At 37.6% G+C, this 70138-nt stretch overlaps 2 long non-coding RNA genes across 4 annotated transcripts; both read left to right on the top strand.

Moving 5' to 3' along the window:
• Window positions 1–25932: 25932 nt before the first annotated feature.
• Window positions 25933–39776, top strand: LOC106887121. The gene is made up of 5 exons (XR_001411808.1): window positions 25933–26054; window positions 30813–30909; window positions 31698–31863; window positions 32509–32547; window positions 39573–39776. It is a non-coding gene; the product is annotated as an uncharacterized LOC106887121 (long non-coding RNA).
• A 1978-nt stretch (window positions 39777–41754) lies between these two features.
• On the top strand, window positions 41755–58735 carry LOC106887120. 3 transcript variants are annotated; one of them, XR_001411807.1, is made up of 6 exons: window positions 41755–41928; window positions 47975–48151; window positions 54740–54778; window positions 54931–54997; window positions 55086–55175; window positions 58588–58735. It is a non-coding gene; the product is annotated as an uncharacterized LOC106887120 (long non-coding RNA). The 3 variants fall into 3 exon arrangements; XR_001411804.1 differs by having other exon boundaries at window positions 54740–54997; XR_001411806.1 differs by lacking the exon at window positions 41755–41928 and adding an exon at window positions 46295–46685 and having other exon boundaries at window positions 54740–54997.
• The last annotated feature ends 11403 nt before the right edge of the window (window positions 58736–70138 follow it).

A 70138-nucleotide genomic window follows, 5' to 3' on the forward strand; every position in this document is an offset into this window, starting at 1 on the left:
AAAAAGAATATATAAATGCTGGGCCAATGTGTTGTTGTTAAAATTGCTCGGTATTCAGTAAAGGCAGTAAGTAGATTGGTCTGTGAGGCAGAATAGCTCAGATACTTTAAATGCTGTAGAAAAATTTAATACTGAATTTTTATTTTTGTTTTTATGCAGTGACACTGGGCTGAGTATCCTTGCATAAACTGTTTATATGAAAGCAACGCTACAAGTGGCTTAAGAGATTCCTGGTAAGAAGGGTTATAAGAGATAAAGAACAGAATTTTGGCTTTCAATAGTGCTCAAGGAGGTTAGGAGAAGAAACTGCAGTGCATCTCATCTGGTGCTCTGGAAATGGCTGTAATCTCTACAGCAAAGGTACTTTAGGAATTCCTGTCCCAGATTCCTGGGACAGATAACAAGGAAAGAGGACATAAATTTGCATCTGTGTATACCAACAGTAGGGAATTTCTGATAATACTCGATGCAGTCAAGGTGTGCAGTGTCTTGCAGGAGCTGTCTTGCCAGGACAGAAGTGACAGGGCTATGGATGAAAAGCATAGTGCCATTCACATTTATTTCTGGGGCTTGTCAGGGATTTATGCTGACTGTCATCTTCTCAAGGCAGATTGCCTTTCTGTTGTAAGAGCTAGGTAGCAGTGCAGGACAGTAGTGCTTTCTGCTCTATTCTTAGCTGTATTAAATCTCAAGCAATAATCCAAAATGATGAATTTATGGAAATGGTTTTGCTTCCAAAGTTTCTTACTCTTCCTTCCTGCTGCCCCTCCTCTCTTCTCCTCCACCTCCTCCCCCCCCTCCAAAAAATGCATGACATTAGCATTTTTAGAGCCCAGTTAATTAGTGTTTGGTGAATGTAGCCAGAGTTCAAGTTGCACAATTTTATATGAAGAATTTCCTTGAGATACTTTTCTCTGTGCTATTGCCAATATATGAAATGGTCCCAAATATCACATTCCTTGTGCTCTCTTCTCTAAATTGTTCCACATAACATATGCAGAGCCAAAGTTTCTTTCATTGTTTTCTGGGTGGATAGTCAGCATTTTTAAGCTTGGTTATCACATCAAAAGCAGGTAAGGCACTAGAGCATGTGAAAATCATTTCAAGGAAGGATGCCATTCTGTTCAGTGGTTTGTCTAAATTATAGATGAAATTTTCCCTTCAAGAGATAGAGGTATGTCTCAAAAAATTTGAGCTATATTTTTTTTTCTTCTTTTCCCTCCAACAGTAATGATTTTGTATTTCTACATGAGATAGGCAAACTCTTTGCTGAAATATATGAAAAGTGTCTTTTGGTCTTGGCAAGCCGTGTAATTTTAGCAGGATAAAAAGTCATATTCATGAATTCCAGCATTCAAGGACAGAGAGTGCAGCAAAGGGCACTTTGCACATATTCAAACTGTAAACATTGTGTTACCACGTCCCCTGCGATAAAAGCAAGAGTCCCACAATAGGAAAAAGATCTAAAACCAAAAGAGAAGCAAACAGTGCCAGTCAAATGGACACTGCGACACAGATGCTATGCTTTACCTAATTAACACCACTGATAATACAGTAGCAAGTAGTATATATTAAGCAACATCAAGTGCTTTCTTTTGGAGTTTTACTATACCTTTTTGAAAAGATGGTAATGTTGTGTTGCCACATTGAAAGCAAGCAACTAGATTCACTACCCCTTTTGACTTAGGTTTTAGCATGTTAATGTGTTTTCTCAAACTCTGCTCAAAGTAGGTTTAGATGTACGACTGATTGAATAATGCATTTTTGATCAGTAAAGAGTTCTTAGATGCAACAATTAAAACAAGGGCCTCTGAGTGGGATAAGTAAAGAAGATGAGAATATGGCTGTTGTGTCCTTTCACTTCACTTTGGGTATCCATTACAAAAAAAAAAAAACAGAGCAGAGGCACTGAGACAGATCCCTACGACAGAAGTTTGTCTCACAGAAAAACCTTATGCTTCATTTTGAATAGTTTGCATTCCCAGCAGAAGTTTATATGACAGAAAATCTGTGCTACATTTTAATTAATGATTGCATTCCCAGCAGAGCAGCAGCTCCCCACCAGTATGTGGATGCATAGGAGGATAAAAGAATGGGTTTTTAAACAGAAGCTTTCACTAATTTTTTATAACAGAAGTAAATTAGCTATTCTGTCTGTATTTTGAACATTCTACAGCGTGGTGTTTCATCATGCAAACCGAGGATGTGGATGCATAAGCATTGACTGCTGCACTGCCTGCGGTCGTAGAAACAATTCAGCAGCTTTTTCCCTAGTCCTCTTGTGTGTCATCACCTGAGTAGTTAATACAAACAGTAACAGGGAGTGCTGTGCATGGGAGAGGGATGCCACACATTCATGCTGCTTCCACAGTAGTTGTGTGACTGTAGACAGAATCTGTTCTGTGAAAACTGAATAGGTTTTCTGTGTCCCCTGTATGTCCCATGGTAAATCTGCCCTAGTACAAGTCCCCTAAAGGGAGGGGAGGGGGGGGGGTGTAAGCAGTACCCCGTGCCTGCAGTTCACAAAATGTAGTGTCTACTCCTACTCTCCAATTAGTCAATATATAATTAAGCCTTAATTTATCAGAGGTTCTCACAACAGTGAGGTATAGCAGAGATTGCTAGATAGAGAACAGACAGCATCTCATGAGGTAGAAATCTTAATTTATAATTGTTTTCTCTCTTTAAAGCATCAATGTGTGCATATAACCAAATAATAGCCACCCAAGGGGAAAAGGCAGAAGGATGGAAGGGAAACGGGCAGAGTATGGACATGGCATCTCTATGATGACAATGCGGGGGAGCGTAACAAACAAACCCCACGCCTGTGAATACATCATTCCTTCTCCGGGTCCGTGGTGAGCTGTGAGGCAGAATGACAGGCAGTGTGTCCTGAATCATCCTCATAGCATTGCAAACTACTACTGAGGAATGAAGATTTCTTAGCAACTGTGTTTTAGTAAACACCACAAGCGAACATGAGTTGAGTTGCTTTACAAGGATATCGCGTGAAATTCTAGCCTAACCAGCACAGAAATTGTTTGTGAAAGTATAACTAAATGCTGAGGATTGTAAATCCGTGTCAAAACCAACATTGCTTGCATTATGGTGAGAGAAGCATGACACACTTGTTAATAGTGTAGACAGGCAAGAAAATTGGAAAACTAGGACACTATGCTCAAGGTGTGAAAATGACATAAGTATAAATACCATCCACTGCTTGTAAAGTGAATTTAACTGCTTTCTTGTCACTTTGCTAATTGCTTTAGAGGAGCCTTGGTGTTGCAGCTGTGGCAGAAAGTAAGTATGTGCTTGTTAGTACCTTAGAATGAAGCTTAATTCTTTTAACAAGAAAATTATTCTGGCTGTGTTTGCTGTTCATTTTATATGGTGAATTATATCCTGTACCAACAAGTTACTGTTCTCAGGCTATATATTTATCAAGATGTTCATGGTTCGTTAAGTCCAGGAAGCTACATGGTCAGAAGGTCAGAAGTTAAAGTAGCCATGTATTTAACCTGCTTGTGCATTTTCATCTTTTGGTCCCATCCCAGGTGAAATGGATTAACAGCAGGAGGCGCTGGCGTAGAAAGTCCAATCTTACCTTTTTAGGTAGATTTTTGAGGCATGTTTTTCTTATTGGAGAGCGAAAGTGTTAAATTCACTGCAGGGAGAGAAAATAGACTGTATTTTTAATGTTGGTCCCTTGTACTAGTTTATATCTAAAACTTTATAGTCTTACTGAGAGAGTGACACTTCTGCTAAAGTCAGTGAGTGTTTACATAAATATGTTGCAGCAATGTTGTGGGTACGTTTATGCTACAATTACTTACATTGTATAAATATATAGATGTCACTTAGCACTAGGAGTTTTAATTATCTTCATTAGTTGGTTTCTCCCATCATTGGTGGTATCATATAGTGGCATCCACTGCAATTTCCCTATCAAATTCCATCTTGATCTATTTCTTCTTCATTTCCTTGTCTAAAAATACTTCCTCTTCTTTCTGTATCTCTTACTATCTCACAGGCTTACCCATCCTTCCCTCACCAGTTAGAAATTAATTAACTAATGATTATATTAAGTGTTAGTGCTTTTTTTAATTGCTGTTTACTTTTTTGCTTATTTTATTGCTACTTACTAATGTTTATTAGGACATAGCTGAGCCTGACAGGGAGCAGAGCTTGCTTTCACATAACAAGAATATTATTTTGCCCTGGATTTTCCTAACTTCACTTTTAAAATCCTCATGGCAGAAGAGTTAGAAATTAATTTCAGACGAAGCAAAACGATTTACTCTCACACTTCTAAATCTATGATGCCTTTTTGATATCTGCTTGGCAGTTAACAGCTGTGAGAATCACCTCGTGGTGGGCAGGAGCTGATGCACTACATTAGCCTATTTAAAAATCCTCATCTCGGCGGGCAGGGCCAGGAGCAGTGTAACTCAGCTGCCTTTTTGGCAAGAGGAGTTGCTTCCTCCTGGGCCACAGGTAAGAACTGCAGGTCCCCTGTCCCCCAGAGCGGATTAGTTGAGTACAAGTGACACTGAACATTTGTGTTGTGATGAGCTTTTTAAAAAGGATTGTCCAGGTAGGAAAAGAAAAGCTAAACAGAATTCACAAACAAGGAAGAATTGTCTTGCAAATGCAATCTGGGCATAGTTGTATGACCCCATATCTGTCTACAAATAAGACCTTGTTTTCCACTTAATCTGACACATACTGTCAGGTGTTAAAATTTATTGCACCAAATGATTTTGTGGATGGCTGTGTTTTTCCCTTCTCCTAGTCATACTGATTAAACTCGGCACCTTAATTATTAGGTAGTTGTTAAATCTTCAGTAAAAAACCTTTTAAGAGATTACTGTACAGTGACTGTTGTAGTAAGTTTAAACTAAAAGTTGAATTTAGGATTTTTGGAAGTCAGTTCAACAAAGGAATGATTACTGAAATTATTTTGGAAAAAAAAAGTGGAAGAAAGGTAGATATCCAATTTCCCTTGCAAGGCACTGGCAGTCTGTTTTTGCAGGTCACTCAAGCCCTAATAATGGAGAGCATTTTGCTTTGGATACCAAGTGTGGAAACCTCCATGAGTTTACCTTATCTCCCCTTTATGTCCCCTGTATCCCTGGGAAACATGAGTATTTACTGTAAGGGTAAGAGCATACTGAGAGCTTTCCTGGGGCCTCAATATTTTGAAATTGAATGGGATTGGTCACATTGTCTGTCTGCTCATCTTAGTCCCATGTGCTTTCTGTCAATTTGCCTATTCATACTGAATTATACCTGCTTCCACATGAAGACTGAGTTAAGCTGATGAGAACCAGTCATCTATATTTGATTATGCTGTTTCTGACAAAATTGTTTCTTTAAAGATGTCAAATTTGTACTGTAAGCTTCAACTGAATTATGTCTGCCTTTGTTTAATTGCAGTTAGCCAGTTTGCTGTGCCAGCTGCTGCTTAAGAAACACTTCTGTTGTGAGACTGGAGTCTTTGCAGGCAAAAGTGCATTGTTCTTCTAAGAATTTAGAGGATACCTGAGAGAGCGTTACCTGTGCAGCGTTATAAGAGAACTCAGAGTGTGGTATGTGACCCATGGATGTAGCAGCCAAAGTTCATCTGACAGATCTAGTAAGCAAATATCCCCACTAGTGAAATAGGATCATTTTTCATACCACATTTCTTTCCCCTTTGGGGCCTACTCAGACCTCACGATGTCTCTAAATTATTAAATTAGGTCTTCCTTGATCATTCAAAGGTCATGGTGCCTAATGTGTGTTAATGTGATGGAAGTGTCAGACACAATTAGTTTCAGTAGTAAAACATGGGTTTATAGCCCTAAATGCAATAAATTAAAGTGTGCTGTAGACTGCTGTAGTCAGGGAAATTTCTGCACCATTAAGGTTTGATGAGGAAGTTCATGTCCTCTTTAGGTAGGAATAGGGAGAACTGGGTAGAAGATGGTATGATATGCTTCACCTCCATGATCACTATTACTCGTCATTTGAGAGATTATATATCAAATGAACATAGAAGCTCAAAATTCCCTTTTCCTTCTCAGGGAAAGGCAGGCAGTAGACTTTCATACTGCTTGCATATTCTCTTTGCTTGTATCTTTATGCTGAGAAAATTCCAAGGTGCATTTTAAGCATCAAAACATCTTTAATCTTGATGCTGAGGAGGGTGCATGCTGTCAGAAACAGATCTGTTTCTATACAGCTTGCTATTGAAATTTCAAACTTCTGCCATGAAAAATTCAGCTATAAATAGCTGTGGATGATAGAAGTGGGTAACCCAGGAGGGACTAATAAAACTGACTAAATTGGCGTGTTCTGTAATCTGTCTAATGGAGCAAGATTTTACAATTAACTGTGACTGTATCCATTTCCTGTCTGTAAGCAGGAGAAAAAAATCCCATAACCAGACAGTAGCAGATAAGCAGGAGAGAAATGGATCAATTTTAATTGAAACTTCTGGTAGCTTTGCTGTTGAAAGACATAAAGCAATGCCTCGCTGTGGTAAATATTGTTGATAAACCAAAGACCCACCTGCACAAGCCCATTTACATTTACACTGTATCCTGAATTGTTGCAAAGTTAAACAACATATACAGAAACAAATACTTTCAGTAGCAAGGAAGTAAATACTTTTCCCCATTGAAAAGTGATCCTTCAGGGAACAATATTGCCCTCTTAAGTGGCAATCCAGTGTTTTTAATAGTCCTGTATTATTCATGGAGAATCATCTCTCATGGCTTGAGGTTTCAGAATGGAAAAAGAGGTTTCCTCTTCTCTGAGTAGAAGGAAGAGATTGTGCAAATCAGTTGGCATATAAGAGAAGTTGGCCAAATTTGGATGTCTGGCTTCCTCTGACAGAGGAATCTTCTTTGGTTGAGTGGAAAGACAAAAACCTCAAATCAAAGACTTCAAACCTGGCAGAGTTAGTGAGGAGAAGCAAGCAAAGTTCTCACCGCTGTTCAGTGGTTCTTATCTCAGTGTCACACAGTTTTCAAGGAAAATCTGTTGAAGTGTACTGACGACACAAGTAATGGGAGGTATATTTAATTTTGAGACAGGCAAAGACATCTAGAAAAAGTAGAGAGCAGCAGACAAATCAGAAGCGTGAGATTGAAACAGAGTAAATGCCATAGCGGTCCCTTTGGGAGCAAGTAATCAAACGTATAAATATCAGCTCAGAGAGTGCTGATTAGGAGATGGAAGTGAAGAACTGATGGAAGGGAAGTTATAATTTGAGAGTGAGCATGGAATTGAACTTGACTGTATAATTCAACACTGCCATGAACTGCAATGCTGTCATATGTAAACAGAAGAATTTAGTGTAGGAGAGTTGTTCCACAGTGGTTAAAGTACACCTGGAAAACATCTGCTTTAGTGTCCACACTTTTAAAAATAAAGCACATGACTGCTGCAGCAGGATGGAAAAATCGAACCTGAAAGATGTAATCAAAGTAACAAAAGCCTTCTCACTTGAATAAAGAGTCCCTGGCACACTACTACCACTGTATAAACTTAGGAAACAAGACATGTCAAGTCAACCAGTAGTCTTGGTTCATGCTGTTTAAAAAATACATTATTTTCTTTTTCATCCAAAAAGGAATGATGCTCTAAAAATGGTGGAGAAACCCAGTGCTTTCCTTGAAGCTTTTAGAACATTCAGTTCTAACTTTTAGCTTTTATTTACAGTTAAAAAGCAATCTGAATATAGAACAAAGGAAAAAGTCCTGCTACAGTGACAAGAAAGACATTAACCAAGCTTTTCAAAGGCGATTAGTAACAGCAGGTGGTGGCAAATCTTGCATAATTTCAAAAATGATCCATTTTTTTAACAAAACCAGAATTTGCAAAAATTAAGTTTCTTTTCAAGGCATCTCGGACTATTTGTTTATAGATGGAATATTTACTGTGGAAAACATTCATGCCTTATTTTTACTGAGAAATATAGAATGCTAGTCGTGGTAGGACATTTATCACTAAACCGTGTGGTAGGCCTCAATAGGTTTCTTCTTTTTTGTGGATTATTTTTTTTTTCTTCACGTGAAGGAGGATATTAAGCACAAATACTACATATGCAGTGATTTATTTCTTTTTTAAAAATGTTGATACTAAATGAGTGTTTAAAAAAAAATATGTAGACGTCTGTGCAAATCACAATAAAGCCCTTAGTCTACCAAAGTGCTTCAGCAAGTAAAGATCTCATTGGCTTTAGCGTGATAATTTTGGGATTTGAAGTTAAATATATGCACAAGTGACTTGCAAAGACAAGGCCATGTTGGAGATGTTATCTGAACTGATTTATTGTTAGAGTGATTTCATCTCTGTGCTATTGGTAGTTTGGTTGGGTTTGGGTTATTTTTGCCATAATGTGTTTTAAGGTTTTTCATTTAAAACTGTGAAATACCTAGTAAAGAAAGCATTAATAGCTATGGAATAAAAAAAAGTATTATGATTGTGATCAGCCTTTGTTTATGACAGGAGGAGTTATGGACAGTCCTTCCTGCACACTTCAGTGGATTTGAGTTTGCTTTCCTACCGAGTCAGCACAGAAGTCTCATCATCCCTGTTTTTCTAGGCAGAGAAATCAAGGCAGAGAGTGTGTAAATAACTTATCCACACCCTGTGTAATGACACTAGTGAGCCCCGGAATACAGTCCACTGTCTAAATCTGGCCTGCACACAACCAGCCCTGCAGCATCTCCTAATTTTCAGTTGAGATATCCTCACTGAATTTGGATTATTCAGTGCTGTAATCTGCAGTTCCAGGAATGGCTGTTATTCTGCTAGGACTCAAAGATTGAGATCGTTACCTAGAAGGGACAAGCTTTGATGATTTGAGAGATTGCCCTAGCTCCAAATAGCTAGATGGGTAGTCCATGAGATCAGAGATCTTACATTCAGAAATGCCCAGTCATAAATCTACATTTTAAGATAGTTTTTCCTTCCAAATGGTTTCCCACATAAAAAATGTATTGACTAAAAAACATTAACATCTGACAGCATTCTAACATGACTGTGGAAAAAGTTCACTGAGAAAAATTTAGATCCTATATTTTAATGATATAGTGCATAGGAATCATTAATGCCATCCTGTTTAGGGGATTGGCATCTTTTGTAAAGTTCTTTACTGGTTAGTATTTTGCATAATTTTATATGTACAAGATGAAACTTCTGCCCTGTTGAGTCATTGTAAAGTACCCCAACTGAGTCCCTTTTGCAATTCTAAGACCAAATTCCTGGTGGATTATGCTTCCTCTTTGCTTTTTTGCTTTGAGCTGTTTTGTTACCGTTACCTTCTCAGGAGATAAGAGTTTGTTGAATTTGCTTGTGGCATTTTTCATCTTAACTTGCAGCTTCCTTCCAGATCCACTGACTATTTCTAAGAGGCCAATGAAAAGTAACAGAAAAGGTGAAGCTTACTGAAAGGTTATCATGCAGGAGTCCAACATAACTGGAATGTGTTAAGAAATCCATAAATCAAAAGAAGTTGACATCTGTTTGCCAAAAACCCTGACCTTGTTCTTGCAGCTTCTCACAAAATGGATTCCTTCAGCTCTTGCAATTTAATGTGAACTGCACAGAAAAAAATTGAAGTCTGGTGGTGCTTTTACTTATTCAGAGGAGCCTTTCCTAGTAAAAGTTTGCATCGTTCTAAAAGGATGGTGTGTTTCCAATCCTGGGCTCCAGGCTGGCCCCAGGATGCTCAAAACTTGGATAAGGTCTGTTCCAAACTTCAAAAAAAAGCTTTCTAGGAAATCTGCCCAGATTTCCTGAAAGATACTCCTCTGTCCATGTTACTATCTTGACTTTCACCTTTTTGTGATGAAAGATGAATTCAAACAGCTTTGCTGATCTGGAGTTCGTTAGGTAAGGTTTGTTGGTTTGCCCTCTCTGTGACCAAACTGAATATTATTTTGGGTACTAGATGTCTTTAAACCTCACCAGCTGTTCATATGGCACAGCAGGATGAGTTCTCTGTTCATAGCCTTCCCATTCCCATCACCCCAGCGCATACTGCACAACAACAGTACTTTTTACTTCTCCTAAGGAACCAGGATTTCAAAGGGGAATTTAAAACCGCAAGGGAAAAGCAAACTGGAGGTTTGAATGAGGCACAGCAAAGATTTTAAAGTCTGCTCCTCATAGGGCTGCATTTTGGCACTCTGACTCTTGGACAGCATATGTCCCTGTTCAGCAGAAGGAATCATTCAAGCAATCTGTGCTAAGACTTGTCAAAGTCTAAATTAAAATGCAGCCATCTTATCCTGTTTTTATCCTAGGCTTTTATAGCGTGTTTCCTGCTAGTAAACTGGGGAGAGGGCATTTATTTTTGTGATAATTGAGATTATTGATTATGTATTTTACTTTTTTTAATCTATGAAATGAATGTTTTATATCATTTGTGTCTCGAAAAAAAAGAAGCAGCTGATAAGATATTTGACAAACTTGTTAGCAGGGCCTTTTGCAATAGGTCAAGGGGTAAGGATTTGAAACTAAAAGAGGGAAGACTTAGCCTAGATATAAGGAAGAAATTTTTTAAGCTGAGGGTGGTGATACCCTGGAACATGTTTCCCAGAGATGTGCTAGACGTCCCATCCCTGGCAACATTCAAGGTCACATTGGATGGTGCTCTAAGCAACCTGGTCTAGTGGAAGATGTCCCTGCTCACTGCAGGGGGTTGGGCTTAGGTGACATTTAAAGGCCCCTTCCAACCCAAACTATTCTGTGATTCTAAGAGGACTTCCACAAAAGGAAAGTCCCTCTAGCATATTTGTCTTTTGAGGCAATGTAAGGGCATTTGTCTCTTTATTAGTTGCATTTATGATCATGATTTGGTTTGTGCCTCCTAATCCACATAAACTCCACAGAATGGTATCAGACTTTAGTCCCATGGTTCCTAGCTCCATGGCATTTTATTACAATCACCTTAGTTATAAGAAAACCTCTTAATTATGCTCAAAATGCTTTGAAGTTGAGAAGAGTGCTGTAATGAGTGAAAATGTATATATGGTATTTTCCCAAATGGCACAGAAAATAAAATGTAGAAGGCGGTGCAGGAACATAGAGTGCTATGTAACTCGGAGAGTTTAGTTATTTCAGGGAGCAGAGCTGTTGACTGGGATTCAGATGTCATAAATTAAACTCCCTGCGCTACAGCTGACTAGCCGAGTGACCTTAGGGAATACACTTACTCTTTTTGTACATTTTTCCCTTTGATAAAATAAGAATAATGTGACCACAGAGAGGCACAGTGAGGCTTAAATCGTATTTTCACAAAGTGCTTGGGGATCCTCTAAGGAAGGGCATGTATAAATGTGATTATTTATTATTTCATCTTTTTAATCTTTTGAAGTGCATGAGTGTTGCTAGATTCTGTCAGCTTGGATGCATATAGGTGTAGTAAATTTACAGATATATTTTCCTAAATAGCAAATGTTGTGAATCTGCATTGCCAAGGGAGTTGGGCAAGATTTAGAGTTGCAGGTGTAGTGATAGCTATCACAGAAGTGTGAATCTCAGGTATTGTCCCTGAGGAGAGATTCACAGGGTCTTCAAAGAGCTTTAGGAATGGATATAGCAAGCTAGTCTGCTTTGTTCACCTGGTTTCTTATGTTTATTCTTTGATCTTTTAACATACAAGGATTTGTATTTTACTCTTACATGCACTTTGGATTATATTTTATTTTTTAGCTTGAAAAGTAATTATTTGAAAGAAGGCTTGTGGTTTTGTTTGGGGGAGGGAGGGAGGCATTTCTTAGCGCTCAGGGAGGAAACTGAGTGCTAAGAAATGTTTTCCAGAAATACTTGTGAGATGTTACAAAGCTGACCATTACAAAAATCCTCATATAAGCTTAGCAAGAAGTGCTTCCTGTTGTTCAGGGGATTGCAACTTTTTAAAAGCACCCTGGCCTCAGAAAGCAACCATAATAGCCAATACTGACAGATGGTATTAAAGACACAGGCAGGGAACCAACATGGTTTTGATACTTTACTCCCATTACAAGCTCTCTCAGTGCATGCCTCGTGGGTTAATTGCTTGAGCTCTCACAGAAGGAATCCTGGCTTCTGGCGCAGCAGCTTGTCGCAAGATGTGGTAAGAAATCGCACACGATTTTGAGCTTGTAGCCTGTGAATGTGTGTCGCCCTGGTAACTGTTTGCACCTGCAAGCATGAGTCATAAGAGCTGAGGAATTGTAGGGTGATACTTCTTTTTTCACTCTTCTGAACATCAGAAATTCTTCATAGACAAAGCCACGTAGAACAAGGAAGAGCTTTAGTTTGACATTCCAGTTGCTTGGTGGGCATGATCAGGGCACCTACTCTGGTCATCTTGGTCCCACTGCAGTGCACGTGTACACCAGCTATGGGTCTATCTCCTTTATTTAACTTAAGCTGGTTTAGATGGTAATCGTTATATCTATAGTTGATATACAGGAAAACAAGACAGAATTTGTCAGTAGCTACAGCATTTCATTTTTAGGGTTGTCGTACACTTGTTAAAAAAACATAAAGACAGACCTTTTTTGTGGTTTAAGAAAGGCACTTGTCCAAAGTAAAGTGTATCTTAAAATTCGGTCAGTACAGGGACAATGCTGATAAGCTGGTGTTTTATTCTGTGGTATTTTTCTAAGAAGAATGATATTTGTCCTCTTAGAGGATCAGGCACTTATAAATTGGATAGCTTCAGTGACTTTAGAGGGGAACTGACAATTAACACCAGCTGAGGATCTGTTCTTGAAAGTTTTACCAATGAGATAGTGCTGTTTTGTAGCACCTCTCATCCCTGTGTCTCTCAGTGATTTGCAAACATTAATTAAGTCTCATAACACCCCTCTGATGTATGTAAGTGTTGTTAGTCTTGGAGATGTGTGAAATATTCATGACAAAATTGGAGGCATTCAAAGTTTACCCCCCCACAAGCTTAAGGATACTAAGGAAATGCAAAGTTATTTGAGATTATCTGCATCCGAGAATGTCAGTCTTTTCCTCTCTTTGCAGATATCTGTTCACAGGCAAAATGTCTATGATGTTTGTGTATTCTTTTTATTGTTCCAATTTTCAACAAGAGTGATTGGAGTTCTTTCACGTAGTTGTTGTATTTTAATTCTTTGTACTTCCTAATTAGCCAAATCTAAATACCTGTCGACTATACAAAAGGAGACCAGGCAAGTGACTCCCTATCTACTCAAGAAAACTGCAACTTTAGGTAGAATTTATCTGGGCAAAGATTTATTATGAAACTGTAATGAGAGAAGTAAGCTGTAAAGCAGGAGAACTTGTTATTGTTTGATTCCACCACCGAATATAAAGGAATACTTTCCTCTTTATACCATAGGAGGTGTGTCCACATTAGTAGTTCAGATGAATATTGGGCTTTTGAAGTGAATCTCCATTCCTCCTACTTTAATTCATATCACAGAGAGGTCTTGTAGCTCATGAACTGCATTTCTTTGGAATGAAACTGAACTAAAACATGTAGCCTGTTTTAGTTCAAGTGGGCCATCAGTTCATGGGACCAGATTAGACTTCATTGAGACCTAGGGTGACTGCTGCATTTCTCAGATCCTCCCCTCTTGCTCTGCACTAATAGTGACCTGCCCTGTGAGTCCCAAATACACCCTTCTTTTACAAACTTTGTAAGTGGTAAAAAAAAAAAAAAAAATGTTATTCTTTTCTTCTTATCAATAGAGCGACAGGGCTACCAATCTACTACTCCTGGAAGACTACGAACAGCCTGCTGGAAATCAATTGCAGATTTCCTCAATCAGAAAATCATACACAAGCAGAAGGCTTGTTTGAACTATGAATGGTCGTAAGCTGCAGTGTCCAGTTCTAGAGATGAGCTGGTGTTATCCACCAGGTACTTTGGGATTCTGGCTTGGACCCTTTTGTCTCTGTGAGGAACTGTATAGTGATGATCGAGTGCCATTTTCCCATCTTGGAACTGTCAGGTGATTCTGCTGAGAAGGATATATTGGAAATGACATCAGAGTTCATATTGTAGACCTAGGGACATGCTGCAGAAATGTTCTGCTGAGTCACCCTGGTAACCAGTCCAGTAAAAATCATAGTTCTGCAAAGGAAAACAAAAGGCAGGACAGAAGGGTAGGTGGTTCTCTAGCAAGAAGGAAAAACAAGCTATTGAGCCCAGCAGGCTACAGCGGCACCTCGAGTGCAGCTTTGTGTGGGAGAGAAATGGGGTGTTTTGCCACTGAATTTTTTGGAAGCGGAAGACTTGAAACAGGCTTAGAGTACTGCAACCTTTCCGCTCCCTAGTATATTGAAGGGGCTGTCACTCAAGCAAATATTAGGCAGAGAAGAGCATAACAAATATATTTTGTAGCTGTTGACTTTAAACAGCAAAAAGATGGAAAATTTTGTTTTCTAGTCAGGTACACATGATTGGCATAATGTTGTGTTATGCCATAATCATTAATTTGAAAAAGAAGAGTGCTGTGTTTCGATCTAATCTAGTTAGGATCAGCTCCCTTTTTAGTTACTACTGTATTTTAAGAAGGCAATTTTTCAACTCTCTGCTAATGTAATTTATCACCTACATTCAAGGCTCTGACAAGATACCAACTCTTGTGTTATGCATAGTAATTGCTGCTGCCCTCTTTGGATTTACTCTCTGTGTACTTTCTATAGCTGGAGTACTTCTGCTCCTAGATCTGCTTTTCTGGCAAGGATATCGTAATGAAACAAGTGTCATAATTTCTCATCTCACATGCAATATATACAGTCTGTGATTTTCCTTTTTATAAAATGAGACATGGTATAAAGTGTGTTACATCCTCAAAATTAAAAAGGTAAATTTGATGTATTAATTGGCTAGAGGAATGGTATGTAACAGGATAATTCATTAGGGATCAGGTACACAAAAGTTGGCAATCAGGTCTCTGATTAAAAGCTGCTTACCTACAATGAACAGCCAATGCATAATTAAGGCAGAATCTTTAGAGGCTTTAGTTTATGCAGAATGATTACAAATACTCAGTATTTGAGCAGTTAATTCACATGATGCTTTGTTATAGGCTTCTTTAGCTCTTTCATGATCTAAAGGATATGGAAGGCGTAGCACTTAACACAATTTAGCCACAGTTAGAGTTCTAAGCTCATTTTCTCAACCTGAGAATCTCAGCCTAATAAATTACCCGAATTTCAATATTTACCAATTATAATTTCTAGTTACACTTAACTTTGAGAAGAAAATTTAAAACACACCTTGGTTTTGATACATTAGTAGCCTAAAAGCAATTAGCTACAACAACTATAGGATACTATTACAATACTTTCGGAGCAGCTTTGTCTCATTGCCACCCAGGCAAGTTCCACACTGCAAAAATTTCATTGGAGAGCAATACTCATGCAACCTGTTACATACAAGTAGTTATATACAGGAAAGGTCTTCATCTGAATAGTTCTATTAATTAAGGAAAAAAAACAAACATAAAACAACAACAAAAAAACCCCCAAGAAATCCTATGTGGATTTTCACAATATTTCTTTTAGAAGTGAACACAGAGTTCTTCTGGATCCTATGGATGATGGATAATTAAAATCCTTTTGGATTCTTCCTATCTCAGATGCTCGCACATAGAGAATTTGCAACCTCTCTGCTTATTGCTGAAAGCGAAGTTCTCATGTTAGTACAACAGAGATCCAGAAAGAATTGCAGTCTTATCATGAATATGAACATCCAGCTGGGATTTAAATCTCAGAGACGGAGCGCAAGGGGTAATGCATTAAAGCTGAATTCTCACTAGTGAATTGAATCTCTACATTTTGTGTTAGATACAAAATGTCTATGGAAATTCAAGGAGCAAGAGAACGAGGAAATAAGCAAAGCTTCTGAGAATGCGGCCTGGAAAATGACAAATGTGTTTGTTCATGAAGATATTTTTAATGAAGTGCCTACTACCCTAGTCATGCCAAATAATTTTTCTGCAGCTTGGATAATCAAGGTTAGAACTAATCTCATCTCCTCCTCTTGAATTTGATGACATGGATACATATGTTGGCCTGAAGACAGTTCTGTTCCCTAGCACCTTTTAGTCTTCTGACATTTATCAGCTCTGTGCTGCAGCAGAAACAGTTTTTGCATACAAAATTTTGTCTAAACAAGAATTCAGTTTGAGTTTCTTCTACCAGATGAACCTACGGAGTTGTGGCTGTAAATATCTTCCTAATTAAAATGTTGTAAAAATGGGTATATTTCCATGAAGTAGGTGTATGTGTATATGCCAGCCCACACTGTATATTGTGAATGGGGAAGCTTTTGAAGACCACCTTCTTTATCAGTGCATTCACTTCATCTGCTTGTTGTCAGGTAGGACTGCTGACTTCTGTGAACTTGGATAAAAGTAATTGCTCTCTTGATAACTACATCCATTCCTCATCATCTGACAAGGCAGTCAAAACTGACAGCTTGACCATCTAAAGGAAGAAGAAGGAAAACCAGACAAGTGTCTGTCCTGGAGCAGATCAGCTCCAGGAAATGAGTAGTTCCACAGGTAGAAAAAGGTATTTAGTGCTTGGACCATATTAGATGTATGTGACATTTCACAGGTAGAAAGTACATTGAATCCAAATAAGTAGTTTTAGGAAAACTTTACATTTGATACAATTCCACTCCAGTAAGTTTCATTTTCTGGTTTGTATTTTGTTTTGGTTTTTTTTTAAGCAGCAAAAACCCCTCACTAATAACAGGTTATTGACAGAACTGCTGCTACTTCATCTCTCAGCACCTATGAATTTCATGGAGAATATATGTTTTAATCAGACCTTCCTCTTGTGTGCTTGTTTGATTCAATTTTTCGATTTACTTGTGTGAACTTCTGCAACCTTTATTTCTGCAGAGTCAAACTCATCTGGAGTTGATGTGCAGACACTTGACTCCTAAGATCTTCTATTCAGCACTTTCTGACCTAGATCAAGTATCTTTTTAAATTAATGATATTTAAAATACTTGAGCCATAAGTTGAGGGAAGAAATGACCTTGAGGAGCTTCTTATATTAATTTTGCTATGTTACCTTCAACAGTAACCATGAATGTAAACGATCTCATAGCATGTAGAGAGAATATGGATTTAGCTTTGTAAGTCAGTAGCTACTAATCCAAATAATAATGTTTTAGTATCATGGTATCTCCACTGGCAAAAAGAAGGAATCCAAACATCTGTGCTTGAAATAGCAAATCTGAAAACACTGAATTGTGTTTCAACTATCTGGAGAGTTGATGTATATGCATTGATTGCAATGTACGATCTAATATTGGTCTGTTTTGATGGATGGCTAATACTGGCTTTTAGGAACAAGTGGAAAAAAACAAACCTCATATGTATCTCATCTCTTAATTAGTGTAATTCATCTACTATTTGCAACTCTGAAGAGTGGGAAACTTTTTCTCAAAATCTCTTCTGATGCAGAGGATGGTGTTGTCTGTATACAAGGTGCAAGCAAAGTACTAATAAAATAAAACGCTTTAAATCTTTGAAGAGCCCTGTCATGATACTCTGTAATAAGCTAAAAAGGGTCTGTTACCAGGTTGCCTTTCTACACATTGAGACAGTAGAGTCTTTAAGTATTTATGCTAATGTAAAATAAAGCTTGTATTGGTGTTATTTTCCTTATGGTTAGGACTGTGAAGTAGCATTTGGATTCCCATCTTTCCAGAAGGGACATCTCCATCCTACAGGAAGAAAGGTGAGTAATGCAGATGTCTGTACTTTTTTGTTCAATGAATAATCAATTTGTGATCCATAAACCAGGTTATAAACACTTATATTATTGTCTTTCATATGTGGTGTCAAACCCAGAAACTGATGGGTAACTGAGGATTGTATAGCAAACTTTGCAAAAGCAGTCTTGGATTGATAATAGTGGCACCGTTATTTTCACCATCATATAAAATTACCATTGAAATTTTAATTGATGCTGTATAGTGTAACTGAAAACTGTTGATAATTATTTTTTAAAATACTATGTACCTAATGTTTTCCACCTCATTCTAGTGTATCAGAAATTTTTTAGGAAGAAGAAAGTATCATCTTCATTTAGGAAGGAACTTTAAAAGGATGCCATTTTGGTTATATAGCTAAGAACAGTACTAGACTTTACAACTGTATCTAGTGTTGTTGTTGGTAAATCACATCACAGGGGAAAGAAGTCAATATATTTTGATGGGGTACTTGTACCTCTGAACAAGATTTTAATTGTTGGTAAAGTGGCACAAAATTAGTTAAATGGAGTTGCTCTGGGTTTCATCAGAGTGAATGAGATAAAATCTGGCCTGGAGCCTGACAAATATCCCTGATCTGCTCACTTCCTATCAGATGTGATGCTGTTTTCACTTTGTTTTTTTATGAATGTATTCTATGGTAAACTTCCTCCTTCAGAGACATCTTTTTTGTGCTCTCCTTTATGAAGTGCAAAGGCATTCTCCCTGCCTTGTTATCTAGGTCCCATTCACAGCGCATAAAATTATGACATTTTACTCTTTATGTAAATGTATTATAGGGAAGTAAAGCAAATAAAAAGTAATGAGAAGATGAGCTTTGATGGTACTGTAGAAGGAATGCAGTATTTCAGTGAAACAAGTGACAGCCAATAACGCTGCCCTGTTTTATCTTTTTAAACACATTTTACATTTCATTCTAGTGCTCTGCATTAATTCACATAATACGCCTGTTGATAACAGGTTTATTTAAAACTCATTAAAAGTTACAGAAAACTGAGATTTGCATAGAGAAAAATGTCTTTGGAACTTTTTTGCATTTCCCCCTTCCTCCTTTTTTCAACCCTCAATATACACAGCAAAAGGCTAATATGGCAGATGTCAATCCAACTTCTGTTGGCATTATTTGTCAGTATTTCTCAAAAACCTTCACATAAAGGAAGCAGGCATAGGATCCAGGCCAAATTTGTGAAGGCTGTGAGCTTGAGGCAGTCCTAGCTGCAGTTATTGGGAATTGGGAGTCGCTTAAAAGCGCTCCAACACGGTAGACAGGCCTCGTGGTCCAGTGATTCTTATTTCTGAGCATGTGAGACCTTGGAGGTGCCAGGCTGAGAGCCCTGGAGGGAGTGACTGTCATCTGGTCAGAGCAGCACCTGCTCTGCTCCTCTGCCACAGCTCGCCCGAGTACCCAAATGCCCTTATGCATTTGTGGCTCCCTTCCAGCAGCAGAAATAGCTTTTTTTCTCCCTCCTGCTCATTAAGTTCTTGGCTGTATTCCCAATTCTGCCCACGAGGAGGCATGTGAGTAGCAGTTGTTGAAGAATTTGGGGATCTGGATACCTGACCATTTGAAACTGGGGGCATAAAGCACATATAAGCCATCAAGTATGTTAGTGGTACCTAAGTATCAAGTAACCTTGTAGCTGCCCTACAGTAAATCTTCTATTATTCATTGTGTTTTTTACACTCTAGTATATGTATTTGTGCTATAGTATGAAAGTTTCGTAGGTGACATCTAAGCAGATGTCACTCTAATCTCTGTAACTCTAAATGCACTGTAACCTCTGCAACCCATTTGCCTTATCCTATCTATCACATTAATTTATGGTTTTTTTCCTGTGACACAATATGAAGCAATGGTTGCCACAGGACCTGCTGCAGTTGTGAACAAGCAGCTGTGTAGCTGTCACTAGACCATGCGAGGGCAGAGGGACAACGCTAGCAGCTCCATGAGGGATGAGAGTAATGCTGTCCCTGCAGTCCAGACATCAGCTTTCTAGCTACACCTTTCTAGCTACGCCGTGGTTTGGGGGGTAGTATTTGCAGCGCACTTTCTGGAGGTCAAAGCATTAGATGCTGTCAACTGGCTGCAAGGAATAAATATGTTTTGCTTTTGAAATGACTGGCTAGAAAGTTGTTAGCTCTCTGCTGGCAGCAGAGGTGTTTTGAGTAGGTTGTCTGCAGACTAATTTATACAGCACTCGGGGACCTTTCAGTAGGTCAGCTGTAAAAAGTCAGGCTTGTTAAGGAGCACGGTGAGGTACATTTCTCTCATACTCGGAATCCAGCTATTGACATCAGTGTTTTGCTGAATCACAAAGCAAGCTAGTCCCAGGCTGTTGGCATTTAACTAGGTAAGCATCTTCCATGGGCTGAAGGAGGAGAGGTCAGTGGGAGGCAGCCATGTGTTGTGAATGTTCCCTCCTCTTCCTGGGAAACTGTTTTCTGTATTACCTCTGGAATTTTCTTCCCTTTCTTCTCCACTTCTATAGTTTGGGGTGATCACAGCCCCCTCAGTGCTCCTGCCTCTACCATTTGTTGTTACCTGCTGAAGGAGCCAGGAGAGTGGGGGCTTTGCTGCCATGACATAGGTTGAAAGTACAGAGAGGGACTCCACTTCCTAAATCCATCTCTACCATCTCCTTGACTTGCTGCCAGAAAGAAATGATTCCTCGCCATTTTGAAGAGGGCGCCCCCTCTTTCACTTGATTTTCCTCAGTAGGCCAGTGATCTCAGTGAAGAAATAAAGCAGCTCCTTGCTCCCCTCTAGCAGTCCATAGTGGCCAAAGTGAAGGAAGAAATTATTTTTAGGAGAGAGCAAAGATGAAAAGGAAAGGAATGTGGGGAGGGTGGTGGTGGAGCCAGAAATTATTTTCTCTTATCAGTGAGTCAGCTCATGCAAGGATTTCAAGGTAACCCTTTAGCACACACCTGCTCTACTTGATATGTTGTGGTTTTTATCAGGATTTCCCCACTTGTGTATTTTTTACCAATTTAGGTACAACAAGTTACAACAGTGACTTCTTTTCATTGTTTGCTTCCAATGGAGAAACTCTCAAATTAAAATACACTCTTGGCTGTTGATTTTTGTAATTACTTTTTAGGAAAAGAAGTGCTCCTTCAGAAATGTAATAAAAAAGCAAACCGGCAGTGGAAAAAAAAAAGGTATTAGACAGGTAGGACTGAAACAACTACTACAGTACAAGCTGAGTTTGTTGGTCCTGGACAGTAGGAGTAGTGAACCAAAGTTAATGAAAGGTCAAGAGCAGTATTTTACAGAATTCTTTCAATGTAATAGTGTTTAAGAACAAGCACTGAACTACTAAAGAAAGAGTTAGGATAGCTTAATAAATTCAAGTATATTCTGACATAAAATAAGTTAACTGAAGAAATAGAGTGGATCTCAGTTGTTCCTAGGCCATTACTTTGGTATATTTCCATAAAGCCACCATTTGTGGCTTTATAATGTGTTAGGATGTAACAATGGTGATTTATCTTTAGTTGTCCAAGCTGATTGGCAATTTTATTGCATGAAGTGGTTTAATTATCTGTCCAAAAGAATAAAAGACAAATTAAAAATCATAAGAGAGTAGCAGATACTTTTGAAATTAGATTACTTTCACTTCCACAATCTCTGACCCTCTGTCTGTCTTACAAGGTGAAGCTATTGGGTAGATGCTATTGTAAAAGTGAGGGAATGGAAAAGAGTGATATCATACATATCTATTAAATTATTGAAGATTCTGAATTACTTTCTCAATGGAATTTTCTCATGTTCATGGCATGTTTCAACTCTTGAGCTCCACACTGTGCAATAAGTCTTATACAATCACCAGCATGTAAAAATTAATATATTAAACTTAGAGGATGTGTATTATCTTTTAATACAACATAAGATATCTCTTCTTTTTGATACTGTTCACTACTAAATTTCTTTTTTAAGTTATGCATTTATCTTTCAGCTCTGAAGAACTCCATTATAACTGAATTAATACATAATACAGCTGCCATTCATATCTTTTAGTGTACTTCATATTTTTCCTTTCTGACAATTCAGGTTGTATGGCTTGTGGAAAATTACTCTACAGGTGCATATAGAGAGATTGTCTGGGCAAAGAGCCCAAGAGCCCTTTGAACTAAGAGGAAGGAATAGAGAGAGACAATGTGTCAAGGAATGTCTGTACAAGATGACTGAGAAAAGAAACTAAAGGAAGAGGGGGACCTGCTGAGGTTTGATAAGAAGCCCAGGAGCCAGCCTGGGGAACCAGTGATAGTATAGGAGATGAGTTGAGTGAGTGAAAGTGATGATGATGTGGAGACTGAGAGAAATACTTCTAAGAACTTTTGTCCTCAGATAATTGGTTTCCTTTTTTCCAAAGAAATATGGAAGACTGAGTTGGTTGGTTCTGGGATAGAGAATCCCAGAACAATCACAGTCTTGATGTCTGTTCTTCAGAAGGAAAGGATGGCAAGGCATCAGAAAGTAAGGGCACCAGAAAAAAAATAAATCAGGAAGACATAGCTTATCAGGCTCATTCTGTGAATGAAAAGTACACCCAGAAAATGTCCAATAAATAATCCAAACCTATCAGTTGTAAAATCAGCATTTCTTGCAGTTCTTCAGAGAAATTAGGGAGCTTGTACACGTCTCAGGCAGCCCCACAAAACCATAAGTGCAGGGTAGAGGTGATACATTTTTTATGAGAGTTAAAATATTCATGGATAGCAGCTGAGCTAGCCAGAGACAGAAAACTGCTTTCAACTAGAAAACCACCTAGGTAGGAGGGTTAAAAGTCCAGACCACCATATTGTGTCAGCATGCTTGCCATTCACAAGAACCAGGGTCATCCATGCACATGCAGGTGGCTGCAACCAAGCTTCTAATTCAGTGACGGACCATTTTGTCTGATGTCAGAGTCCTTCAGCTGGTTTCTGTGTTGAATTGATTGATAACTTCTTGACGTTAAGCTTAGCACAGTATGTGTGCTTTACGGGTTCTCAGTGGACGTGCCAGCAAATTTGCTAACCACATTTGTGTCAAACTTCTTGCTCTTAGTTTAGTGCTGTCGTGTGGAGGAAGCGAATTCTGGATGGTGGGATATGGCAAGAAATCTTTTGTTTCACTTCAGTTTTAAGCATTTCATTTTTTAAACAAACTAGTCAGGATTGTTTGCCTTTTGTACATGTTATGCACCATAAAAGTTTTCATTGCTTTGAAAGTGATTCAGTGTTTGAGCTTGAAAACACACACAATTTTGTTGTGGGTTTTCATGTCATTGTACTGTCTTGCTAATAAATATTTTAACTCAAGTGCTTATTCTAAATATGAAGTTATTTTTCTGAGCATTATTTTCTGATAGATGGTTATATTGTTGTTGATTCATTGGATAGCCTTAGAAGGAATCTGGGACAGAAATGGATTTCAATGATGCAGGTATTTTAGAAAGAAAACACAGATGTAAACCTAGTTCCGTGCTGTGGCATAGATTCAAATAGCTGTTTTTGTCTGTTCTTTGGCAGTACAAATAAGGAGGAATTCAGGAAGCAGTACCTGTGCATTTAAGGGGTTAACTGAGATGCTAACTATGATGCTACTTAAATAAATCAATGTCTGCTGCTGATTAATATTTTTATTCTTCTCTTGCCATGCTCTGACGAAGACGTGGCTTCATCACGAAGACATCCCTAACTGCTGGTGGCAGTTTTTTGTGGGCTTGCCTTAAGGGTGAGGTTTTTTTACGTGAATTAAAAATAATTAGAACTCTGTCAAAAAGACTAGTTATATAGGTTTGTGGATAAGAGATGAAGTGTTTTTCTTAATTTTTTCTTTAAAAGGTAAGACTTGGGCTTTGCTAAGACCAAGTAATTTCTTAGTATCACATAGTATCAAGGAACTGAAATGCACTCCCTGGTTCAATTCTGTGGCTTGAAGCACCTTTCCATTATGGGGCACCAGCCAGTCCTTTCCTACATCCTTGTTTGCCTAAAAACCTGTGTACCTGCGTACATATGTCCAGGGACATTCCTGAACGACCTGGAACGAGACTAATAGTATTTACATTACAGTATTATCAGTACAGCAAAGAGCTGTACTGATAATATTGCCCTGTATTATGGGCATAAAGTGCTTTTAAATGAAACCATGCAAGAAGAATTTAAAATTCTCTTATGCTATGATTTTAATTAATCGTGTTGCTCTCAATCTTGTGATATTGTCTCCAGAATAAATGATATTAAGCCAATGTAAATAAAATAATTACTGAGAGGGGTTTGTAATTGAATAGACAATTAATGTATGATTAAACCCCAACTTTCTGCTCCATTTATTTGTTAGACATTAGTTTTAAATTGATTTTTTTTTTCTAACATATTTTTGCTTTAATTAGTATGACTTAATTTATCATTGGTATATAGTGTCAAACATTTTGGGATATATTTGAAAAACTTAAATGCTGTATGAATAACTTTAGTCTTTGCATTTCTGAATTCCAAATGAAATGTATGTTTAGGTAAGTAAGGAGGAGGAGAGGGAAGTTGCTTCAGGAAATTGCAGCACAGAAACATGCAAGTGTGACCAAACAGTAGCTAGTTTGAGTGGTTTTAGTGTTTATAAGAGCCAGTGTCTTCTGAAATAAAAGCAAAAGTATCAATTTTGCATCAATAGCAATGATGAAAACCCACCATTTAACTTTTTTTTTTAAAAAGCCTAAAATTATAGCATGACTTTATTGTATCACAACAGAAAGGTGGACTGAAGGTGAATGACTGAAAAACTGTTGGTGACTAGCCCTGTGTCAACAAATTGTCCCCTACTTTAAGACCAGGTGTTTTTCAAGGAGTGATTTCTGGTTACTCAGTTGAATACAAATTGCAAAAAAGCTACAAGCTACAGATACTTATCTCGGCTTTCAAAGCATATATTCAGTGTTCAGGAAAGCCACTGGAATAGCAACTCTCTAGGCTTTGTTGCAAAACCTGATTTAAAGCAGGAACCAACCTTTCAAGTTTTTCCTCTTTGTCCTGCCTTTGTTCTTTGTAAATAAAATTGAATGAAAAGCTCAAAGACAAGAATAGTAGTTTCTCATTCCTATGCAATTATTGATCTTTCTGCCAACTGCAAACATGTTGACCGGTTATAGGTAAGAATAAGTGATGTATGTAGGTATGTATGCATGTATATAACTGACCCAACAAACAACTTCATTAAAGTCCTGGTCACCAGATTTCCATTAGTTACTGTCATCTGGATTTGTACTGATGGTTCAGCTGGAAAACTGGAAAAGTTACGGAAAATGTAGGAAGTTGCAGAAGAGCAAATGTTAAGCCCATGGTGCAGAATGATAAGATACAATGAATTATATATATATGTGTCTTTTAAAGTCTGTTTATGATGTATTTCTGGTATCTGCAAAGCTGCTGTGGCAATTAGATGTCTTAAAAAAACATACTTTAAGAACAGTTGTCTATTGGTGACACCCACCATTGTAACAATGCTGATCTGGCCTGGTTTGTTCACTGAGGCCATTTCACTGCCTTGGACCCATCTTTTAAGTTTAGCTGTCAATGAATGGCTCAAAAGCTACTGCTGTAGAGTAAAAGTCATCTTGTATCAGTTTAGTTTAGATGAGTAGGAGGCTTACTTGGAGATTGATTACCTTTGTTTTCCATAATTACTGCTTTGCTCTATGGTAACGTTCCTGTGGTTGAGTTGTTTACTGAGAGAAAGGACACACACATCACATGTGCCTTTATGGGGCAGCTGCAATGTTCTGTGAATTTCCATAGTGTTTAGTGTGTGTAAACTGACAGCAAGTGCTATTTCTGGAAGAAATCATAGTTGAATTATGTAATACTTTGATGGATTTAAATTTAAATTTTGAACTCTTTAAAAGAATGGGTGAATTTTAGCTTCAAAACAAGAAATGCAAATGCTTAACCCTTCCACCTATATGCACGCACGAACAGATGTATGCTGTATTTCTTATGAAGGTGGAGAGATGGTATTTGAAAGAAAACAAGGAGAGGGTATTTTAAAAAAATCAAGGAGAGGTATAAATGTCATCATCAATTTCATTTCCCAGATTATTACTTTGATTCACTTCTCTTTGGTGGTGGTGTTCATGCTACTGCACATTTATTGCTGTTCTGATCAGTCCTATTGTGTGTTAATTTTTCTTAAAGAGACACCTTTCAAAGCCTAAAATAGCCAGTGTTTAGACAATTGATGGAATGAGAATGCTTCAGACACTGAAGGGAGGTGATCATAGAATTATGATCCAGAAGAGATACAGATGTCACGGTAAGAGGCTCTCTATTAATTTGTATCTTTGCATGCGTGTAACAATTTGAAGTGTGTAGTGTATTTATATAGACTTGAGAGAAGGGCAACCTGCATATATATCAATGTAACAACACATATCAATGTATATTTTGTAGAAATACATAAGTTTATAAGTGCTCTCCTGGCAATTTGCATATAAATACTGGCATTTTGATGTAGTTGGTCCATTAAAAAAAAAAGATCAGTAAGGCCTTCAGATATACTTTTACATCCCTGAGACTTACAAGTGCTTTGTACTGAAAAGATTCAGGAACGTCCAAAGGAAATTGATTCAACCTAAGACAAGGAGACCATCCATTCTTCCCTCAGTCTGATGGATATATTTTCATAAGGGGCCTCTGGGAGCTCCTCTCTATCCCCCTCTGGCATATCAATTACATTAAGTAACTGATCTCGCTTAATGCAGTGGTATCAGTGCTTTTTCATGGGATCTGTCTCAATTAAGTTCACAGCTGCTAAGGAGGTATATTGCAAGATCAGACCCTCTGCTAGTGCTAGATGAATCATGGAAATAAAAAAAAATTAATTTTCTACTTAGTCTGGTTCTACCTGCGCTGGAGTGGAGGCTGTCTCTCTAACTTTTACAGGACCAGGAAGCACAGCTGTGCCTGATACTTGTCTCAGAAGTCCCATTTATGAGTAATCCCTTTTTTCTGATCAGGCAGTCTGGCGTGTACAAGCACTTTGTGTCTACCCACCCACACGTTGTCCTTTCTGTCTTTGTCTGAAATACTTCACTCTGGGGCTCAGTAGAACAAAATTGATGAACAAATAATGTGCTACAAGTGGGAAAATATGCTGCTGAGTAAATGAGTTGGTTGCTGCTGTTTTCCAAATGCCTGAGCTTTAGCTAGAATAACTCATAAACCCCAAGATTTTCAGTAGTGTTTTAACACTTCCCAGTTCTTTATGTTAAACTATATGTACTGTCATTCATAATAAAGTATCAGTGTGGTAAAATAGTTTTATTCCATTGAAGGAGAAAAATGGGAAAGCTATTACCAGTATATTATTAAAAATTAAACATACACCTGGCTTTTTCTGTAGCTGTTCAGTTTTCAACACGTACACAGTACTCCTAATCATAAAATATATTTGTACATTTTTGAAGGTTTAAAATATACTTTTTCTTTTCCTGGCAATTACAAAAGATTGAAAGATCCCATGGCATTAAATAGAACCTAAATATGAACTAATATTTCTCTCTGCCTAAGACATGTGCCACTTGCCTTTAGGCAGGATGCAATGACCTGGAGTATCAAGCAGGAAAAATGTGGCTGTTATTATTAATAATGGTTATTACAGCATGGTTCTACTGCCTAGCTTGAGTGTACAAAATTACCTTTTGCTATCATCAGTGACATTAGAAACACATTTGCTACCTTTTGGTCTTTATTCAGTCAGTTTTCTGGTGCTGTAGGTACAGAAGGTTGTGTTTTTACTGCAGAAGAAGCAGGAGGTCCACGTTGTTCACTTCAGGATAGGCTTTGCTATGTGTTAGGTTCACAAGTTGAAAACCATGGCCTTTTTTGAGTTCAGTAGTTTAACTGGAGTCTCTAGTGCAATTAGAATGGAAACAGGAGACGGAAGGGAGGTCAAGTCTCGGAGGTAACTAAGGGAGGTATGTTTTGATGCAATGAAAAAAGTTAAAACAAGACATGTAGTTCTAAGACTACATAAGGAGACAAGTGTTAAGGAAGTCAGCAAGGACCAGGTTACTGCAATCAAAATGGGCCTGGATGAAAGGAGATGTCAGAGAAGGGTATAAGATAATTTATAATCTGGGTGATAAACAGCATTCTGCATATTGCATTACTGAAAACAGCTTTCCAAATGACTCTGGAGAGTTTCTTACCTCCCTCCTTCTTCCTCTCCTTCCTCATTATCTCTTCTCAAGTAACCCTGCTTGCTTAGCTGTTTTCTTAGACCTTCCAGCATTCCCTAACTTTGTTAATGCCTTTTTAAAGAAAGCTTTTATGCAAATATCCCACAGCATCTGGGCCAGTTGTCCTAAGGCACTGTGAAGACCCATTAAAAAAAGCGTGGTTTCTTGTTTGTAGAATACTTCTTCCTGGAGTATAAAGGAGGTCAAAAATAATCTCCACGGGAGGTTAAAATTCTGCTTTCAGTTTACCTGTACAGTCCCGGTGATTACAGCTGCTTCTCACATGGTGCTCTGAAAGGAAAATTTCTCCCTGTAATTTTGAAGCTGTGAAAAGAGTAGAATTAAGACTTTGCCTAATTAGTGCTACCTTTTAAAGGTCTATTTTAAGCTGTCTTCCTTCAGCCCGAACCATTTGATAGTTTCCAAAAATGTAATTTAATCATATCTGATTACTTGCTGAAGTCTGCAATTAACATAGGTGCAAGGGAATTAACAGTATTTGCCAGGTGCTGCATAATTTACCAGGAGCTGCTTGTGCCACATATATGTAAAGTATGTTGGCTGTTTAAATTTATTGGCCAGAATATTTTAAGTTTATGACTGACTAATTTTTATTGCTTCTTTTCATTTCTGTCCCGAGGATGACTCAGATATGAACTACCATATAATTATATTCTCAATACTACCACACTATCCCTTGCAATTATTCCACATTGCAGTTGTTATTTCGAAAGAGTCAAACCTACCTATCTAGAAAGCTTTTTTGGGGATGCAGTTGGTTGCTAGGATGAAGCTAAATTTTCAAGTAATTCTAGCCATGATATTGAATAAAATGCTTAAATGAACTCATTGAAAAAGTAGTTCTCATCTCAGAAGACTTCTTAAATCCCAAAGGTTAGAACTAGTTTTAGAAAATATCTTATTCTGTTATTACTAACACTTTTGCCCTACTAGGGAGTCGGTTCTTCCATCGGTTGTATAATTAAAATAGTGAGAGAATGGAAACGTTGGCCAGCTCCCTGCAGGGAAAGTTTTGGACTCTTTGGAGTGCCTTTCTGAGATCCAGATTTGTACCCTAATCCTACTCTCAAGCTTTCTTGCATCATAAATTTCTAAATACCAGTCAGTCTCAGGAGACTTCCATGTAGTCATAGTGCTTCATTTTTTCTACAGTTTCGTGAAGGTAAAACTTTAGATGACAGTAAGCCTCAGTTTAGGTCTTGGTGGAGGAATTAACAATTGTTACAAGTTTTCATACTTCATGATCTGGAAGAAAGGTTTCTACCATGTGACATCTCTCCGCTCTGTCAAACTTGGAAATTTGAAGGTCATTAGTATCTAAAATTCCCTGGAAAATTATTGTGAAAATAAATTGGGAAGGCAAATATTCTAACTGGAATACTTGCCGAATCTAAATATCAGGAGCAACTCTGAAATTTAAAAAGCTCATATGTACTCTGTGGTGGCCAGGAGGTTATCAGAAACAATGGCTTTTTAGACTGCCATTTAGTTGGAAGAAACTGCAATAAACCCAGGCACAAATGATAAAATGATGCCTGCCTTGTGATTTTGTCAGTCAGACACACAAGATTATGCAACTTTCATTTCCCAAGTACAAAGCAGCAAGTGTAGCCGACAGCGTACCAACCTGGGGATCTGCAGTCAGTTCTGTGTGTCCCACATTACATGTTATTTACATTGAAACCAGGAAGCAAATTGCTCAGTTTCGTGCTTCTGAATCTATTTACAGCCTTTTCTTTTACTGTTCATAAAACTGGTGAATACTGTCTTTCACTGAAAAGACTGTGCAGATCTTAAATTTCCCAAGAAATAATGCATTCCCATAAAGCTGTAACAGACTCCAAGAAGTGAAAGATAAGGGGAAAACAGCACAAACCCAGCAGACTTGACAGTTTATCATTGTGTGAACCAATGGCAATTGATGTAACCATATCAGAGACTTGCAGGTGTTTAGATTTTGAGATGACATTTGAGACTGTAAAAGTAATATTTGCAGTAACAGCCTTGATAAATATAATCCTGCCTGAAGCTCTGTGTGCTCCCCGTACAACTGGTACTTTAGAGGAGGAGGGAAGGTTCATTTATAATCACATACAGAGAAGTTAACAAAAGTTACTAAAAGCTTTTTTGAGACTGAACTGCCAAAACCTGCCAACTCCTCTAGCCAAAATGTACTGCCAAGTAATTTGCACAAAGTGTGTGTGGAGATCCAGAAAGGCCAATCTAGAGATTTAAGCATTTGATTTTTTTTTTTTTTTTTTTTTTCACCGCTTTGGGGGGCAATTTGCCACTCAACTCACTGAAGCATTGGTACCTCAATTATAGAAAAGGTAAGGCCAAGTCTGGAGTTTTAACTTTTTTTTTTTTTTTTTTTTTTTTTTCTGCACGCTTCGGGGAGCAATTGTCCATGGAAACTCTAGTGTTACCTTTGGTTTGCAGGCTTTCTGGAAGAGCCTGAGCCCAAGTTCTGAAGTGATCCCTGAAGACTAGGGAACAAGATACTGTACAGCAAATTGATGTTTCTCTGTGTATACATCTAGATGTAGATATTTGACATAGTCCTTCTCTGCTTAGGGAGATGCAGGAGGAATAAATAGTCATTCCTAGATTTGTCCCTAAACTTTCTTCTCATTCTGCTACCTTGTACCTGGTTTTGCCTTCCCACTTCTGCTTTTTCTGTTCTCTCCCATTTTCCTTCCTTCAAATCTTTATATCATTGCACGTTGTTTTCTTTCTTCTTTTCCATCACTTTGTATATTTCTCATTATTAATTCTAAGTCACTAAAATGGGCTTCTTTCCTGGCTTGCAGAGTCAGCCTATTTGGAGACATCACCTGCAATGAATGATTTCCAGAAACACTCACTCAGTGGAGTCAGGGAACAATAATGAAGGTTAACTGTCCAAAGGTAATTAGAAATCTCTCTACTATTTTATTACCATGGAAGCCTTCTTCCTGCCAAGGTTGGTCTTGTTAAGAAGATGCCAAGTCTCAAGGAGACAATTCAGTAGTACAACAAGTCAAGCAGAATGTAATGGATCACAAAACTGGACAACACTTAATGCCCTTCTTGAAACAGAATTGGAAGGCCGTGATCCTTCTTTGCATGTAAAATATTAGAGAAATGATCTCGCAATGATGATTCAATAAATCTTAAATCTCCTTTTAGATCTGAAGATCCCAAGCGGATGTTTATACATATATAGGAAAAACTTACTTTAGGCAACAGATGTAGTAAAGTTTGCAGAAGTTCCTGTGAGCCGGTAAAAAAAAAAAAAAGCAGTTGATTTGCCAAGAGAAGCAAATACCACTCAATATATCACAAAAAATATATATATACTATGCACAGTGAAAACCTAGAAAGTGGAGGCTTTTTAACCGATTTTATTAAAAATTTGAATTCACCTTGTGTTGCAGAAGTGTCGATGCGGAACTCTGCCTGACATTTTGCTTAGCCAGTTCCACAAAGGATGAGAGTCGGCATTGTTAGAACACTGCAGGTGGTTAAATATACTGGGAAAGATACATTTCACTGGAAACTTTGCATTCAGGTTTTCCTGTGAATTGTCACAAATACGGTTCAACTACCTTTGTGTGCTGACGAAGGTTTTTCAGTGTGTTTCAGAATATTTATTGCCATTTATTGCTTCAGCTAAGTATGAGGAGACTTATCACCATTCTTTAATCTCTTTGCAGGTTTTCAAAAAAGCTCTTAATATATTACTCCATGTTAAAAGTTGTCAGCACCATTGGCAAGCATTAAAGATGAACATGAAGGAGTTGTACTTTTCTGGATGTGATTAATTTTGGCACAGTGCTTGTTCCCATGGCTAAGCCCAGTGTGCACTGCTGTTCTTGTCAGGTTTGTTATGTGTGTTTTCTCTTTCCAAGGTATTATGTCTTCACTGTGAAACATTCATCTAGACTCAGATTTGGCAAACAGAGTCTGAACCTAGCAGAATGCTGGTTTCCAGGAAAAAATAATTTGTTCCCTTGGAGGGAGGGAAGGGATTTGGATTTTAAAATGCTTCATTGTGCTTTTTAACACAAAACTTGCTTTACATTTCTGTTTGTAACATTTCACAAGCAGTTGCTTAGAAGCAACCTTGATGATCACTGAGTAAATTATAACATATTATGTGAAATTTCAAGTTCTGTTTTCAAATGTTAAATTCTTAGAGAGTAATAATAGCTTCAGAAGTTCAATGCTCTTGATGTGACTATTGACGATATGGTTTCCTTTACAGCTAAGAGCAGTATATAATAAGTGAAATTTTTAAACATGTTTTCCTCTCTAGGAAATTAGCCTTGAAATTATAACACTGCTAAGGAAACTGACTAAAGACACAGGTATTGTACATAGTCATCCAAGCTGTTTGTGAGGGACTTAAGAGGCAGCAGAAATAGTTTAAAGCTTTTCCAAACTAGATTGTGTTTATGAAGACAGAAATTGTTATACAAGATTAAATCTGAAGGTTCATCTATTTCACTCCTCTATTTCCAACAGAGGCTCCAGAAAAATCAAAGGATCTCGTATTAAACAGAGGTAGGATTTAATTGCTTTCATATTTATTTTATTTCTCATCTCAATTTGCTAATAAAGCATAGAGCTCATCATGAATATGATGAAGTATTAGTACTTAATACCGTGCTAACGGTCAGCCTCCAGTCAGATCTTCTCATGGTACATGGAGTGAACAATATAAATAGGTTTTAAATAACGATAGATTTTTATTGCTAGGGCAAAAAAAATACATTCCTAAAGAAACTGAATGACGAGTGCTATCTCTTGAGGAAAGCGTTTCTTATTGCATAGCAGTATAAGCAATTAATTTATTGCTGGTTGTCTTTCAACTTCTGTAATACTTGAACATAAATGGATTTTTACCTGCAAAACCTGGAATCCATCATGGCCAGGGCAGATTTGTGGTAAAATGGGACTAGTAATGAACTTGGAGGCTATAGGGATGTGTTTTCCAGGAATGGCTACCCACGGCTTCAGTATACCAATCTACACTTCTCCTTTTTATCTTGGGCATCGTTTATTTTGCTTTACATAATACTGACATTCTGGGAAATTATGCCTTCGTGACAAGCCTTTTAATAATAATAATAAATAGTTGGCTGTGGGTTTGTGGCAGTTTAAGAAATAAAAAAAAAAAACCTCCTCAAAAATACATATTTAAAGGAGGACTTAATATTTTCTTGACTCTGGCAAACTTTTGATTTAACACAGAAGGATAGCGAGTACACGGTCCAGGAGTCTGAAATTCTGCTTACTCCCAGATTAGTTCAGGGAGAGATTGCAGCAGTGATGCCCTCCTGGCTTCATTCTTTTCCTAAGTATTAGAACTTGGGAACAGTTATCTATTTTTGTTCGCAATATTTGCTTCTCTGAAGCTGCCAGCTTAGATGACTGTTGTGTAGGGTGAATGATTATCACTGTCTGTTAGGCCTGAGTTGAAACCAATTTCATAGAAAATAGAAAGCTGCGTGCATTTTTATATGAGAATAATTTTGAAATGAAAGTAATTCTTCTGTTTCTTGAACTATTATTTCTTCTGCTGATGAATAAGGAATTGCATATTGCTGTAGTTCTTATTTCAGTCAAATCTGCATAAGTTATGGTACAGACTTCAAGCTGACAGGATTTGTGTTTAAACAAGTCAGTTGTTATTATAAGACTATTGTATTAATTAGTATGATGAATTTATGAACTTTGTTATTCCTATTAAATACAACATTATAAAAGGCAAAGGCTTGAGTATGTGTTCCTCAGTTGTTCAAAGCCATTGGGATGTAGCTTTCAGCCGGTGTATTTCAAATACAGTTATTGGTTTGAAGAAAAAAAAAAAGGCAATTGAACATTTTAATCTCCTATACTGCCAATATTGAAGGAAGTCTTCCTCATCTGTTTTGCTCAGTGAGATAACTTGGCTGATAACCTTTATATAGTGTAGGGACTTACCTCATTGCTTTCTAATAGAGTTTCTGGAGAGTATAGATTTAGATTACAATGTCGAATGGCCACAGTGCCTCAGGGAAATATGTTCTCATTAATGCACTTGTTAATGATTATCATTGAAGAGACTCTAATAGTATCAGATGTAAACGTTGTCACAGCCCTCTATCTTTATCATGCAGATATGGAGATGCATCATTAATTCACACAGACTGATTCTCGGAGCTCTGCAAATTGATGCAGTGTGATAATGTCTGAAGGAAATTAAAAGCTGTGCATTATCAATTTAATATTTCAGATTTCTATTACCAATTAATACAGTCCAAGAGATAAGAGGAATTGAACCACAACAGTAGTATGGGTCATTTAAAAGAGATCAAATTCAGACTGTGCCTCCATCAGTTCCAGCTTCACTATGCTCCTTTGCGCTCTCCTTGAGAGGGATGTGACAAATACAAATTTACATCAGTGAATTCTCTCAGCTGCAAAGTTAAAAACATATATGCTATACAAGCACAAAAAACATATGGCAATATGAAACAGTTTACAGAATCTAGAATAATTTTTAAACTCCTTTATCAGGAGTTACTTGCCTTTATTCAAGTATAGTAGTATCTTATTTCTTTATCTTGACTTTGATGGGTTTATTCATAATGCATTGAGTGCAATAAATCAGAATCTGTCTCAAATTTGTAGCTTTAGATGCCACACGTTAATAGCATATTTGTTAATTATTATCTCAAATCTTATAAGAATTTAATTATGAATATTTGGTTTGGGTTTTCTGGGGGAGTCTTTTTGGTAGGAAACACCCTGGATTATTTCTTTGTTGTAACTATCTGAAATACCAGTATTTTCAGAACAGATGAGAAATGTGATGGTTTTGTACGCAAACAAAGGTAAGCTTTTAGAAATAATAGTGCAGTTGTAACTATGTTGTCACTTGTGTAGGAAATGGTATAGTAAATAGGTGGGTGCTAAGATAGAATCAAAAAGTAGCTTTTCAGTGACCTGTTTTGATATCAGACTGTCCTATTGGATGCGTCTCCCTAAATGGGGGTGGAGGGCTAGAGGGGATGGAACAGCAGAATTTACAAATGGAGACAGTGTTAAGTTGTCATAAAAGGAGGAAAAAACATGAGCAACTAATAATGTCACTTGTGCTGAATTATAGCTAGTTGTGAAGTCATGAACAAGAGAATTCAACTCCAAACTCACCAAGGTCAAACACATGGGGTCTAGAAGATTTTTCCTTTGAAAAGGCAAATGGGATATGCCTAGGGAAAGATAATCAAAGTTAACAAAGTACGGAGGTGTTATTTTAGATCAGTGAAGAATCAACAAAACCACGAACTAAGCATGTATGTCAAACTAGGGAGTAATTGATCTCACACAGGAGAAAAATCACAGGAGCACGTAGAATAAAGAAAAGATGAATAGCACAGTGCTAGAATGCTGCATGTAATTGGGAGATACATAGATTCTCTTGAGTCAACTCAATCCTGTTTGGGGGAAAATGTTCTAAGAATGTTTTTGTGCCTCTGAAGCATAATGCAGCTACATCATTAATCTGTTGCAAGCTATGAAACTGTGAGAGAATATTAGCAAAAAGTGTTTGAGGAATTGATGAAAGGAGTCAATTATAGTCCAAGTCCAGAGGAATGCTATCTCAGTCCATATGCCTTGTACTTTTATGGGTACAGATGAAAGATTACAGAAAGTAAGGTCTTGCAAAACTGGAAAAGATGTAGAAATGAGTATTGACAAAGGAAATTTACATCAGAGACTCTTTTGTGCAGGACAGCAGTAAGGGAAGTCATCTGTGAAATGAGATCTCAACACAGCTATGGTAGAAAATTCGTGTTTACTGCTACGCTGCCACCAGTCAACATTGAGACACCACTAGCTGTGACTGTCCTGGCTGGGGACAGTCAGGATATGTGTAAGGTGCCACAGTTATGCTACTTGCTGCTGATATAGCGAGTGAGCAAAAGCTAAACCACAAAAATCGTTCTTAAGTAAGACTTCAATATTTTCGGCTTCACAAGAGGAAGAAATCTTAGAGAAAAGCTTTATTTCTAGTATTTTCTGCCCACACCACTTGAGTCTCACGTTACTTTTAAGATCTTGATAAATCTATGAAATGAAGTAATCTAATTATTTATCTCTAATGAAAACATGCAAACATCTGAGATTGGTCCAGTGCTGCTATAAAATGTCACTGTATTAAATTTCTTCTATGAGGTAATAGAGGAACCGGTGCACTTTTTCTAAAATCTTGCGTATTCCTCTGGCATTATTCTTGCTGCAATACACTGTGCTCCTTTCTGAGTTCCCAAGACTGAGGAATACAGCTCGCTTGCTTCCTCTCAGTTATTTGGATGTTGTCTTTTGTAGGGGTCTGCCAAGCCTTGCAGATTTTTAACACTGTGGAGAGTGTATTGTAAGGTCTGTAATGATTACCTGGCTTGCTGTGAGAACTTGGAGAAGTGAAACATTAGCATTTTTTGTGCCATGTTAACTCTACTTTTTACAAAGGTAGTTCTCTCTCTGTCATCCATACTGGTTTGATGTGGTTTTCATATTGCAGCCTGTGCAAAATATAAAATCTGGCACCTATTCATCTCAGTCTCTCTGTCACACTTCTCGCCTGCTTTTAATTTCCCCTTAGAAAGTTACTTCCTATCCCTATTGCAAGGTTCTAATTTTAATAATCCCAGTCCATCCAGAGCTGTTTCCCCAAAGAAATATTTCACTGCACACATCACTTAGTGTGCTGATATTTCTTGTTAGTATGCAGCGTCAGGTTAGCACCTCTAGATAACCTTGATAAATTAAAAATTGGCTTATCAATATTCAATCAACCTAGCTCATTTATCCAAATGTCTGATTTCCTTTCTGTCAGAGCTGAGCTAAAAAGGGACAGCAAAAGTAAATGGAATTAAAATTGTATATTTTCCTCTTAAACAGAAATTAAATCAGTTTGCTGCTAATGTCACCTTAAACACCATGGTTTAGCAACAGTGAAATAATATACAATGGCAGATATGATATCACAAAATGTTAGTTTTCATTAGATAGTTATTCTTTGAATAAAGTGAACGTCTAATCAACACTTTGTTAGGAAAATTTGGGAAAGATGGGTTTGGTTTGCCCAGTTCTTATTACTGCTGAGTCTTGCTGATTCTTCGATATAATTTTATAAATTTATAGAGTTTTATATCTTCCAAAGGGCTGTGGGGCGGGTGGGGTGAGTGCCTCCTGACCTCGTCTTCTTTTAGCATGCTGACAGCTGCATAATTTTCCAAATCAGATCTCCCTTTATCTTGTGCTTCATTGCCTTTGCAGTTTAGAAATCCTCAAACATCCCCTTGTGTTTGCATAACAATTGTTATATAGTGGTTTTCTGTAACTGTCCCACTCAGTTAATCCACTGCTTTTACTGCTTTGGACCAGTTTTTGTGTCTGTTGCCTATCATCTTGGGTTTGAAAATTACAGTGTAAGTTATTCAAGGGAAATGGCAGTGTTGTTTTAACACTGTAACAAAAATATAACAGCACATCGCGTGAAAGGACAGGCTTAGAGAATTTCACCAGGCTATGGTTTGCAAAAATCTTGGTGATATTGGGGGCCTGCACTGCGATGCCATAAATAGATCTGATTGTCGGTGGGCAGATGGGCAGCAGCGTTGTCACTGAAGAGGCTTCTCATCTTTCTCTGCGTGAGGATGACTTGCTTTGATGTTCTGGGTATTAAGCAGGGACCCTGAAGCTCCAGGATGTTCTGTGATAAATTCCTAAAAACATTCACATGCTCATTTCTCAGTGTTGAAGAAAACTGCACTGTCACTCAACAGAAGGCAAAAAGAGGCCAATCTTTGATTGCAATACATAGACCTCATTAATTTATATATAGGATGAACCCTGAAGGCCCTAACTCACAAAATCAAAGTTTCCTGGGGGTTTAATAACCTAGGTTCATTCTGTATTGTAACAGCTGTCCTGCAGAGGACTCCAGCAATTCCCTGATTTACCTCTGTTTTCAGTGAATCTCTGATTTTGTGCTGAAAATGAATTCCTTATGAAGCTCCAAAATTATTGGAGTTTCTGTTTTTTGTTATCCCTGTTGCCAACTCAGAAATGTGCTTTGCTGAGCTAACATTAGCCTACACAGTAATTTTCATTAAGATCATTAAAATTATTTCAGCCCTGCCAGGTTAAAAAACCTAAGGTCAAGCAATTTGAATTAATTTAAGGAAAACATTTAAACAAAATTTTGTAGGTTTAAAGCTTTAAATTTAAAAGTAAAAATAATTTAAATCTACATAAAATATTGTTATGTTTGTTTTACAAGGAACTTTGTTCTCTAAATTTTGCACCCCTGTGAAAAAGATTAATTATTTGCACAGTTCTAATGGCTTAAATAACTGATAAACTGATTCAAACATTCAAGTATATTCTGTATCCCTAAACTGCTTCCGTGACAGTCTCCTTATCTGAACTTGACCTAGCCTTATAACATAAGCCAAATAAAACATGGAAGGACAAAGTCAATGAAAAGCAATTTTCAGAGAAGACTTTCCCAAGATTTGAAAGTCTTCCTGGAAAATAGTCAAAAGTACCAACATTTAATCTTGAAAATATCCTAGTGATTTTAAAAGGTGTATAGTAAATTAGTTTCTGAATTTGGCAGTTGCCTAAGGATATGAATATTAGAAAATTTTGAGTCTATTTTCTTTCATTCTTACATTAGAACTTGCAAATTGGTGTTTAGTAACTCCTCAGAGAGTCTTTATGCTCCCCCCCAGTTTGAGTTTGATTAATGCCCTAGATCACTCATTGATTCTTCAGCTATTCTTACCTTCCCCCACCCTGCCCCAAGGGCGCTTATTTTAAAAGTAAATAAGTATAAGATGGGTTTAATTAAATCCTGTCAAGATTCAAAGGTTTCTTTCACTTTAAATGCTCAGTACAATTGTTGTTGATTTTAAAGGAACCAAAGAAAATGCTTCAGCAAGTGTATATGCACCACGGAGAAAAAATACAAGGGGAAATGCAGGTGAGGGAAGGCCATTCAAATTTCTTGTCTCGAGAAGTTGTTGCACATTTATATTAGGTAAAGATTTGTGGGTGTTTCCTTGTGGGGTTGGCAGTGCTTTTTTAAAAAAGTGAGCAATTGAAAAGCATATACAATATCAAAGATGCCATTTGATATCATTAAAGTCTTACTCAATAGTTTCACTATAATCTAGGTAGAAATGTAACATAGGAGTCACATCATTATGGGGTTTTGCATCAAGAACTTCTTTGTAGTTCAGTCCAACCACACATTTACCCTGAATTAAAGATGCCAATTTGAATTCTATAAAACAATGGCTAGTTTTAATATCAAAACAGTGCAGAGGCAGCACTGTCCTGCTGCTGGTGTTGCTGCTCACCAAATGGCTTTCTAGAAGAAGGAAATAAAAACGTGCTCATTTCAGAGTTGATTATCCGTGTTTATGATATCTGGTGCTTCTTTTAAATCACTACCTCTATAAAGTAGGTTTTGTATGGTTGATCTGTACCTGTTTGGTGTATCAAACCACTTGGTTATGTATTTTCTGCAGGGTTGGCAGGTGTGCTTGGAGATGTGTGGCTGGAAGATGCTCAATGTCCTCTACTTGGTAACTTATTTCCTTCCACTGCAAGAACCAGTTTTTCTGTAGGGTTTGCAATTATGGAGTTGGATGGAGTAAATGAAAGCACCTGACGTGAATAGTGGGTGAGGAGAGGGTGCATCCTGGGACGCTGGCCAGAGGATGGGAAGTCAAAGACTGTTCTAAAGGTACAAAATACTTCTGTTTGAATAACAGCAAAGGGGAAAGAAAAGGCAATTACCAGTTACAGAATCTTGAAATATCCAGACTGGAATATGATTCAGTGGGTAGGAAACTTCGGTAACCACAGTAACTGTAGGCTGCTTCAGCCTGAATTTGATAAAGCAGTGGTGGAATTTGTGCTTTTCCCTTGAAAAAGATAATACAGACCCTAAGGATAATAACGTGAAGGAGAAAGCTCTTTCTGAGTTTGAATTTTAATAGAAAACCTAAAGTTTCCACACAGTTCACTGTCTTGTATATAATTAGTCGAAAGTCTTTCCAAGGAAGACCTAAGGGAAGAAGCTCTTTGCTTTCATTTTGCAGGTTCGTGTTTGCATTAAGGTTAACATAAACATTAAAATACAGAGCATCTGCAGCCACATGGCGGGGGGGAACATGGTGGCTGGATGGACTTTTTACCAAAACAGCTTCACACAAAGACTACTCTGGTGCCTAAGTCTGGGAGATACTGGTGGGAGATGCATGTCAGCCTAACCTTGGGCAAGGAAAAACAAGCCAGGGTTCAATAGGAAGATGAGTCCTATTATTTTGTGAATTTCTCTAAATGTCCCACTAAACCTGGCTGAGAGCAATTTAGCCTGATGTTAGCCCTAAACCATTTACTTTCAAATGCCCTTTCTGTTAGATAATGCTGATCAAAGAAATGAACTCACTTAATGGGTGCAAATTAATCTTTTTCTTAATCTCTGATTATTAATTATTTTGTTCTATATTGACTACCATACACATTTGCAGGATCTACAGGTGAATATTTACTGCTGTTAGGGAAGAAGGTTTCAATTTCTCCAATAGCTGGCTTGCTTGATAAGGCCATATTAAGGTATACATATTCCAAAATGGACTTTCACAGCATTTTCAGAATCTCTTAAACCTTCAAAGATGCTGAGAAAATTGTAAATTGGGAGCATTCATGCTTTATTGTGAGACCCAAATATGTTCATGCTAGAGAAATAACTGGAATGTTTGGATATTATTAGTAATACAGACTTAGAAAAATGTATTTAAGAATTTACAATCTCCTTCTGCTGTACTTAGTGCATATTTGTTTCAAATATTTCTTAAAATATTCTCTCATTCTGCCTATAAATTTTCTTCCATGAACTAAAACTCCTTTGATATAAGTGATATTAACGGTGCCCTATTTTTCATCTTAACCAGTTACAGGTCTAATATGTGAATCATCACATATTCTTTGTATAATTGCCATTTCTGTCCTATACTTCATGTTTAGGTGAAGTAAAATTGCTCTTATTTTTTCTTTTTGTGATCTGACCTCATTGAAGAAGCAGAGAAAGAGCAAAATAATTTACTTTAGCAACTATTAAAAATTCTAGGCTTTATTTCAACCAGGGTAAAACTTATGAAAAGATTTCATTGTAGATTCTGAAGAAAAGAAAACAGCTTGAACTGAAGAGGTATTAATTTCTACTGTACTTTCAATTTCCTCTGGCTTTTATGGAAGCTGGTAGTTCTTAGAATTAATGTCCAAAAAGGGAATTACTAACACAAGGATAAAACATATCTTGTATCCCTTCTCATGGACACCATCAGGTAGGTAGATAGGTGTCTTTTACCTTGACACTCACATTATGTATGTAAATTATATCCTGGTGACCAAATATTTATAAGTTGCTAACATTTGGTCATCTTTGTGCTTTGTGATGGGTCTTCAACTTATGAGAAGCATAATGCTTGGCAGCCAACCATTATGATGGGTGGCCACATCATTTGCAGATGATACTAATTAATGAAGTTTCCTTGCCTACTGCAAGGAAAACCTGTTTTACAGTTGCATTAGTATTCTAACCCTCACTGAAGAAAGGACTATCTATTCTTTCTCTAGGGAATACTGAAAAAACAAAACAAGGTAAAGTTTTAATTTTTTTTCCTAGTGAAACTAAATTCATACTTAAATGGACACGTTTCTGCTGAAAGGTATGCAAGTAAGAACACTCTGTACGCTGGGCTTCACTCCTGAAACTTAATTAGACTACAGCATTTGCTTGAGTGTCGAGCTTGACCATGAGGATGCCTACTAATGAATATGAAGTCAAGCATAACTTTGGAATAAACTAAGAAAAAGGTAAGTTTTGTTTTACCACCTTTTTTTCTCATAAGTTTTCTTTCTATGATCACAAAGGCTTTCGCACATGTTAAAAATAATTTCCAGCTAGCGATCCAAATTCAGTCCCAGGCACATATGGGAAAACACTAAGACTGCTGGGGAATGACCCGGTCACCTCCAGCCTGGGATGGCAGTGGTCCTCCTGGCCGCCTCCTTCCTCTCAGCTCTCATGCTGCATCTCTCCTTGGGAAGCACCTCTCTCCCTCAGCAGAGGCAGTGCCCAGCAGGAGTGTGTTTCTTTGGGCGGTTGGGCAGGGGATCTCTGCAGACCTGCCAGCTGGGCTGGGTGCCCATGTGCTGAGCTTGGAGAGCCCCAGTGTGTGTCCTGGGACATCCTCCAGTCCATCTCTGTGTGTAGAGTGCAAGTAAACCCTCAACTTTTTAAATACTCATAGGTAAGTAATGAAAATCCTCTTTAGACAATTAAAATGCTTAGCTATTAGCTAAGCAGCTAATGGTGGCCAGCCAGTGCTGGAAAAGATTACTGAAGACTTTTATTTTAAAATGAGAAATCTAATAACTGAGACTTCTTGCTAGGATGAGAAAAACATTTCTTTGCCTTAATATTGTATTGTACATATTTTTCCACTTTAACAATAAGGGTAGCCAAAAAGCATGAAAAAAAAATCTGTAATTAGCTCCAGCTATGTAAGTATAAATCCATATGCTAGTTAGCCTTTAGAAAAAGAGCCGTTTGTGTTAAATTCATTAAGACTTTCCCATTAAAAACAGAGCACCCATGAATTAGTTTGACAGAGAAAAACTGCTGGAGCATTTACTTGGATTTGGCTCGGTGTGCTCCCAACCTTTGTCTTCGCTGCAAGTGTAGCTGCCAGTTATTTCACCCAGCCTAGCCACGGCCTCGGAGCCCAGAGTGATTTGATTAACAGATGATGAATTATGCAAACTTGAACTCTGGCTTGTGGTTGAAGTCCTGCTGCATTATTGCTTTGATTCTCAGCAGAGTTTGAGTATTATGCCACAAGCCCTATTAGGCTGGCTAGTTCGGATTTGAAGCATTTCTTAAAGTGAAGTTAGAGATTGGTGATTGGGTGGGAGTTCCTTTATAGGAAATATGCACACCCAGAGTTTTTGCTAGTACTGCAATGGAAGAAGGTGGAAAAAGATATGAGCAATGTACCCAGCCCATCAGAATTGTTCACAAAGTTGATGACAAACTCAGCTTGTGAGGCCGAAGCGTTTTCATTGTGAAGTGTCTGAGTAATCGTGAAAAAAGCTGCTGTGTTGTTTTTTTCTTTCTGTTTACACTAGAAAAACCTTCCCAAATATCAACAAGTGTTTTTTCCTTTCAAAGCACAGACACTGAAAGGAGAGGGGTGGGTGATTAAGGGGAATGATAAAGTATGAATAGAAGTTATAATTATAGCAGGCCCTATTCTGCTGAAGCAGAGTTCTCTGTAATATTGTGAACTTCTAAGCTCTCTCCAGAAGCTGCATTACTGAATCTAATTTATTGTTAGCTTTGTTTTGAAGCGGTTTAGTCCATAATTTAAATTATTTGAGTAACCAAAGTTACCTGCATGTTGAGTCTAGGACAGTTCAGGTAGGGAACTGCCTCCTGTATTTAACCATTTGTTTTCTGGAGATATTCAGTTCTGCTTTTTTAAAAAAAAAAAATTGTAAGGTAAGTGTGCAAAGAGTTCAAATTAAAAAAAAAAAAGTTATAACATTGAAGAAATACTTATAATTGTGTTTTAGCAGTAGTTTCTGTCAACTTCTTGACTAGTACTCTGTGTGTCTTTCTCACGGATAATTTTTCTCTCTTTCATTGGCTAGTACGTGCTATTCTGTACTCTTTCTAAATAAATCGAGTGATAACTTATGATGACTCCCCTGTTCTTTATCACTGAGGCTCAGCTTGATTGAGTCACAAGTGGTGGGGATGGTAGGCTAGAAAAGAAGAAATACACATAAAAAAGAGATTATGATATTGCCATAAATACCTTAAAAATGCTTGTTGGAACACACAGAAATGAATTATGTTACAAAGAATATTGTGCTTCCTGACCCATGGATACTGCAATTAAGCTCCTACTTTGTTTCCAAATCTATTTATAGTTCCTAGATTATGTGCAATCCTTGTGAAATTGTTTAGTACCCATGGTTACCAAACACACTTCATAAGCTATAACAGTTCTAGTGCTGTGATATATCAGCAATTTTTTGTCTCTTCCTAACAGTAGTTTTCTGGTATGAATTCTCACAGATATAGATAATAAAATCCAAAAATATTTCCTGTGCTTGCAGTAAGCTGTACTTAACATTACTGTTTCTGCGTGGCTTTACCCATCAGCATGGTATTGTGGCACATTGGAAACATGAATAGTCTTGGCCTGCATTGCATTCCAACAAAAATTGTGAGTCTTTATGATAAACCATTTCTAAATAGATGAGAAAGAGCTGAAAAGCCTTCATGCCTAAATCTGAAATGGGAACTGCACCTAAGCCACATGAAACTCCTTTTTTATTGTCCTTTTCTTTTGAAAATGTAAGCAGACAGCAGCAGCTGTTGCAGCTATAATAATTGTAGCCTAAGAAGTCCTGTGATATTTTTCCTATTGTGGTAGGATTTGCACTTTTTTAATGTTTTGTTCTTTTCACCTGATGATTCAGGAAGTGTGTGAAATTGAGGCAGAGATGTTGTGTCTTATGGATTCTCTGTGATATAAAGATAGGAGTGTTCACCAAAGAGTTTTACAGTCTTGAATGATTCCCTGTGAAGGGAAGAAAACTGACATAATTGGCATAATACAGTGAAATTAAACATATTATTTCTTAATCCTGTTATTTCTTTCTTCTCCTTTTTAATTCATTAAATCATTCTTTGTTCTTTCTTTTGTCCCTCTCCTCTTTTGACACCTCTGAAACATAAATCTCACACACACACAAAAAAACCCAATTGTGTAATGCTAATGTGAGTTAAAATAGAAAAAAAACCCAACAAGTAAACTTACGAACTGTGCTGGTTTTATCTACTCCTTTCCAGTTTTTCTCTGAGTCCCTTCCTACATGGTATGTATATATCTAATTACATCAAGTATCAAAAGCCAACATGACACCCATATGTACGAGTAATTAGCAGGTACAGTCTGATTGCCATCAGAAGTGGGTAATGTTTCGGCACTAATGGGCCATTACAATGAGTGGGCATTACAGTCTCAGCACTTCTTTTGTGTAATAATGTTGTCCTGTGCATTTTCTGCTTTTCTTGCTGACTACAGTTTAAAGCAAAATCTCAGCTAAACCAGGTAATCCACCTGATCCGAATCTGCTCACTAAGGAAAAAAAGTTGGGAAAAGGAAGTATTTGGAGTAATGTTAATATTTCAGAAGTATGTTTAAATCATCTAAGGCTTGTATTGTTTTCCACTCAAATCATACTACTTGTTTTTAAACAAAAGCTTACAGGAATCCATTCAATTCACAGGAGAGCTACAAAACTGTAATGTGTATATTCATTCCTGTGAACTGTTTATTATGCCGTTGCAATTCATCTCTCCCTTCAGATACGCGTGTTATGTGGTAAACACAGCAATTGGAAACATATCTGCAATGCCTGTTGCTCAAAATAGATTTATTTAAGGGGGGGAAAAAAAGTAAATACTTCATATGGAGCTTTATTTGTAGAACATAAGATTCTTGTTTCATTTCCTCATTCTCTCCTAAGCAGTACACAGGGACTCATAGGTGCAGTGTTATTATTTGTCAATTGATAAAAAATAACTTTCTGCTCACCTCTGTCAGTATTTATGCTGTCATGAGAGACTTGGGCGACTGAGGTAAGGGGAGAGAGGTTCATGGCCTGTCAGGAGGCAGCAGCTTCGTCTGCCCCTGGCTTGGCTGTTTTCACATCCCTCCATGTGCTGAGTCCCACCAGCAGCAGGTTCTCCTCCGCCTGGCAGCGTGGGGCTGGACCCACGTGAGTTATTTTGCAAGGGCTGTGCAGAGTGGCTTCCCATCGGGAACGACTAAACAGACACCCACTATGTGTGTATAGGGTTGTTTGAGAAGGGAGAGACTACTTGATCATATGCTGCAAACCACATTATACCTGGAAAAAAGAGAATTTTCCCTTCTCTTTTTAGCCTGGCTGTGAAGCTTAACAAATCTGGCATAGTTTAAGCAGGGAAAGTCTGTCTGTGGGAGGAACGTGTCAGATGTCTTGAGATACAAGATGCCAAGAGCTATGAGCCTCATTCCTCATTTTATACCTGCCTTGGGAACAGCGCGGACAAAAAGCTGTTAATATAAGAGAGTGTGAAATGCCTAAGCAGAGAGCGGGCAGCTGTTCAGAAAGTGTGCGGACAAAAAGCTGTTAATGTGAGAGTGTGAAATGCCAAAGCAGAGAGCGGGCAGCTGTTCAGAAAGTGAAATGCAGTGAAAATGGGTATGTCCAAATGACGATGAGGTTGCACTGCATTCTTCACCCAGCCATGGCGGGCCTCTAATGTGGGAAACACGCAGCCGTGGTTGACGAATTAGCACCCACTAAGCCTGTCAAAGAGGCTGTGGCGAGGGGTGCTGGCTGAGGACTGGCTTTCTCCTCCACTTTGTTCTGCGTGATGCCTTCAGCCCACGTCAGTGCAGCTGGGCTCCCAAACCACTGGGAGCTCTGCCCCTCCATGGGCCCAGAGCCTTAACATGGCCTGTGACAGATGACACACCGTCTGGAAACTGCTCTTTGCTACCTCCTAGGTAAGGCTTGTTTCTTTGTGAACTCTAACTTATCCCAAACCACAAGGTGTTTGTCAAAATGCTTAGGATATGTAAATCCAGGGCCGTACTGAGGTGACAGTGTTTGTGATCCGAGCCTCGGTATATTCTCAACAATCTAATCTCAGCATCTGTTATGTGAGATAATTGGTGTGTTTTGGCTTTGTGTCTAGCATTAGGCTGAGCAGAAAGATGAACACACTGTGCAGATTAGGTTAAGCCAAGAACAACATTTCCATGAATGTCTCTGGATGTAAGTTTGCCCGCAGCATGATCTAGAAAATGTGATGTGTCTCCCCATGAATCGTTTACTCTCTTTCTTCCACATACTCATAAGTCCTGTGTGCTCTTGTTTCTTTGTGATTTATGTGGAAAAATATCTGTCATGACACTGTTCACAGTGGACTTAGATGACCGAACTCTTCTAACATGCATGATTTGATCTCCTTTTTTCTCAATCTCTCTGGACACTGCTGTTACTGAACATCACTGTCATCTGGGCCATGTGAGATCATGGACTTAGATGACCGAACTCTTCTAACGTGCATGATTTGATCTCCTTTTTTCTCAATCTTCAGTCAGGCAATTTATTTTAAAGTATTTTTTAAAGTCTGAACACTCTTTGCTTTGCTTTCCTCCCCCATTTTATTTTCTCTTGAGTGGGATTTGATCCCAGTGGAGCGTGGGGTTCAATTTGATCTTTTACAAGCAAAATTCGACTGGGTTATGTATTAACTACAATAAGTACATTCATCTCTTATTCAATATTCCCATAATTAAAGGGAAAATCTTAATTTCATTGTAGAAGATGCTACTAAGACTTCTGTAAATTCATTGTTTAATAAGAGAAAAGAAAACAAGACGTAGAAACTTGCTTTTCAATTGTATAGATCTAAGCAGTTTCATACTGTAAATCATGCTGCATAATACTACAATTTCACAATATAAATCTCTAAATCATAAATCATAAATATAGCCTGTAGCTACATGACTGTGTGCGATGATAATATTTTTCTAAGTTTCTCCTGTAATGATTTATGTCTTCTTTTGGGGTATCTCATATTGGTACTACAGATGGTCTTGGTGATGATTTAGGACAAGGCACTCTTTTTGGTTGGAAAAAATGTGGTGCCACAGTTCAGTGGTCAAAAGCAGAGCTGTACAAGTGGGCTGTGCTAACAGAGGGTGCATATTGTCTGTGGATGATGATAATGGCTTGTTGCGCTGCCCTTGTAGGATTCACTTAGTTATTTTATTTTTGTTTTTTACAGGATTTTTAGTTTAAATGATTACATGTGATATTCCACTGGAAGTATTAAGTGTCGATAAACTCAATGAAATCTTGCAACCTGTACGCATGGCAGAACATGATCTTGGATATCATCAGCAAAGAATGTGAGCTCCTCCCAAAAGAGAAGTACTTTGCTTTCCAGCCATGAAGATGCAAGGTTGGTAGTAGATGAGGGGAAGTATGAAAAACCACCCAGAATGTAGGTGCATTGCAATAAAACCTGAGCAAACAGATGGGATTTTATTTCAATTCTGATGGTGCTGTTCATTCTTCTTCATCTGGCAGAATATACTCGGGACACATCTCTTTAGTTCTATTATTGATTTTTAACTACTTTTAATTAAGATCAGATTGGATCATCACTGATGTAAATAAACCTTCAAGATTGCTGTCCCAGTGAATACAGTGAAGATGCCAAAATTTCTATGGGCCAGAATTAATACTGGGGGGAGTTGTAGAAATTAATGGTAATGGATTATGCCTAAGAATAATAAAACAGTAAGGATTTTTCCTATTTCATTATTTGTGTATTTTATGAAATCACTAGGTGATATTTTGAAATCAGTAGGAAGTTTGCTTTTGACATTAATGGCAGTAGGTTTCACCCATTACATTCTACAGCTTTTTAAATCTAAAAGGAAAACAAAGAACATAAACTTGTTCTCATTTTTTATTATAACAGTCCCTCAGAAATTGCTAACCAACGTTATATTCCTGCATGTATCTCTTGGAAAAACAGTGGATGTATCTGCAGATGCAGGTTCACTGCAGGTTTTTGCGTCAGTTTTCAGTGCTTTTTGTGAATAGTGGTTTCATTTCGCTTTTCTCCGGGGTGTCAATGTGCCATTTATTAGACAAGTGTGATCCTTATATCCTCTTGGCAGAAGACATCATATTTCTATTGCTCATGTAAGACTCTAACTGTAACAACCTCCAGTATGCTCCTGAGACACTGTCCTCTATTTACAGTTTTTAAATGAGCTGACTTGAATTATTTTTTTTAATTTATTGTTGCGTTGTCAGCAGGTTAATTATCCCCTTCTCATTGTTGTCCATGCCACTGCAGTCATTTATTTTAAACAGTTGAGGTCATTTCGCTACTTACACAAAGCTTCTGAAGAAATCGTATTGTAGTATAAGCAGGGTTTCAGAAGCATTTAATCCTTCCTTTTGCAGTAGTTTCATCTATCTTTTTAATTTTATAATTCATGTCATCACTTTTGCAAGAGGTTAGTTGCTATTCTAACAGAGTATATTATTGCACTGTCTTGTCATCGTAAGTCTTGGTGCTGTCAGATGCTAATCTTCCTGTCCTGACAGCTTCCCACTATCTGAGATATTGACTGCATGTTTTATGTCCCAGTTATCTTTACATTAACTATACTATATGTATTGTTAAAGATCTGCACATATGTTTGTCTGGCATCTCTTGAGCTTACAGGAGAAAAATATGCCAAAGGGGAAAGTATTTCAGTGAGAATGGGTATATGTTTGTTATTAAATCAAATTTTAGTAATATGTCATTAGCTGTCTCAGCACATGCAAAACTTTTTTCTAACGGGAAATGTCCCAAAAGAGGGCTTCCTCACTTTGTTGCAGCCTCAATTCTTGTTCAACACTGGCTGTGTCTTCTATATTACACTGCCAAAATGTTTGATAGCAGAAAGGATTTTGTTTCAGTGTTTTATCTATTTTTGGCATAAAGTATTCTTTAAGTAGTATCATCCAGCCATTACAGGAAGCAGGTGTTTCCTCTGTTTACTATCCGTGCAAGGTAATATATTAAGTACACTCAGAATTACCTAGGATAGAAAGACAGACTGATGTTGGGGGAGAGTTTGCCTATGAGCCCCATAGGATGTGTGCCTGGTTGGTGGTGGTTTCACGGCTCTAGTCCCAGAAGACGGAGTAGCAAGGTTCCTGAACTGAGATAGATCATTACAGCACCTTTATAAGACCAGTCTTTTTGGATCCTAGACTTCAATTGTTAGTTTCTGTCCTTCTGATTTCCTGGTGAGTGATGAAAAAGGTGCATTTGTCTCTGTCAAGAGATGTCCTCCTACATAAATACAATTATATTGGGAAATTTCAGTGTATACTCAGTATAAATTGAATTTTAACCTACTGTGTTTTTTTTAATTGGCATAACGCATGGTCTTAGAAGTGACAGGGCTATTTTTTAAGCAAAGACTGAAATTTAATCGCATTTTAAGTTGCAGCTCCACACAATTTAAAAGTCTATAGCAGTTCCTCATACTGTTCTATCCAGCCAGGGTTTAATCAGTATTTCATTCTAAAACATAATTGAAAATAATTCTGCAATATGATTTGGGATACAGTTTATAGGGTTGTACATAAGTGTGTGTGTATATATACGTGTACATATATTTTCTATGTATGTATAAAATAATTCTTGGTAGAATGGTCATCTTTTTGTTCAGAAAGAATTTTTTTCCTCTTGCACAGAATTATTTTTGTCTGTATTGATCTTTTGGTTCTTGGAATTTTACTATCATAAACCTTAGCACTTTACACAGTTGTTATTCCAAGAGCTTTTACACTTGACATCTACTGTCACACAGGATTGGATCCTTCTTCCTCTTGTTCTACAGAACAATTCTAAACCACTGAATTTATAAAGTGGCAATTGATTCCAGAGGAAGTGAGTAATGTTGCAAATTCAAAATTACAACTTTATGCCTGGCTTAGTCAGTAGAAGAAACTGGATTCAAGAGGTCTGTGTGTTTTCGTACACGTACAAATATCAAACACTGAACAAAGAAAAAGTGGAGAGGACTGTCCAAGTTAATTTCTTTTTCTGTAAACGTCCTCTTTTCTTTTTGAAGCTTCTTACAGTGAGAAGGCTCCACTTTAATTATGGTGAGCTAGAATATAGTTCCTAATCAATCTGAAAGGCATAAAGCATCCCAGACACATAGGCTGCCAGCAGGAAGCCAAGCAGGTGTCAAACTGAGGTTCCTCTTAGAGTTAAGGAGATTATATGCTGCTGTAGAAGCCCACTGTGCAATTACTTCACATTCATAGTCACAGATTGCTACCGAAATCCTTCTATCTGATAGTATTTGATGAAGATTTAACATTTTGAATCACAGTGGACTAATACTGTTCAGAATGAATCTTGAATATTTTAACTGGATGAAATGCATCTGAGAATTTTTTGTCTCAATATGCTGTGCTTTTTTATCTTAAGAAAATCTCAGGCACTTTAAAAATGTGGTATTGAAAATTCTATATGCTGCTAGAGATGCTATAGAAGAATTCTAAAAAAAAAAAACCACCAAAAACCACAACAACTTTCCTTGGTGGTTTTGGCATGGTTTCTCACCATGAAGTATGTATTAGCTCTTTGAGGTATTCCACCAAAAAACACAACAACTTTCCTTGGTGGTTTTGGCAGTGTCTTTCTCATCATGAAGTATGTATTAGCTCTTTGAGGTATTGAGCAGTCCCATTGTCCTGGGCACTGAAAAGCATAAAATCACTGGCAATCACTTTGTCATTGTATTTGGAGATTAAAGGACAGGACCTAACAAATGAGGCAGACCTTGAGTCAGAAGATGAGGTAGCATCAGATAATGCAGCTAAACGGTATATCTAGCACAGATTAGCTCTGAATGAATTCTCAGCCAGTCATCTTTTTGTCAACCTGTAAGGTAAGGCCTTGATTTATCTTTCAGGTAGTAGTGATCTTGATTTTTAATATTGAATTACTTTTTGCATTCATTTTTAATTAAGATTTGCTATGATCTTGTAAGCTTCCAGGAATGCATAAAGAATATGATGTGCATTAGAAAACTCTACCTGGACTCCTGTGGTTGTTCTCTTTACTCCTGTCCTGCCACCTGAATGTCCTGATCCTGGCAGCACAAGCTTTTATCAATTTATCAATTTTCTAATGTAAAAAGCAGCATATAAGGATTTATGTGATGGTCTTGAGATGACTCAACTGTTGGCTTGGATCTCTGCAGCAGAAGGCTGTGGTTTCCATTTCCACCTCATGTACTAGGCTCATACCCAGTGCTTGGCACTGTATTTCAGTGGAAAGATGTCATCCTGAAGATGACACGATGAACTCAGCTCTATTGTTTCTCCATCTGGAGATGAAAACCCTGAGGAATACTTCAGAAAGAGCAGGAGTTTAGCTTAGGGCCCAGCCAAACCTTCCTGAAATCATTGCCGCGGCAACGTATGTGAGATGTTCAGTACATGACAACTGTGTTTCTGCCTGAAGAGTTTTTGCAGCATCACTGTCTATATCGTTTTCATCAGTGCTCTACATCTGTTGTGCCATTTGTAAAACATGCAGATTTCTATTAACAGAGCAGAAATGTTTCTTCTGTGCGAGTGGCAGTGATTGTAACAAGCCAGCTTTGCTGCTGCCGCCTCTTACTACCTCTGGAGAGGTGTATTCTGCCTGTTGCTGCAGCTGCATGGTGAAAAGCAGTTGTAGAAGTTACTGTGTGGCACCACTGGAGCATTTAAATGCATCTGCCAAGGGAAATGCTCTAGCTGATTGCATATTTTGCAGTGATATGGAGACAGAAATTCTTTGGTTATGGTGCATGATGGAGGCAGTCACAAGGGGCCAGTATTGACAGTTTATAAATGTCTTTACTAAAGGAACTTGATGTATATAGGGAAATTTGAAAATTTTTAGTTTGTTAATGTATTCTGCTTTTAGTCTGCACTTAAAAAAAAGTCTTTATTGCCCTGAAGTCTACATGGTGGATGTCAACTGTGTCTGTCCATCTAACTCCTTGCTATATTGTCAGCAAAGTATGGCACACTTCTAGTGTGTACCTAGACAAAACCAGCAGGGTTTTAATGTTTTCCTGGGACTACAGCTGACCAGTGTGCCAAACTTCTTCACTTACTCTAGCCTTCATAAAAACTCAATTTAAAATTATTTTCTTGGTAAATTAGACATTAGGCAAAGTTACAGTCAGTAGTGACATCTCATTGTACTACAAATATTCTGTGAATGGGTCGGTTGGGCTTTTTGGGCCTTGGTAGCTTTGTACAGTACAAAGTGAGTGATGACAGTGACACTGGGACTAGTGTCAAGTACCAGCCTTGATATTAGTGGAAAACTTGTGTGCTCCTCCCTTCATCACAAATCCAATTTTTTAAGAGCAACTAAAAATGCACTTTAAAGATGTATTGCGATGGCCAATTATCCCTAGGCAGGGGATACCAGGATCATACCAAGGATACCATCATGTTCTCAACCCCTACTATTCACAGGCTCCTGGTAGTCACTTTGGAGAATGGAATTTTTCTCTGTGTCTGAGCTCAGAAATAACTCTTGATGGAATTTTGTGAAAAATGAGTTCTGAAAAGCATGGACAAGTGAGGAAAAACTGTGATGTTTGGTATCATGAAGAACATCTTGCATCTTTACAGGTAGCATAAATGTTCAGTTAATACCATTTTTGTCCCTGCAATTCTCATGACATGAAACTCAGTTGAAAACCCCAAATTAAATTTGTTTTACATTCCACAGAAATAAGAGAGCAGTCATCTTCAAAAGAGTCTCATGTGTGAGCAAAGTTGCATATAAAATAGGCTGCTTTTAGGGAATTTAAGTAGTTTTCTTCTTCAAGAAAAATACAGCAGTTAGATGCTCTGCTACATTTCAGTGTGTTAAAACACAAGGATCTCTGCAGAGATCTGGAAAGAAGCCACTTTGGAACATGTTTTTTATCAACAGGGATTAGAAGGAATGATCAGAACAAATTTGAAGTTTTAATAAACAAACAAGTTTCCATCTTCATTGCTTATATTGCTGTTTTCCTCTGTTATGTTATGCAGGTATTACTAGACTGCAGGTAGCAGATGGGATTCTTGTTCTTCATTAGACTTTAATATCACTTCATATATATTTAAAATTTATAACAGGTCTTATGAATTCAAATGAGATGTTACAGTCCACAGATACAACTGCAATAACAGTTATACAGCTTTTAGAAAATAGCCAACCCCAGGTGTTGACTCATGAATATTTATGCACATCAGTCATCATGAAAGCAAAAAACAATTTGGACCTGTTCCTATTCCAAACAAAATGGATAAAAAAATAACCAATACTAGAAACTATCCTTTAAAAGACATCTGAGAAAAAAATCAAAATAATATTTCTTCCCCATCCCCATGTGTTTCTCCAAAAAATGAGATTGGGAAGAGGGATCAGAAAATGAAAACATGACACTTTTTTTTTTTTTTTTTAATTATTGAGAAGGTACATATTTTTCCTAAATTTGGAATATATTCTTGTCTGAAAACATGTAAACAAAACTCTTTTTTACACACAAAATTTTTAAATTGTGTCACAAAGTTTGAACTTAAGTGAATGTTCTTTGCATGCTAAATTTAATGAATTAAGGTAATTTTTATGATGCCTGTGGAAGTAAAAGCATACATAAAAACATTTCTTTGTCAGTAAAAATTTTATTTTAGTTTTATATAACTAGAATGCAGCCAAATGGATTTTTTTTACGTAAAAAAACCCCACTCATTCAAACCTGGAAAGTTTCTATTCTAAAATACAATTTTTGGAATGTTCTAGGGGAAATAAAAAAAAAAAAGAGTCAGCAATGGAAATGATATAGAAAGAAATACCTGGTAATGTATGAGCTGTAGGCGAGATTCTGATTTTGTTTACACCCTTGTAGATAAAAGGATATTTCTATAAAGTAACTAACATTTTTTGGGATTTATCTTGCAGCACTGAGTATCATGCACATGAATGTTTGACAGAGCAGAGGTGAGAAGTGGGAGTTTTTGTCCATTGAGAAAGCTGGGCAGTTTGACAGATCAGGAAAACAGGACCAAAACCAGACTTTATATGGAACTTATACTTTTACTCTTTCCTCATTTCTACGTTTTCCTCCTGAAAACAAAACTCCATGAACCAAGATGATGGTAAAAAGGAGAAAATGCTTGTGGCAATAAAAATGCGTGACACTACATAAAAATAAACAAGGTATATTTTATATCAATTTAGAATGTAAATAAAATCATGAAACATGATTAATTTTTTAGAAAGACACAAATCTGTTCTTTTTTTCTAGTGACTATGGACAATGGGGGAAGTTATGCAGAACTGGTGAACTGTGTTCTACTCCTGTTCCCAGTAGCCGTCATTTTTCCAGCCTTGGCAGGTAAGATGTTGAAGTGTTACAGACCTAACGATCAGCTCAGTCTGGGAAGCTGCCTCTGTCTGTCTGCAGAGTTTAAAGAACTGTGTTGAGTTACAGTATACAAGTGTGGTTGCCAGCGAAACTACAAAGGAGTAACTTCTTCATTTATTACAATATGACAGTTCTCTAGCAATGGAGAGGGAAAAAAGTTGGTTTCTTGATGTGATATTGCTATTACTTAGAAGCCCAGAGTTATGCACTAGGAACTTTGTATGCGGTTGGTTGTCTTTCAACTTTCTGACTTCTGCCAACTTCCAAAGCAAACTAGAGTCTCAGGAGCAATATTACTCGAGTAAAACACACAAACATAGGAAAAGTTTTGCAAATATGGCAAAAGTGATACTTCAGTTCACTGTGACTTCTCTGGAGCATTTATTATATGAGAGCGTTTGAATAACCATTATGTATTTGTGATAAAGGCTTTGAATCCCAAAAGATTTACAGAAAGCACTTAAGGATGTTATTTCATTATTTTTCCATTTAAAATATTTTACGCTTAATTAGATAACAGAAACAATTCTGACTTTGGTGTTTAAATTTTAAGCTGGGTACAGTCAGAGTAAAAAACTAGAACTTTGATGGAAACCAAATTAGCTTGGGAATTATTTGTAATGTGCCAAGAAATAATTGTTAAAGTTCTGCTTTAAAGGAAATGTAAGAGGACATAAATGAAAATTCTCTTCTGTTCTATGCTTGATCAGAGAAGAACATTAAGCAGACTGCCTGTGTAGCTATCATATAGTCAATTTTGCATTTTCTCTTATTTATTTTGTTAAATATATTTTCAATAAATTATGCAGATCTCTCTGGGAAGCATAGTGCTGCATGGGTAGAGAGAGGGCAATGCCAGGTGCCACACGGCATTGTCATGACTTTATTCAGTGTGACTGTGTAAGGAAGGGCAACCAGATTTCCTCTCACAGTCTCATGGCTGATAATCAGATGCAGGATTGGGACTGATTCCATGTTGAAGAAGGGGTTCATATCAGTGGGAATGAGTGGCAGAGAGGAGTTAGCTGTTTGCAACCTGAGATCATGACGGAGCCTCATCTGTCTTTGGATATCAGGGTAAAAGCAGGCAGTGGCAAACAGCATGGGGTGTCTTTGCATCACCAGGGAATGTATTTTGTATTTGCTTAGTTACTGTAACTGCTCACAGAAGTCTGCAGTATCTAGAGAAACAGCTTAGTGCATATTAATTTCTTGGAATTGCCCAAAACAAAGCAGAAAGTACAACCGGTTTTCTATGGACTCAGGCAATTAAGGCAAATTTAAATAGGTTAAAAATATCTATCTGTACTTATGCAGAGAAGGGATTAGGACAACATAACCTTGTTCAGCTCTATGTGAGGAAGTTTGGAGCTCTGTGTTGCATAATAATTAGAATTCCTACAGAAGTGATGCCTAGAGAGGAAAGATGCTTTCATTACCATCTTCTTATTAATTATCAACCAAATACGACATAAATGCACCATAAGAGAAGGAAAGGGTATGAGACATCAGTTGCTCTAGCACTTTGTTGCCATAAGGCACATCTTCAGTTACAGTTTCATGGCTCTGTCTTGCTGGGGTTGGTAAATTACGGTGCACAGGAGCAACAGGCTTGTGTGGAACCTAGTGAAATCTGGATCTTTTGGGGTAACTGAATGTGTGCCATGTTCAGATCAGCAATTCAGATGCAAGATAGTCCTCCTCCAGAGAGACCATAATGTTCTGTGTGAAAATCTAATTGAAACGTACCAGCAGTACATTTTGTCCCAACAGTGATGCTGGAGAGAGTGATGTGTTCTCTAGTCACCCAGCAGAGAGATACAAGTGAAGAAAAGCTTTACCCTGACCCCAGCAATGTTCTTTCACTCTGATGCAGAAAGGCCTCAAGTGGATCTGGAATATGTGGGTTGTTTTTTTTTTTGCAGCAGCAGTGTAACTGCAATTGAGGAAACATCAGTGTAGGCATGACAGCAGTGTGGGTGTTTCATGACTTCAGTCTATATTAGTGAGGTTGGAAAGCACTGCATGATTTGAAGATGAGAAATCAAAGTATTAGCAAACTGAAGGAGGAATCCCAACTCCTCCCAACTCCATTGCTGAACCTGGCAGCATTTGAGATGCCAACAGGGGTGATATTCTATATAACGTGACTATACCATTCATCACAGGGAAGCAGATTGCACACAGACAACAAAGCCATTGCCAGACCAGTTGCTACTGGCCTAGACCAGTGTGAAAAGCTGGCTGCTTCTGCTCCTTACACCACAGCCAGCCAGCTTTTCCAGACTGGGGGTTAAATCAGCGTCGCTGCCTGGTGAACGTTCGCACCGAAATAACGACACCCTGTCCAGCCTCCCTCCCCCCTCTCCATTATATCCTGCAAAAAACAAATAAGGTGGTGGTTTTCTGCCCCAGGAAATGATTGCTTTTGGCCAGGGGGATTGCAGGTGATGGTGGAGCTGATCCTGGGCCTGTCGCTCCCCCTCCTGGCTGGAACACACCGAGCCTCCCCCGGTCCTGCCGCAGGAGAGCTGCGAGCTGCCATCCTGTCCCCCGTGTTCCAAATGTTCCAGAGAAATGTGAACATTTGGTTTCGGTACAGCTTATTCTCCCCTAATGAACAGTACGTTTATTTCCATCTTCTCTCCCAGCCGGTTTTTCCCCTGGTCCTGCCTGATAGCAGCAGCAGGAAGCAGGAAGAAAATCAAAGCAGTGCTTTTGCCAGGCTTAAATGCAGTAATTCACCCTTATCTTATGTGCTGAATAAACACTCTGAAGAGTTTAATAATCGCCTGGTCACGTTCAGGGGGCTGCTTCAGCTTCAGCCCGACAGATCAGCAGTGCTTTCCTTACCCTCATCATCTTCTGATACCATCATCATCATCACCACCACTGTAGGCTCCTGCTTCAGGAGTGAATGTCTGCAAAGTATTTTGATGGCATTGATCTGTTTTGATCACACCTATGTTAATCTGTTCTTCCAGCACCTTGGCAGGCATACAGCCTTTAAAAGCAATTTCAAACCATCAGCCTTTAGAAGCTATTTCAAACTGTTAAATGTTGGATTATGGGAGTGTATAAAAAGTACAGCGAATCCAAGAGCATTGCGATAAGTGTGGTAGAGAAGTTTGTTGTTAAAACTTTCAACTGAAAAAGGAGTTGTTACTTTGTACATTATTTAAATGTATGTTTAAATTCAAAGGGCAATTAGATGTTTTTGGGGAAAAAAAAAAACGAACCCCATAAACTAGAACATTGAAATTAATATTAATTTAGTATGCATTCTTATCTGTGCTTTTACTCCTTAAGTGGAAACTAGGAGGTAAATTTATTTAAAGGGCAAAAAGTGACAGATACATAATTCTTGTGTTTAATGTTAAAGGCCAGACTGAAGAAGAGCACGTGAAAAGTGTACCAGGAGAGCACAGCAGCCTGCACAAGCCTATGGGAGGGGGGAAAAAGTTACAGAGGGAGGAAAATTACAGAAAAATGTGGACCCCAAGAGAGTACCTCTGAACAAACTGCGGCAAATAAAGGCAAGTCAAAGAAAACCATTCCAAAAAAGTAATGTTTAGATATTTTAGCTTTCCTGTCAGCAACTGATGTTTATGTTACTTGATATGTAGAAATTATAAAATTTCCTTATTTATTTGACCATTTATCCAGTTTATATCCCAGCATGTTTTGATATGAACTTTAGATACTACTGGTGAACAAAAGAAGAGTATCAATATAATAACTTACATTTGCCTTACGGATTTATTTCTCTCCCTCTCTTTTCACAATGACATGGAGCTAGTACTTTAAATATCTTGGGCTCCAAAATAAAAGATGATTTATTTCTATGTCAAGATAGTGAGAGATTTAGATGTGAAGTAATATGTTGCTGTGCTTTACAGTTAATACCAGTTTTCTGGTTCTTCTTAATATTTTTTCTGCTCATGATCACCTCTGCATGCCAGTTAGAAAATACAGAAGCATCATAAAGACTAAGTTTTAGAGAATAATAGTATATTAGATAGTGGAAGCCACAAAACCACTGCCAGGCTCTGAATGTCTCCCTCCAGAGCTGTTCTGTGGTTCTGACTAAGCTGATTGAGCTGATTCTAGGTCAGCGGATGAGAGATGCCTTCTGGGTGATATCAGATTCTCTCTCCTTTTTACAGCCACCCTATGTTTTTTCTGTCCACATCACATGAAAGTACATTTGTACACACATTTATTGTGCTCAACACAAATGAAGATAGAAATACTTTCCATAGAATTTTAGATAATTGTCTATAAGAGCAAGAAAATGACGTGGGTTTTGGATGAATACTGTACTGTACATTATTTAAATGTATGATTCCATTGTTGTTATCAGAATATTTTTATTTCTTAGTTGTCTTTTGAAAGTGTTCTTGGTGAAAAATCAAGGATGATTAAAAGAACAGATCAGAGCAAGCATATTTTTCCAGGATAAAGTAATCCACAGTCCTTTGATAGAGTTTGTTAGTACACATGTACATATAATTTTGGATGCAAAGATATTCAGGTGTGCTTCCCTTCAGTTTTATGCGTACATCAGTTTTCTAGTTTGATTTATTGCTTTTATTAAATACCATGCACTAAGTAGTAGATAATGACTTTGTTATCGAAGTGACTAGAATAATTGCTAAAATTTGGTAGCAGTACCATTTCTTTCCTTACCTATCCCAAATTAAATTCAAATTCTATTTTTGTGACACAAGCAACAATGTGTGATAACTGTGTAGTAATTTAAACTACAACCTCTTTAATCTCATTTAGATGCATCTAAAGAAGACAGTTTGAGTTACAAATTTGTTTTTTAATATTGGAAGTAATGCTTGTAGACAGAAACTAAATTATTCTGAAATACCTTTGACTATTTGAATACTGGGCTTTCCAGTTGCCCAGTATGCTGTTGTGATGGCATGAGCCCCAGTCTGGGCTGCCTATGTCTTCCTGGCATCAGCACTGGATGGGTATAACTAGTTAATCCCTAAAAGCTTTCCCTGTACCAGACTAACTAGGTTAAAATGAGGCTGAGGTTATCTACAGCATGATTGCAGTGTGCTTTGCCCAAGGTCCCAGTCTAGTCTGCTCTAACTCCTCACAAGTGGTGCGACATACTGCTCTCTCCTTGGGACTTGTTATAGAGACAGATGAGTTTCCTGCATTGCTGTTATTTATACTGAAAACGTACACACAGGTTAATAGATTTTAGAAATGATTTCTTTCTCATTTCCCTCCCAGATGTAAATGAAATGGTTAAGCATAAGTAGTGTGATAAAGTCCACATTACATTTTCTTTAGAGAATTCAGCAAGAGACTATTAATTTTAAGAGATCTAATTCAATAGGTCTCTTCATTAACTTCTAATGTAACCGACTAATCTTTGCACTTTTTTTAACCCAAAATATAGCTTTAAAGGACTGTTCATTTATATGCATTTCATCATAGCTTCTCAGAGGTCAAAATAGCATGCAGATACTACCCATATCTTAAATATTTTGGGAACAAAACACTTATTAAGAGTGGCTAGCTCTATCAGGGTAGATATAAATGGGTAATTAGGGAAGAAATGGAAGTTGAGACGCTCGCTCTGGTTTGGTGTACCTCTTTCAGTTGCTGGTAAAATTGCATTCTTAAATACTTTCACAACTTTAATGTATCCTTATGTGATGTTACTTTAAATAAATGATTCTCATGTACATCTGGCAATTTCCAAAGTCCAAGAGAAGCATGGATGAAGACTGATTCTTAATTGCATGGAACTTCTTTAAGCCTATACAAAGCTGAATCAAGGACACACCTCCATATTGGTCATCTGGAGAGAGCTCATTAAAAGAGTGAGTGAAAAGGAAGATACTTTATCTTAACAGTCTAATAACACTAGGGGGGACACTACAGTAAATTAGAAGTTCCCACCTTCTGATTCCATGGAATAAAGAACTGGAATTGAGAAGGCTTTTGATACATTGAAGCTCCCCTACTGAGGAGAACCACAACTGATACATAACATGTAGTTTTAGGAAAGAGCTAACTATAAAATATTAGAATAGCTAGCATAAACAGCTGGCTCAAATGTTTTGCAGGTGTAAAGGGTTCCTTCATTCATATGCTGTGTAATCTTGGTGTATAAATACAGCCTTAGCATATGTGCATCTTTTCATTATCACCACTCACTTATACTATTGGTACCTATTATGCTTTGTATGGTTTTTATCCTCTATAATCCTTTTATTCTCTCTGTGACTTTGCAAATGTACTCCATAATGCTTTGAAGATTAATCCCATAATTAAAGGACATAGTTAAATAATGAAATTCTGGCTTGCTTATGCTGAAGTGGCATGTACAATCTTCAGCCATTAAAGTACGTCTAAAAGCATATTTTACTTGAAGTAACAAAGTACAAGCTAATATTTTCAAAAGAAGGACTTACAGCTGCTGATGCATACAGGTAAGCATGAATATCATATCGTATATTATGCTTTGGCTGGAATATACTTCACTTAAGACCTAATGTTTAATTCATCTCTACTATTGTCATATTACAGTAGAAACACCTTTTCTGTTTATTAAATAGAAAAGACTTAATTTTAGCAGTATACCAGGGTAACAACCACTGATTGAAGAGGCAGTGATATGTGCTGAATCAAAATCTAAATAACCTACAGCACAAATTACTCCAATTCCCATTTGATGCCTTGTCTGCCTATAGATAAGCAGGTCATAAGCTCATTCAAGTGGAGTCCTGTTTCTTCAGTTCCCAATTTGTTCTGATAGCTGCCTTCATTTGAGAAAGCTGTCCCACATCTCCTGCCATAACAAAGTCATCCCGCTGGCTGAACAATAATAGACTAAGCGATCCTGCCTGCTGCCAGAATTCAGCAAGGCACAGATGGAAGTTACAGTCATCAGATGTTTGAGCAGCAGAATACCCTGTTTCTAGTCATTTGTACTGAAGGGTTTCACCTGGGGGATTACTTTATCCACTTGATCTCTTCAGTTTTGGCTTGAAATAGAACCCTGGTGATGACTTTTTATAGATAATGGTCCATCAGATATCACTAGGGCTTCCCTTAACTTGCAGCCATGGGGAAAAAAAATGACGTGTTAAGATGAAAATATGAATTCTGTCCTTTTTTAGATAAAAAGCTGCAACTGATAGAGTGTTACAGAAGTACCAAGCGAAATTCTGTCTGTCCTGTAAGTAAAACCCTGTGACTAGAACTGACTGAGTCATAACAAATATTTCACTAACTGCCAAATTACCTGTAGGAAGCGTGACCTTGTTGGGTAACTGAGCACATGTAATTTTGAATAAAGTCATCAATATCATGTGCATTACTTGAAGAAGGTTGAACTCAAAAAAAGCCCTGTGCAAGCTATGTGAACTGTCATCCATAAATATCTCTGTCTGTCTCTCTTGTTCTCTGCCTGGAAGAAAGAGCAATCTTTTAGTTGCCCTATGTGATCTTTCTGCGTTTGGCAATCTCTGCTGCAAGGGAAAATAAAGAATCAAAAAGCAGTGTCCTTTCCTTGGAACAGGTAGCAACAATCCTGTAATCACTATTTGAAATCTATTGGTAACTGGAAATAGGAATTTGATCATCTTTCTCTTAGATTTTAAGAAAAGGTGCTGGACTGCCTAGGTTAACTCTTGATACTTGTGTTTGTCCTCCTGTGTTCCCTCTGAATTTTTTTTTTTTAAATAATTCTTGTTTCAACTTTCTCAGTTCCTAATTACTACTCTCAGTAGGGTCAGGTTGTAGGTTGGTTTCTTATTTGGAAAGGTATAGATTTATGATTTTTTAAAGGCTTTCAGAGGCTGAAAAGTATAGAAACATATCCAGCAGGGACATATTTGACCAGAACAGTGCTGAAGTCTGTTCTTAAGGGTCAGCCCTTGTGATATCCCAGAGTAATGAGATTCTGTTAAAGTATAAGCCTTCTAGCAACTTAATTAAATATCTATATACATGTGTGTATATATCACTATATATATATATATACTCTTGTTTCAACTTTCTCAGTTCCTAATTACTACTCTCAGCAGGGTCAGGTTGTAGGTTGGTTTCTTATTTGGAAAGGTATAGATTTATGATTTTTTAAAGGCTTTCAGAGGCTGAAAAGTATAGAAACATATCCAGCAGGGACATATTTGACCAGAACAGTGCTGAAGTCTGTTCTTAAGGGTCAGCCCTTGTGATATCCCAGAGTAATGAGATTCTGTTAAAGTATAAGCCTTCTAGCAACTTAATTAAATATCTATATACATGTGTGTATATATCACTATATATATATATATATATGCATCATTTTTACCTTTTCTTAGTCTCTTCATCCTTTAGCAGCCTCTTCAATCCCAGAAAGAGGGTAGCCACAAAAGAACTAGAGTAAATGGAGAAGAGCAAAAACACATCTATTGAAGTACATTGTATTGAGGACAATTGAGTGCCATTCCTGCTTATTGTAAACTGGCACAGCTGAGAAACCAAAGCTCCTGTCACTTAATCCATAGTGTACATATATACATGTATATATATATAAAGTGCCAGATTCTAAGGCAAAGGTTTATGTTAAGGATCTTCTAAAATACAGTTTCAAAATTCCTGATGTCTTTCATGTCTCTATTAATTATATTCTTTAAAGATGAAGCAGTACATAATTTGCCAAGGTTTCGTTTCCTTGAAGCATTTGCATTTTATTTATTAAACATGGAGCTCTTTTTATGCAGCCATTGCAGTATGTGCTCATATCTTATTTTGAACACTAGACCTTGATTTTAATTTTTCTCCTTTCGTGACAGCAGTACAAAATGCAGCTCTAAATTTATGCTGTTAATACAGAAAACTTGAGACATAAATGACTGTTAGGGCTGGTGCAAAATTATCGCTGTGACAAGCATGTGGTCGCGACTGCAGAGCATAAATTTTGCAAAAATGGTGATTTTAAAGCGTGTGCATGAGGCTGCAAATACAGCAATTCATTTTCTTAAGAATAGTTTCCTAACTAGAGATTGTGGTTGCACAAATAGCTCTGTAGCACAGAAATGACAGGACATGAGTAGGAGTATGCAAATGTTAAAAATGTGTAGCCATTTAACTACAAATTATGGATGCCTTAGAGGGCAAGTTCAACATAGTGACTTTTGTACTGCTGTGAAGTAAGGAATGCTCAAACATGAGGAAATGTTCAAACATTTGTGATTTAATGGGACCTGTCTGAAAGACCAAAGAAAAAAATCTCTGTATGAGTACTGAAACTTTTGTTTGTATTTATGTATGCAAATAATTCTTACTGTAGATGTTTAGCATGCATTCGGGTTTTTTTTGTAGTACTGAAACACAGGTACCTTACATCAAGATACCCTGATTGCAAGTGAATAGTTGAATGACAGCTGGTACCTCCAGTTCCACATCCTCCTGTCCTGGTGCAATCCCTAAATGATAACTGCCATCTCTAGTCCAACTCAGACTTTCCAAAAATAGGAACCAAATGCTTGTGTACTAATTAAAAAATGAAGAAATGGGACAGATGGCCTGAAAGGAGAAAAGATAGATTGGGATGCGCAATTATTTATTTTATGTTTATTCATGGCTCTAACTTCTCTTTAAGTCGATCCAAAGGATTACTATTTTATATCCTGTAGTGCTAAAAACCTGCTTTGAGTTGTTACTCAAGAGTGAAAAGTTTGGACATCCTTGAACTGTGACACACATTAAAGTTTTAGAACAAAAAGCAAGAGCAACTCTCAAAATCTGGTTAGAAACTAGGTACATAGCAGGCCAGGTACCTGCGGCGCAGCGCTAGAGGTGGCTGAGGAAACAAGGGCTCCCGAGGTGGGACTCCCTGGCAGGGAGCTGGGCTCCCTCAAGGTGCTGTGGCTGAAGATATGCTTGGAGAGGTGAGGGCAGGCGTTGGGTTAGAGGTGGTATCTCCAAGCATGGGATGAACACATGGGAAAGAGGCCTCGGGGTTGATCTTTGTGCCAGACCAGGGAGTGAGAGCATCACAAGTGTTGCTGGTCCTGCTTAGCTGCACGACATCCTCAAGTGAAGAGCTGGTTCCAGCTGCAACAGGGTTTGATGAGATAAGGCTTCAGAAGCTCCTCAGTGCTGGAATTTAGGCAGGGAAGGCAGTGACAGTTGGAAGGAAATGTTGCCGTGCAAATTATAAAAACAAAGTTGCTGCTATTTGAAGTATTTAGATTAGGTGCACCAACAGTGCTCCTTTTTTGTTTTCTTTTGATATGCAAAAAAAAAGAAGAATCCGGAAGAACAGAGATTTGTCAAAATCAGATCAGTTAAACTTAACTACACCATAAGCCCATAAAACACTAGTGAAAAAGGACAGTTTTGAATTGGACCAGAGATTCTGTATTGGCAAAATCAGATCAGTTAAACTTAACTGCACCATAAGCCCATAAAACGCTAGTGAAAAAGGACAGTTTTGAATTGGACCATGAGAAGGATTAGAGGAGCCACATTAGTGTAGATCTAGCAGACATAATAAGTACAAATTAAAATACATACCTGGCTTATTTCTTTTCTCATCATTATAAGCATTCTTTTCTGTGTCTGGAAATTTTTTGCAGACTTTCGTTTGAGAACCATTTCTGACTACTGTGAAGCTGGCTGCCAGATTACAGTGCCTGCCAACCTGCTTCAAAACTACAGCAAGTACTAGACGTCAACCTCGTCGTCATGGTGGTGGTGTAGCTGCTTAGATGCCAAAGTACATTTCTTTAGACTACAGTCTCCTCAGTGTTTCTTTCATGTCAGTGAATTCACAAGTGGCATAACATAAGTAATAGATTCAGAGCGTTCTCTGTTTTTATTAGAACACTAGCCTACTCTTGCGAAGTGTCTTTCAGCATTTTAAAGCAGGATTAGAAACTCTCCAGGTTTCATTGAAAATGCTGTCCCTGAAAAGAAAATAATTTTAAATCTTAATCAGATACGAGAGTAATATGAGGAAGGACTAGAAGGAGTTTAAGATCTGATCTACACCTAAGTCTTAACATGCATGTTAAAAATGCATTCACGCTTGTCATTTAGGCAATATTTTAGAAGGTAGAAGGTATTGTTTAGACTCACCATAACCAGATCTATGAGGTCAACCTTTATAGCACTAGCTCCCCTGAGGTCACGGGGAATTACTTGAGGTTAATATTCTCCTCTGACAAACAGTATAAAACCTGACTTTTGGGTACTAGAGTGGCTCTGGCTTCATACAGTGTCAAGATTTTTATTCCTTTTAGACTGTTTTAAGGAAAATCAGCTTCTCTGTCACTTTTTGAAACCTTGATCTTAGGCCATGTTATTAGTGAAAGTGAACTAGTAACTTAGCATCATGTCTTGCTTCTGCTAATCAGAGCTCAAGGAATAAGTCATTGCCATTTAGAAGTTTGTGGAAATACTCAGCTAGAAGATGCTGCAGAAGTCCTTGAATGATTATCTGTGGTAGACAACCTTATGAAGTTCTAATAATATTTTGATTATTCAGCTCTGATAGTTTTTAAGTACTGGGCTATAAATTAGTGAAATTATAAAAACTGACATTTTTATTACAGGTTTATTATCATGTGTGAAACTGAAGCATCATCAGTCCTTTCACTTCTGTGCTGTAGATGTGGGCATCTCTGTGGAATGTTTTCCATAGTAGCCCATAATTAGATATCAATTTTATATAATAGATGATAAAATGACAGCTGAGAGTGGGGAAAAAACCACAGGGAATTCCAGGTGTGCTCTGAAGAATATGAACTGAAGTGAATATGTTTCAGAGGAAAAATCTTTTCTGTTTATATTTCAGATTTTGGATTTGCCGCTAACGTCAGCATCATGAGAATTGACTTTGACAGAGGTATGATTCAGAGTTGTTACAGTCCACGGAAATGTTTTCCTTGTTTTTATTAGATTTTTTGATTGGTCTTAAGTGTAGAATTTGGATGGTCTTAAGTAATAGCTTGCAGTAGCTTAAACAGACACTGTTTCTGGTATTATCAAATACTCTGGAAGCCTGATTATCATATACATTTGGTCTCTATTATGCCATGAACTAGACATAACAGTTAATTAGCTATCCGCTACAATTCCTTTGTTTGTGCAGTGCAATTGTTTACCACAAAAAAAATTATATTATTTGTTTACACTAATTATTCAAATGTACCTAAAATAAAGCGGCATAAGGGAAAAATTTGAGATCATTCTACTAATTGCTTAATAGGCTAATGGAAAGTTAAACTCAAAATACTTCTGCTTAAAACTTCTACAAAGCAACAAAAATTACAGAGTGAGTAACTGAGTGCTCTCTCTGCCTCTAGTTTTCATTTTGTCTTTTTTCAATGAAGCTGCATTCAGAAAAGGTGAAATTTATTTATTTGGGTTTCTTTGTATTCAGAGTCTGAATTTATGTAGATAACATTCTGGTGACATATCTAGTGTAATAATGCTGAATTTAACATAACATGTGGCACCTATTAAATGTGTCTAAAGTAATTCATATTTCTGGTCTCCTGCTATACAGAAGAGATGTTGATATGCATCATCTTCTTACATTGAGAGTTTATAATTCTGGACTTAACTGAAGTTGGTGTCATTCATACAAAGCAGCTTAACTGTGCATATCTACCTCTTTTCATGGTTGGGGAAATAAATGTATATTTGATAGATCCAGTCTGTATGGGTTTTGGCTGCTGATTACAAAACCCTAAGCTTAGTAAATTGGTTTTTAGTGCAGTTCTGTTTGAACAAACTCAGTGAATCCAGAGAAATGGTGAGCTCAGATGCAATTTGGCATTAGCTATAGCTAACGAGTAAAACAGCAAAAAGGGATATCAAGAGACAGGATTATAAGAGCTGAATTTTGCTTTCAAGAAGGAACTCTAATGGCTTAGCAGAAATACCCCCATAATTATTGGGTAAAGCCTTCGCCAAGCTCATCACCTTACACTCAAAGAATAAAGGCTTCCAAGCGTGTTGGTCCCCTGCCCCTTTTCTCAAGTCCTGCTATTTTCAGGAGACATCACAGACCCTTAACTATGAGCAAGGGGAAATGCATCTGGGAGTACTTACGTGCCAAGGCTCTTACAGTATAATGTAATGAAACCTTAGTTTACCACTTCGGGTTTCCAAACTTTAGGAGATATTTTAAATTTTTTTTTTTTTTTTTCTTAAAGGCTTCTTTCTTAAAAGGGTTATTCAAGAGCTGTCCAGGAGCAAAGTGATAATCAACCCATCTTGAGTTAATGTAGTTACCTTATGGACCATGAGCAGCTAAAGACAGTCAACAGCTCTGACAGTAACTCCTGTCATTAACTCTTCCAGACCAGACGACTGAGCCCTGCTGCTGCGTCCGGCGCTGAGATCATCAGTCCCAGGAACGAGCGCTCCTGGTGACAGCTCCACCACTGCAAACCCACGCCAGGCTGTGGCCCCACTCAGGATAGAAAGCCAGGCAAAGACAGCAGAAAGAGTAAGGAAATGGGGGTAAAAAGGGATCCGGGTACAAAACAATGTCTTTCTCCAATTTGTCTCACTGGTAACTACTTTCAGTTACTTTTCATTAAAATGATATTTAGTACAGTCCTCCTCACCTTGTTGAGTATGGAAAGGTTTGTGAGCACAGCTGATCTGAAGATTTATAAAATCGTCTGATGTCATGTGATTATGTGGGGAAAGGCTAGATGAATGTGAGAGCACCATGCAAAATGTGAGTGAAGTACTCCACAAGTAAATGTTTTTCTAGGGGTCTTTCAATTCTAGGTAACCATATTTAAGGCTGGTCTGGTAGTGAATTAAATCTTCCTGGCGGACTTGTTTCAGGAAGTTTTTGAAGAATTCTTCATGCCTTTTTTTGAGGAAAATATGACTGTGTAATTGGAAGCATCATTCTGACCCTTTTAAAATTCTGCAGAAATCTGATGCTTCTGGAAGGCTAAAGGAAAGAAATTTAACTTGAACTTCAGAGAAGGTCTGAAAATTTTCCACTACCAAGTTAAGAAAAAAACTCTAATGCAAATGTATGTGTCATAAGAGATTGGGTGCTCATAAGGTGAAGCTGCTTGCAAGAAAATACTGTTAAGGCATTAAAGTAATGAAAAAAAATTATATAGAAGAGAGGGTGGCTGAAGGTTGTGAAAGGTCACATAATCCATCTCTCTGCCTGAAGGAAGGATAGAAGAATAGTGCCTTTAGAGAAAACCTTAAGGCAGTATGATTTACATCTTCACAGAAGCTAGTTAGGCAGAAAAATGTAAACCTTCGTGATTCAAGCAAGCAAGATTTTTCACCCCTTCCTCAGCTTTTTGACACTGATGGTGGCTTACCTGCTCATCGGAGCTACCAGGCAGCTGGAGAGGACAACACAGAAGGTAAGGAAGCCACAGCATCTGGTCACAGACAAGTAGACTTGTGTGTCAGCGCCCTGGTTTCACTGGCAGAAGAGGAGGCAGGTTTGCCCTTTCCCCCTGCAAATCAGTCACTTCATTTGTCCTCCCCAAATGGATCTTCTGTAATTATATACTCTACCTGAGTGCTTGAAAAACTTTTTTTCAAGTTTTTCAAAATTATTATTGCCTCTTAATGTTACCAGGGTTTTCTCCAGCTATTTTCTAATGTACTTTGCTACCAGATATCTAGAGTTTTCTTTATGGCTTTGCATTGGTACTCGTTGTGGTTTCCCTTTAAGCAGCTTGGAGAGGATGGCAGAAATGTCTCTCAAATATGCCATATTTGTACATAATTCTTAACTTGGCACTGTCTTCTCAGGGCTGGCTTTTGGGTATATTTTCCTCTTGCTCTCCACATTTTCTTCTTTAGAAATGTAATTGACAAGAGCATCTAATGCCATTCTATGCAAATATAAGGAGAAAGGAAATAAATTTTTGCACTTTTGTTCATTGCAGAATTCCTGAGAGCGA

Source organism: Calidris pugnax, unplaced genomic scaffold, assembly GCF_001431845.1.
Source record: "Calidris pugnax isolate Ruff unplaced genomic scaffold, ASM143184v1 scaffold39, whole genome shotgun sequence".
NCBI classification, from domain to species: domain Eukaryota; kingdom Metazoa; phylum Chordata; class Aves; order Charadriiformes; family Scolopacidae; genus Calidris; species Calidris pugnax.